We start from the raw sequence: 72,089 nt of genomic DNA on the forward strand, positions 1-72,089 counted from the left end.
TGCATAAAAAAGCTGTGGTACATTTACACGACAGATTACTGCATAGCTATAAAAAAGAAGGAAATCTTAACTTTTGTGACAGCATGGATGGATCTGGAGAGCATTATCCTAAGCAAAATAAGCCAGTCAGAGAAAAGACAAGTATCAAATAATTTCACTTATATGTGAAATCTAATGAACAAAAATTAACTAACAAGCAAAATAGAGACAAGCTCAGAGATAGAGAGAGAGCAGGCTGACAGCTGTCAAGGGTAAGGGGGTGGGGGAGTTGGAGGGATTGAGGAAAAAGGACAAAAATACAGGGAGAGAGAGGGGGGAGGGAGAAAACTCACCGATATGGACAATAATGTGGTGATTGCCGGGGAAGAGCAGAGGTGAAGGAGGGTAGAGGAGAATAAATGATTATGGACAAAGGCTATTCTTGCAGTGGGGGGCATGGACACACAATACAGCATTCAGAGATGTGTTGTAGAATGGGGCACTTGAAATATGCATGATTTTGTTAACTAGTGTCACCCCAATAAATTCAATTTAAAAAATAAAAACAAACAAATGGGACTACGTGAAACTAAAGATTTTGCACAGCAAAGGAAACCATCAACAAAACAAAGAGAAAACCTACTGATTAGGAGAACATATTCACTAATAATATATCTGATAAGGGGGTTAATACATAAAATGTATAAAGAACTTGTAAAACTCAACACCAAAAAAAAAAAAAAATTCAATTACAAAGTGGGCAGAGGACCTGAACAGACACTTCTTCAAAGAGGACATACAGATGGCCAATAGAAGTATGTAAAGATGCTCAATACCAGTAATTGTCAGAGAAATTAATATTAAAACCATATTGACATATCACCTCTCCTGTCAGAATGGCTATCATCAGTAAATGAACAAACAAGTATTGGCGAGTATTTGGAGAAAAGGGAACCTCATGCACTGTTGGTGGGAATGCAGATTGGTGCAGCCACTATAGGAAACAGTATGGAGTTTCCTGAAAAAATTAAAAATGGAACTTCCTTATGATCCTCCAATTACACTGCTGGAAATTCATCCAAAAAACCCCTAAACACTAATTTAAAAGAATATATGGGCCCTGGCTGGTTGGCTCAGTGTTAGAGTGTTGGCCCAGTGTGTGGATATCCTGGGTTCCATTCTAGGTCAGGGCACACAGGAGAAACACCCATTTGCTTATCCACCCATTCCCATCTCACTTCTCTTTTTTTCTTCCTGCAGCCATGACTCGATTAGAGTGGGTTGGCCCCAGGCGCTGAGGATGGCTCCATGGCCTGCAGCTCAGGCACTAAGAAGAGCTCAGTTGCTGAGCAATGGAGCAATGCCCCAGATGGGCAGAACATAGCCCCCTAGTGGGCTAGCCAGGAGGATCCTGGTTGGGTTGCATGAGGGAGTCTATCTCTGCCTTCCCTCCTCTCACTGAATTAAAAAAAGAAAAAAAAAAAAGAATATAAGCACTCCTGCATTCATTGCAGCATATTTACAACAGCCAAGATATGAAAGCAAGTGGATATTAAGTTGGTGGTACAGATATATAGTGAAATATTGCTTGGCCATTAAAAAGAATGACACTTTACCATATGCCACAGCAAGGATGGACTTAGAGGGAATTATGCTAAGTAAAATTAGTCAGAGACAAATACCATATGATTTCACTTATATGTGGAATCTAAAAGACAAAATAAACAAACAAATGATATTCAAAAAGCCTCACAGAGACAGAGAGTAGATTTGTGGTTGCCAAAGGGGAGGTGGTTTGGTGGACTGGGTGAGAGGGGTGAAGGGATTAAGAAGTACAAATCTGTAAATAATATTGTGATAACAATGTATGATGCCAGTTGGGCACTGGAAATATCAAAGGAAACCCTTTGTGAAAAGACTCCATAGCACACGTCCAGATTTAGAATTCACTGTTTATTTGTGTGGCTGTTTAGTGTCTATACCTATCTTCCCTTCATGAGGGCAAGAAGCCTGACTCTCATATTCAGTTTCGGCACATGGAATGAACAGAGCAGGCATAGAACCCAACCAACATGCCCACTTCCTCCACTTTTTGTCTCACTTCTCCATCAACCAGAGGCCCAGCCACCAAAACTTAGCTACCAATTTGTTTACTATGAATTGGCAAGATCAAGCTTTACCCTACTGAGTAGTATGGGGGCTTGAGAACTGAGTTACAAACACATAATCTTGCTTTTATTTTTTGTGCACTCAAAATTATGACTCGTGAAATTTGAATCTAATGCACAAATCACTTCAGAATAATGTGCCTCCTCATACTGTCGCAATTCTCTCAGTGGATGTCAGGATGGGCTTCCCGGAAGAGGTGCCACTGGGTTAACATTATAAAAGAACAGGAGCATCAGACTAATGGTGCTCCTCACATCACTGAGTCCCTGACAACCTGATATCTGAGCCTAATGCTTTCCTGATTGTTATCTGAGATTCAACTTTGACCATTTGCTAAGAAGACCAAGCAAGCGGATAAGCCACTGTCTGGTGATGAGGACATTATGTTTCTTATACCTGCATAATTACTTTAACTTGGTTGTACTATAATTATCTGTTAATTCATCTCTGTATCAACCTGAATAATGTCTGGGTCTTATTCATATTTGTACCCTGAGCATTTAGAGCAGAATTCTGAAAGAAGGTGAGGAGCACACTAGTACACGAGCAAGTAGATGAGAGACACGGGTTGGGTGGGTGTATTTTTTTCACACTTCAGCATTACTCATAATATGTACGTCTTTTCTTGTTAGACGTTTCCTTCTGTAATAAGTAAATCAGAAATGGCTAAGAACTGTATGATTTCACACATAGGTGGGATATAAAACTGAGACTCATGGACATAGATAATAGTGAAGTGGTTACCAGGGGGAGGGGGATGTAGAGGAGAAGAATGGGAGAGGGGGTGGGGGAGAAGGGTGTAAGAAGGACAAACATAAGGTGACAGAAAATGATTTGACTTTGGGTGATGGGTATACAACATAATCAACAGTTCAGATGCTTTAAAAATGTTTACCTGAAACCTATGTATTGTTATCAATCAATGTCACCCTGTTCAATTTAATTTTCTAAATAAAATTAAAAATAAAAATAAACCATAAAAAAAGATGTTTCTTTCTGTGGGAAGAAGGGGCAGAAAGATCATGCCTTCTACTGTTTCCCCTTGAGGAGGAAGGCCATTTACATTGTTTAGGATGTGGTGCTGACTACATTTTAGTCCTAAGGAATGACTAGCCTACGGCTGTTGGGCTACATTCCAACCTGCTGGACCAGTCCTTAAGGTGAATAGGGCCAGGTGGTGGTATATTAGGCTTAGTTATGAAGTCAAGACAGCTAAGTGTGATTTTATAGGAAGAATAAAGCACATTAATTTCCACAGAAGTTTTGTTTCCAAAAAGAATAATAAAAGCTCTGTGTTTAGGTGAGTGAATTAAGTTGTCACTAGTTATCAGATTAACCTTACCCTTTCCTTGTTTGGTGTATTATGTGTACTTCTCCGGCTGGGAGCACAGAGGGGAGATCCGAACCAATAATACCTTTAGTAGTCATGACTGGCATCTGTCTTTGTTCCCGTTCGGATGAGTTGGAGTCTTTTCACAGGAAGACCCATGGGGGTGTTGCTGTGTGTGTGGGGGGGCCCATGAAGAATCAGAATTTTAATCACTTGCCATTGTAGCCTTGAGTCTCACCAGTTCCCATAGTGACCTTTATTAGGGAACAGCGTTGAATATTGAATATTGGTGTTTAGGAGAGCAGAAGACTTTTCAGTCTCCATTCATATTAGCTTATTTTTTACATGTTGCCACAATCCATAGCTTTTGTGAAGCCACTGCAGTTACTAAGTCTCAGCCTTTACACTTATAAACTGGGGACAGTAGCATAACCTTATTAAACATTACTCAGTAATAGGCAGCAAATTGGGCCAGACTAGTTGGAATTCCTGAAACTTTTTATGCTACTTTTCCTGGGGATCAACTTCTAGCTCCTCATTCCTGTCCTTTGTTGGTATTCCAGCTTGCAGCCGGTTCTTAGTTACCTCACTGCAAGACTCCATTATTCAAGATCTTCTAGAGGTGTGCTACATTACGGCACATCTATATGTCCCTCTGCCTCCACTGAGAGGCTGTTCCCGAGGACGGGAACTGTATGTCTTGTAGCCCACAGCCTGGCATGATAACATTCATGCACTTGGCTTTGAGTCAGTGCACAGAGAAATAAATGTATTTGTGTTACATTTTCCAGTGGCAGCTATGGAATTTAACAGGTGCCTCCTGGAGAAAACCTTAATGCAAAGATGACACACTCTGATGGTAGAACTTTCAGGCTGCATGACAAGCTTCTAAGTACATAAAAGGAAGTCGGGACTTACTGCATTTTAACCAATGTGACATCCACCTACTCAGTCCATTTCATGCAACCTTGGAGAATTTCAGGCCCGAGGGACCTAAAGAATTGACAAGTGAGTATCACTTTCTGCAGAAGGGCTGAAAGTGAAGAAGGATAAAGAGAGAAGGAAGTACACAAACACAGCTCAAATGTTTCCTGTTCCTTTGAGTTTTAAGAACATTTAAGGTTTCTTTTTGACATAATCCACAGTCTCTCAGGCCAAGCAGACACAGAACATGGATCCAAGTGATGACCACGAGCCAGTGGAATTCCCAAACCTTTAGTATCTCTCCCATCAGGAATGTGGCAGAAAGGTCACAGGACACTGACTGCTATTAGAACCCTCCTACCAGCTCTTTACAGCCCATTAGAGAATTCCCACTAGTCTAAAACAAGGAAGCTTTCTTCTCTCAGCCACATTTCCCCAGAAAAGAGCTCATGTCATGTTTCTGGAGTCCTGTGTGCTATGTGTGCTGCCCAGAGTGACATATATCATGTCAGTGGTGGTTAAGGAGTTCAGGGTTTACTTGGCTATCTGGGCTGCTGTTCTCTTCACATCCATTGTTCTTGGACTTGTTGTCTTTCCAGAGAAATAAGCCATTATTTATACATGAATCTGTGTAACTCCCTGTCCTTTGCAGGGCCCTCTGAGGGGTAAGATAGTAAGCTGGATGAATTGATAAGCTTGGTGTAGACATGATCATCTCCTCCAAGTTCTGCCTTTCCTTCAGGGTCCCCTGATCAACACAATCCTGATGGATCAGTCCTGATGCATCAATGTGCAGCAATGAGGAGGCAAGGCCAGGCCTTCTTGTTGTGTTAACAATCCCGGAAACGGAGTGGTCACCAAGGAGCCACAGGGAAAGGAAGCACACGGGATCCTACAATATTACTTTTAGCAGCTCAACTCCACCAACCTTTCTCAATGCCTGCTATATATCATATAAAGTGTTATTTATGCATAATAATAATGAATAATGACATAGTGGTGACTAACACCCAAACTGTGCCCTTGAGAAACTCTTCCTGGTAAAGGAAATTGGTGTGGAGACCAAGAGTGCTGCTGGATGGTACAGAGGATGGTACAGACTCCAGATTTGACTGCCTGCCACCGAAACTTCAATAATTGAGAGACAAGAGCTGGTGCAAGGAACATCGGTGTATCCAAGAGCCAGCAGCTTAAGAAGATGGTGGACTAAGGTTACAAAGACCATCTTTACATGTCAGTGCAGGCAGGGGTTAATTTTTTTTTCTTTTTTTAAAAATAATTTTATTTTTTTAATGGGGCGACATCAATAAATCAGGATACATATATTCAAAGATAACATGTCCAGGTTATAGTGTCGTTCAATTATGTTGCATACCCATCACCCAAAGTCAGATTTTCCTCTGTCACCTTCTATCTAGTTTTCTTTGTGCCCTTCCAATTCCCCCTTTCCCTCTCCCTCTCCCCCCTCCCTCTGTAACCACCACACTCTTATCAATGTCTCTTAGTCTCACTTTTATGTCCCACCTATGTATGGAATAATGCAGTTCCTGGTTTTTTCTGATTTACTTATTTCACTTTGTATAATGTTATCAAGATCTCACCATTTTGCTGTAAATGATCTGATGTCATCATTTCTTATGGCTGAGTAGTATTCCATAGTGTATATGTACCACATCTTCTTTATCCAGTCATCTATTGATGGGCTTTTTGGTTGTTTCCATGTCTTGGCCACTGTGAACAATGCTGCAATGAACATGGGGCTGCATATGTCTTTACGTATCAATGTTTCTGAGTTTTTGGGTTATATACCCAGTAGAGGGATTGCTGGGTCATAAGGTAGTTCTATTTTCAGTTTTTTGAGGAACCACCATACTTTCTTCTATAATGGTTGTACTACTTTACATTCCCACCAACAGTGTATGAGGGTTCCTTTTTCTCCACAGCCTCTCCAACATTTGCTATTACCTGTCTTGTTAATAATAAGTAATCTAACAGGTTTGCAGTGGTATCTCATTGCAGTTTTGATTTGCATTTCTCTAATAACTAATGAAGATGAGTATCTTTTCATATATCTGTTGGCCATTTGTATTTCTTCCTGAGAGAAGTGTCTGTTCATGTCCTCTTCCCATTTTTTTTATTGGATTGTTTGTTTGTTTGTTGTTGAATTTTATGAGTTCTTTGTATATTTTGGATATTAGGCCCTTATCTGAGCTATTGTTTGAAAATATCATTTCCATTTAGTTGGCTGTCTGTTTATTTTGTTGTCAGTTTCTCTTGCTGAGCAAAAACTTCTTAGTCTGATGTAGTCCCATTCATTAATTTTTGCCTTCACTTCTCTTGCCTTTGGAGTTAAATTCATAAAATGCTCTTTAAAACCCAGGTCAATCAGTTTAGTACCTATGTCTTCTTCTATGTACTTAATTGTTTCATGCCTTATGTTTAGATCTTTGATCCATTTTGAGTTACTTTTAGTACACGGGGACAAACTGTAGTCCAGTTTCATTCTTTTGCATGTGGCTTTCCAGTTTTCCCAGCACCATTTATTGAAGAGGCTTTCTTTTCTCCATTGTGTGTTGTTGGCCCCTTTATCAAAAATTATTTGACTATATATATGTGGTTTTATTTCTGGACTTTCTATTCTGTTCCATTGGTCTGAGTGTCTATTTTTCTGCCAATACCATGCTGTTTTGATTGTCGTGGCCCTATAAAATAGTTTAAAGTCAGGTATTGAGTGCCCCCAGCTTCATTCTTTTTCTTTAGGATTGCTTTGGCTATTCGAGGTTTTTTATAGTTCCATATAAATCTGATGATTTTTTGCTCCATTTCTTTAAAAAATGTCATTGGAATTTTGATGGGAATTGCATTAAATTTGTATATTTCTTTGGGTAATATGGCCATCTTGACTATATTTATTCTTTCTAACCAAGAACAAGGAATATTCTTCCATCTCATTATATCTTTTTCAATTTCCCTTAACAATGATTTATAGTTTTCATTATATAAGTCCTTTACATTCTTTGTTATGTTTATTCCTAGATATTTTATTTTTTTTTTGTTGTAATCGTGAAGGGGATTATTCTTTTGAGTTCATTCTCAAATGTTTCATTGTTGGCTTATAGAAAGGTTATTGACTTCTGTATGTTAATTTTGTACCCTGCGACCTAACTGTATTGGCTTATTGTTTCTAGTAGTCTTTTTGTGGATTCTTTCGGGTTTTCGATGGATAGGATCATATCATCTGCAAAAAGTGATACCTTTACCTCTTCTTTTCCGATATGGATGCCTTTTATTTCTTTGTCTTGTCTGATTGCTCTGGCTAGAACCTCTAGTACCACATTAAATAAGAGTGGAGAGAGTGGACAACCCTGTCTTGTTCCTGATTTAAGGGGGAAAGCCTTCAGTTTAGTGCCATTTAATATGATGTTAGCTGATGGTTTATCATATATGGCCTTTATCATGTTGAGATATTTTCCTTCTATACCCATTTTGTTGAGAGTCTTAAACATAAAATTGTGTTGGGTTTTATCGAAAGCCTTTTCTGCGTCTATTGATAAGATCATGTGGTTTTTGTTCTTTGTTTTGTTGATATGGTGTATTATGTTAACTGTTTTACATATGTTGAACCATCCTTGAGATTCTGGGATGAATCCCACTTGATCATGATGTATTATTTTTTTAATATGTTGTTGTATTCGATTTGCTAGTATTTTGTTTAGTATTTTAGCATCTGTATTCATTAGAGATATTGGTTTGTAGTTTTCTTTTTTTGTGCCATCCTTGCAGGCAGGGGTTTTGATGAGAGGGGAAGGGAAGGCAGAACAAAGGAAACCAGAGAGAGGGAGGCGGTTGTGGGCTCCCCGTTGAGTATGGTCTGTGCGAGTCAACACAGTCTATCAATAATCATCTCACATTCAAGTGATGGTCTGGTTTCATCATTCTTGTTTTTTGGTCTAAGGTGAGCAAATCACCTCGAGCCAAAACACTTAAGGCTGGAGTCTGCTTCCTTTCCTCTTAGAATCCTTTATGCAAACAGACTGTTTATCCATAGCTACATGTGAATTTACAAGTCATCATTTATAGAAACACCATTAAAAGAATGGTGGTGGTGGTGGGTTTACAAGGATAATAATAAAATTGTCTGCAGAGAGTAGAAGTTCCCTAGAGGAGGAAGCAGTTATATCTGTTCAAGGAGGTTGGTTAGGAAAGATTCAGACAAAAAGGGTTTCTGGCTAAACTGAGTTTTGAAGGATGAGTAGGAGCATTTTGGGCACAGAAACAGTCTTGGCATAGAAAACTGCATGAGTAAAGATCTGTGAACCTAGCTTGTCTGAAGGATTTCAAGTATTTATTAATGCAGACAGCCATGGAGTCAAGGGCAGGTTAGTGATTTAAGTCCAGTGGCTTTACTTGAGTTTCAGTAACCTTTGGCCTTACTAATAAAATGGAGTGAGTTGTTCATTGAATTCCCACAGAATATGAACTCAAGGAAGATAAAAGTGGGAGTGTCCATGATGCTTTGCCAACTACCAGGGTGGAGAGGTTACCTCAGTTCGAACACAAATGGCTTTTCTACTGGCTGCAGCTCAAGCTCCACCCCGACTCCCAGTACATAAGCTTCCAGTCTCACTGATATCCACTAAAACTCCGCACGCACCGCCTGCTAAGAGCACACACTAACTACAGGGAAAACTCAGACGGCGGAATCTTGGAAGGAAAGTGGCCATGGACCTGATCCCAAGCTTTTCCATGGAAACCTGGATTCTCCTGGTTACCAGCCTTGTGCTCCTGTATATGTGAGTTACTGTTCAGGCTCATGACCTCTGTAATCTGGGACTTGGGGAGCTCCTCAAGCCCCCTTTTCCTTTATCTATTTTCAAGATCCAACAGCTAACAAAGGGGTACTTGCTTAAGAATTGGGGGCTAAAAACCAAAGGGGTTATTATTGATCTTCCCTGACCTATTGAGGGAGTAAACCCTTTGTCCACCCAACTCCCAATTTCTGTAGTGCAGAGGGTTTGGTGACATTATTTGATCCTGGGGATGATTTATTTCATTTGGAAAATTAAATTTAATAGGGAAACATTGACCAACAAGAGTACATAGATTCTGGGCAAACATCTCCCCATCATCTGGACAGTCGATTATGTTGTATACCCATTTCATTGACTGTTTGGTAAACGTAGACTAATTAACCAGAATTCAACAGAGGCAAATTAAAAACAACTGGCTCTGTGCAGTGGATCCCTCTCCACTCTGGGTTCCTGGAGGCAGGAGGGAGTGGCCTGGGGTTTTGCCTCATTATCTTTACCTCCTGGGATCTGTGTCTGCTGGAAGAGGTGTGTGTAAGGATCGGTCCTTGTGTGACTAGGTTTGTTCCTGCTCCCTCCGTCCCACTGCCTGGCATAACTTACACCGTGTGCCAGGATGAGCCCCAGGCTTCATGGGAGGCTAGAGAGTGCTGCCCTTCTCTTCACATCAGCTCTTTTTTTTGAGAGAGAGACAGAGAGAGGGACAGATAGGGAAAGCAGACAGGAAGGGAGAGATATGAGAAACATCAGTTTGTTGCAGCATCTTAGTTGTTCATTGATTTATTTCTCATATGTACTTTGACTGGGGGGCTACAGCAGAGCGAGTGACCCCTTGCTCAAGCCAGCGACCTTGGGTTCAAGCCAGCGACCATGTCTATGATCCCAAGCTAAAGCAGTGACTCCTCGCTCAAAACGGCAACCTCAGGTTTCGAACCTGGGTTCTCTGTGTCCCACTCTATCCACTGCACCACAGCCTGGTCAGGCTCCACACTAGCTCTATTCTGTGTCCCCTCCCACAAACACTCCCATCCTAAGACTCAGTTCCCATCCCTGTAATAGGCAGAACCATTCCTCCTGGATGAGAAAACTTTAGAGCAGAAAAACTTGGCAGAAATCTTATTATTATATTCTTTTTTTTCTCTTTTTTCACTAATCTTTGGGGAGGGTTGGCATCATTATAGAGATTTATTTTCCCCCAATATGAAATTGGCTTTAACTGACAGCACAGGCTTGAGCCCAAAAGCCAATTTTGATTTAAATATTTTTTTCCCATTAAGTTACAGTGCAGGCAGATGAATCAAACCATCTAGCAGAGGAATTCCTTTCAAGAGTGAGATTTCTGGCATCATGAACAGGTTGGGAGAGGAGTTATTTTGGACATGTGGGTAGGGACAGCCCCTTCATGTCCCACTTGACCTGTACCTCAATTTGATTTTAACTAAGGGTAGGAAATCATGATTATATAAATATAGAAAATATGAACTTTGTTTCAGTTCTATGAAAGAAATATTATAAATACAGGGTGTTGTGGCAACATATTTACTATCTGATGACATTTTAAAATTAATTGATAGTATTTAATTTCATTCAGTTTAATGCTAGATTTTTTCCTGAGATAGGACTCTTTCCATCATGTTCTTTCTGTAGGATAAAAGATTGTATATGTGTTTTTAAATATAATTGCCCAGCGGGTTACTTTAATCTCACAGTGCAGGTATATAAGTGAAACTGTGAGGCTGTGATGATAAGAGAGGCATCCAGGTAGCAGTCTGGATGGAGTGGGAGAATATTCCTCCCAGATACTCCTGGTCCTGGCCCCACAGGAGGTCTTTCAGAGGGCAGCAGGGTAGGCATCTCCTCTGATTGAAATCTGGGGTAGGGACACCATCTAAGTCACTCTGTATGGCATTGGGTCTGTCACTAGATACTGTCACCCCTGGATAAACAACACTGTAGCATTAGAAGACACTGGGACAGCCAGGCATCAGTTGCTGTAGAGCAGACAAAGTTCTCGTAGGACAACACAATGTAAACAGAATAGAAATGATTGGCTTTATTGTTAGGCCCCTCATTTGCCTTGCTACAGAGAATTGGTGTAGCTGAAAAGCACTGCAATGGAAGTTTTTTATTGGACCAGAAGTTTTATTGGGCCTGCAGGCAGAGTCTTGTGTGCCCACGGCTCTCTGCCTCAGATTTTCCTTTCTGCAAATGACAGGCTTGTTTCTCAGATTTTAAGCCCTGAACACAGATTTAACTGTATGGAAATAAGTACACTGTGGTTATTCAGAGGACTCTTTATGGTTATATATTTAATAAGAACCAATTCTTGAAACAGGGTCAGGGCAGAGAGGGAAAGGGAAGGTTAAAAGTCACTGAGCAAACTGTTAAGACCATGTCTCAGTTGGCTCACAGTAACTTTGTTATTAAGTGGATACATTAAGCCAAATCTCATCATTGGAGCAGATTGTGTGTGTGTGTGCGCGTGTGTGTGTGTGCACGCACGCACACATGCATAAAATTAGAATCTCCAAAGTCATGGGTGAGTCAACTTATTAAAAACCATAACTGAATTATCTGAAAATATTCCAGCCTGAACCTCTCAGGAGCACTGTCAATGGAAACACTGATCAAGTATTCACTCTGGCATTGGGACCTGAAGTCTTCAGCTGCTTTATGTAATCTCGTTACTTTCTGTGGGTCTCACAGCGGAAGCCAGAAAGGAGATGATGAGTGAATGTGATTACTGCTATTGTTACTGTTATTATTTATCGTCTTTATGTGACCTGTCTAGCTTAGTGTTCCGGTTCTGCATCAATGACTGGGCAGCCTCAGCACCCATTCCACAATTCCCATAACCTGGCTTTCTCTCTCACTTTAAAGATATGGGACATATCCACATGGAGTTTTTAAGAAGCTGGGAATTCCTGGACCGACACCCCTGCCCTTTTTTGGAACTGTTCTGTCCTACCGGAAGGTGAGTGTTGTTTGAGTTTCCTCTTTTGCTTCTCTGAGGTTACAAATCCCAGCTGAGCTCCATAGTAGAAGGGACCTCCTGGGTTCTGAGGTTTCACACTGTCCAGAAAGGGCATCAGAGGCCCCGCCCAGCACAGGGCGGGGTTTACCCCAGGGCTCTGTCAGCTGTTAGGAGCCTCAGGTTTTGCCTCCATAGGCAGCCAAGCTCTCTGGCTGATTCAGCACAGGACTTCACGTTCCAGCTGTGAGCATCACAAGCAGCATTTTCTTCCTGCCAGTGCAGATTCCCAGGAAGACATCATCGTACTCAGTATTAGGAGAAAAGCGTGGAGGGGGCCTGGTAGCGCCTCATGAAGTTGGATACTCAGAAATCAGACTTTCCTGTTCTTAGGTTATGAGGCTGTTAGCCTGTTTTGTTTTTCTTTAAAACTTCACTGAGTTGTGTAGGTATTTTTAAAAAAGCAGTTACTTAATATGAAATTACTAACAGCAAATGACTTGACAAAATTATTTAAAAAATAAATTACCTGAATGAAATGTACTAGGTGACAAACACATGGACTGCAAATTTTGGTGAAGTCTTTGTGGTTCATCCAGCCCTGATGCTGAACCCAGGGCCTGACCCTTGGATGGAAAGTGATGAGCTCTCTTTATTGGGCCCGCAGGCAGAGTCTTGTGTGCCCACTGCTCTCTGCCTCAGGTTTCCTTTCCTGCAAGGGACAGGCTTGTTTCTCAGATTCTAATTCTCTCAGCTGAGGTCTCAATGCTTCATTTGTCTGAGAACTTCCCATACTTTCTTGCCTCTAAAAAACAATCATTTCCTTTCCACCTTCCCAGATCACCTTCTCATAGATAGACCCCAATACCCACATTTCTGGGACCTTCTTTTGCATAGTTAAAATATCTAATATTTCAGCTGAAACTTTTTAATGGGAAGATTTCTTTGGTAAGTTATAGAAGTGAAAACTGAGAGAGTTTTAGTTTCCTCTGTCCTTGTGGAGTGGTGGCATCTCCCCCTCTTTCCCGTGTTGAGCTGGAAAACTGGGAAGTGAGACACTTTGCTATTCATTCATTCACACACTCACTTTCTCACTCAACCAAGATGTCTTGGACTTTCTTAAATCTTCTAGACTAAAAGGGGTCACTGGTATCTTGAACTTCCTAATTCTGCTAGAGTTCTAGAGAGGGCCCATCATGTCAATGAAAAGGATGCTTAACGAGGAGATGAAAGAGTATGCGGTCTCTCATCCTCTTCCTCAGCTTCAGTTCTGGAATGTCTGTGGAGGTAATAATTCAGGAGGTTGTGAGAATTTGAAGCAGCTCATGCACAACAAAAACCCTTCAGAAAGACAAGGAGTTACTCAGTATCCTAGACAAGGGTAAGCTGAGTATCAACACTATGTGGAGAAATATCAAGTGTGATTTTAGATTTTCCATTTCAATTTTCTTGTCTATTTCTCCATGTTTCTCAAGACATGTCTGAATAAGGGCTTCCCTCTATCTGTCAGTGAAAGACAGCCTGATATCATGGGATTTGGGTCATTTTGGTTGGAATTAGAGTTAGAGTTCAGTACACTTAGATTTATAATCTAATTTTGTTTTTCCTTGCAGGGTTTTGGGCACTTTGACATGGCATCTTTTAAAAAGTATGGAAATATGTGGGGGTAAGTATTTGAGAAACTCCCACTCGATAGACTTGCTGTTACAACAAGGGCCCCAAAGGTGTGGAGGACAGTCTCAGCCCAGAGCTCTTGGTAGGAAGTCAGCTATTGTAAAGCTTTTGGAGGCTTGTCCTAGCAGGGATCTCAGATGTCACCAGGTGTCCAGGTCTGTTCAGAATCAAGCTGGGGAGTTGCAGGCTCTTATTACTCTAGTCTAGATGTTGATGGGCCTGGACTCATGGCATCTCTTTCTGGCCAGTGTCTCATTATTCCCCCCTTCTCCATTAATCCTTCCTTAGGTCTGCTTTACTTGTATAAAATGCATTATTTCAGACCCTTCTATATATGCTCATAAATGCATATCATAACCCTCCCCACATGACTGACTATTAATTAGAAGCTCAAATCCATAATTTTATATTTGGATTTGTTGCATCCTTTTGAAAAAGGACTGTGGGTATAGGGAAACAGAATGGGAAACCACATCTGCTCAGCTTTTTAAAAACTTTCTTTGCAAGTATAGAGTTTTATATTATTTTATTTTATTTTTTATTAAGTGAGAAGCAGGGAGACAGAGAGACAGACTCCCTCATGAGCCCCAACCGAGATTCACCCAGCCAACTCCGTATGAAGCAATGTTCTGCCTATTTGAGTCTATTGCTCTGTTGCTTGGCAGCCAAGCTATATAAGCACCTGAGGCAAGGCCATGGAGCCATTTTCAGAATCAGGGCCAACTTGCTTCAACCAAGCCATGGTTGTGGGAGGGGAAGAGAGAGATAGAGAGAAAGAAAGGAGAGGAGGAAGGGTGGAGAAGCAGATGGTTGCTTCTCATGTGTGCCCTGACTGGAATCAAACCTGGGACATCCACAAACCAAGCCGAGGCTCTACCATTGAGCCAACCAGCCGGGGCCTGGAGTTTGGGCTTTTAAAAAATGTTTAAGCCAAGTCTTCTCACTAGAGGTTTAATTTGTATCAGTATTGCTTTATCTACCCTAATCTACTAACTTTGAAGAGAGGCAGGATATTTCCAAACCACACTGTTTCCTGACAGGTCAATGGACTTGAAGATTTTGTAAAGTGACCTCAGCCAGTTGCAGCAGCTGTTTCCAGGGGGAGTTGCTGGCAGTGTGGTGAGGGCAGCAGGAGAGGTGTAACGTGGTGTTTGTGTCCTAGAAGCACATGGGAAAAAGGCTTTACTTCTCAGTACTTTTTCATCTTCTTTATAATCCTCAGAAACCATAAGGTCCACTGAGTCCACATGGTCCAGAAAGGCTGTGCTGTGCAATAGAAATACCACCCAACATGGGTCACCAGTGGCCTAGATTCCACTGAGCTTCCTACTTGTGAGCTCTGGATGCAGTTACTTTCTTTAGAAAATGGTTCTCATGCTCAGGTGCGTAAGAACCACCTTGGAAAGATTGTTAAATACAGTCTTGGGGCCTACTCCCCCCCTGTCCCAGCAACATCAAATCTGGAGAATCTGAATGGGGGCCCAAGAGTATGAATGTTGTCAGATCATACATGCAAAGTGTTTCCCAAAGCCTTAGGTCTCTCCACTCAGGTGTTTTTGAAAAACACAGTGGGGAGAGAGGAATCATCCAAGAAATATGATCAATCTGATCAGCCTGAGAGCCACCATAGGTGCTTACATCACTACTTCAACACTAAATGTACTTGACATCCACTTAAATCTTCTCTGAGTTTTAGATTTTTGGGGAAATGGGCAGAATTAGTGCAGAAGTGTTCATCCATTAAAAAAAAACTTTTTAAGAATTTTATTTATTGACTTTAAAGATAGGGAAGGCGGGAGAGAGAGAAAGAGAAAGGCAGGGTAGAAGAGTGGGAAGCATCAACTCATAGTTGCTTCTCATATGTGCCTTGACCCCTCAACCCCGGGTTTTGAACCGGTGACCTCGGCATTCCTGGTTGATGCTTTATCCCCTGTGCCACCACAGGTCAGGTGGTTTTTCTCCATTTTTATGTGTGATCACAAAACCATTTGAAATTCCTCTGAGGAATCAAAGTAGGTAACACTTATAGAAAATCTTCCATTTTTTTCTAGCTAATGTAAATGATTAATAATAAAAAATAAAATTGCAGAAGACAGTGTTATTAAACTTAGCGTAAACCTCATGTAATTAAACTTGTAGTAAACCAGTCAGGATTTCAAGAGAAATTGGGATATATCACACAGAAAGAGTCAGCTTTGTGTGGTATGTCAGTCAAAAGTGGGCTGGCCCTGCTGCTAACAGATGTCACCCTCGTGGGGCTGGATTCCCACTCAGGACCACTTACAGAATAAATATAACTAATAAAAAGAAAGTATTTTTAAAACTAATTATATGTGCTCCTTTGTATTTTTTATTCTCTTTGTCCTTTTATTTTAAATATTTCTAAAATTGATTCTACAAAGGGCTTCTCTTTAATAGTTAAAATATTTCTTTCAAGCAATTGTGAACTAGGGAACAAAATTTAGCTAATAGGGCAAAGAAATCATTCATATTCTTACTAAGTCTTTTTGAAAATAAGTCTTTTTTATTTGCAGGCACATTTTTGCATATTTATGATTACTATGTCTACACTTTTTATCCAATGTTATATAATATGCATTTTTATGTTCTTGATATATCTTCAAAAGTATAAATATATATATTTTTTTCAAAAGTATATTTTTAAGTGACTAAATGGATGGACTCTTTTTATTTGTTTTCTGTTCTCAGATAATTGACTTGCCATTATCTATTTACTAATTTCCTTTTGATATGAAATATTTTAAACATGCAAAAATTATAAAGAATGGTATAGGAAATACTCATAAACACACCACCTAGACTTGAATGTTCTAATGTTATTCCTAATAATGATCTCTAGGAATATGGATTATGTAATATCAGAGTGGAGTCTGGATTTTCAAGTGTGGCTCCAGCTGCAGAAACTGGCTTGTTATGTTAATCAGCTCTGCTTTCCCCACACAGGTTCTATGATGGTCGCCAGCCTGTGTTGGCTATCACTGATCCAGACATGATCAAAACAGTTCTAGTGAAAGAATGCTATACCGTCTTCACAAACCGGCGGGTAGGCACCCATTCTGTTTTTAATTTGAATTTTAATTTATTTAATTTTAATTTGAATTAATAATAGATTAACAGGAAGTTGTCCCCAAAATATCGAGGTAGGTCCTATGTTATGTACCTTTCATTCAGTTTTGACCAATAGTAATATCTTGTATAATTGAAGTACAATATTAAAGCAGGAATTCGACATTGGTACTATCCACAGAACTTATTCAGAGTTCATCTGTTTTATGTGCTCTTATTTATGTGTGTGTTGCTTATAAAAATTTATCATGTATGTAGATTTGTGTAAGTATAATACTACCACAATCAATATACAGAACTGTTCCATCACAACTCTCCTTCTTACTATTCTTTTGTAGTCACAATGCGTACCTTGTCTTTTCCTTTTATCAGAGTTTTTAGCAGTGCAAATTTTTTTTGTTTTTGGTGAAGCTAATTTATCAATTTTTCCTTTTATGAGTTAGGCCTTTTGTGCCAAGTCCAAAAACTCTTCACCTAGCCCTAGGTCCCAAATTTTCTTCTCTTTCTCTACACAGTATATAGGTTTGTGTTTTACATTTAAGTATATGATCTATTAATTTTCGTATAGGGAAGTGTAGGTAAAAGTTCTTCTTTTGCTATGGATGTGTAATTGTTGTAGAACCATGTGTGAAAAGACTATCCTTCCTCCAGCCCCCTCCACACCCTTCCCCCACTCTTCCCACAGAAGGTAGTCAGGAACCAGCCCACACAGAGTCAGGAGGAGTGTCTGGCGGCCTTGCCTAGAAGACAAGAGTCTCAGGCTGCAGTGTAGGGAATGACAGGACGAAGGAAAACAGAGAGTGGAGACCAGCACAAAAATACAGGGCCTCCTCTCCTAATAGCCCTTGTATTGTTTTCCTAAACAACTATATCTTTGAATATTGCCACACAGCCAGACCTAAGGCAGCCACACCTGCACACACAACTGGACCTAAGGCAGCCACACCTGCATGCACAACTGGACCCCATGATCCTTGGGCACATACCTCATATGCTTGTGAGGCTCATATATCTGAGAAGCAAAGTTAGTGTTTCTAGTGGAGGCTTGAACTGGCCAAAAAGATTGTCGTTTGAGCTTGGTCTCATGTACTGGCAGATGAGATCTGCCTACTCCCCTAGCAATATGAATCTTGAGAAGAAGTGGACTGCAGGAACTGTTGGAAACAAGGGCCGGTCCTGCTTAAGAGGTGCTGGGTTGGAGAACATTAGAGGGGAGGCTGGGTTTTGTTCTCTCCAGATGTGCATGGTTGCGACCCACAGGCAGCCAGTCTGATACTGAGCACTAACTGAACTCCTATTCCACACACCACACTGTGCTAGGCAACACAGGGGACAGAGGAAATACAAAAGAAATAGAAGCCATTTCTCCAGTCCCAAAGAATTAGAGACAAGACACATACATAAAGAACCAAGAACTAATGACAGGCATAGACTCTGCAAATAGAGCTGTAATACCGCGCAGAGCACATACAGAAGGTCTCTGGAATGTGCAATAAAGGAGTGACCAGAAAATGAAAAGAAAGAAAAGACTATCCTTCCTCCTTGAATAGCTTTTGCACCATTGTCCAAAATTATTTGGGCCAATTTGTGTAGGTTATTTCTCATTCTCTGTTCTGTTCATTGATCTATGTGTCTGTCCTCCACCAGTACCACACAATCTTATTACTGTAGCTACATAAGAATTCTTAGCATGTAGAATGTTTCTTTCCACTTTTTGTTTGAGAATTGTCTTAGCTATTCTATGTCCTTCACCTTTCCATTCAAAGTTAGAATAAATTTATTTATCTGTATTACAAAAAGTTGTTGAGATTTTGATAAGAGTTTAAAATAACCATATAGATCAATTTGAGGAAAATCTATATTGTTACTAGGTCAAGTCTTTCAATCCATCAACACAGTATATCTCTCCATTTTTTTTTTAGGTTTTCTTTGATTCCTTCCACCAATTTTTGTAGTTTTCAGCATAGAAATCCTACTTATGTTTTGTGAAATTTTCACCTAAAGAATTTTATTTTTTTGACATGATAATAAATGGTATTGTGTTTTCTAATATTCATTGTTATTATATTAAAATATGATTTGTTTTATTTTATTTTATTTTTTTGCAATAGAGACAGGCAGCATGGGAGAGAGATGAGAAATATCAATTCATAGTTGTGGCAATTTGGTTGTTCATTGATTACTTCTCCTATGTGCCTTGACTGGGGGGCTCTAGCTGAGCCAGTGACCCCTTGCTCAAGCCAGCAACCTTGGGCTCAAATCAGTGGCCATAGTGTCATCTTTATGATATGATGCTGGAGCTGGTGACCTCTTGCTCAAGCTGGTGAGCCTATGCTCAAGCTGGATAAGCCCATGCTCAAGCCATCCACCTTGGGGTTTTGAACCTGAGTCCTCAGCATCCCAGGTAGACGCTCTATTCATTGTACCACCACATGGGCAGGCTTGATTTTTGTTTGTATTTTTATAACATTGCTGAGCTCATTTATTAATTCTAGAGTTTTCTTTTAATATTCCTTTAAATTTTCCACACTAACAATTGTGTCACCTGAAAATAAGGACACTTTATATTTTCCTTTCCAATCTGTATGCCTTTCACTTCTTTTTGTCTTACTGTACTGGCTAGAACTTCCAGTATGATGTTCTATAAGAGTGGTGTGAGTGGACATTTTTGTATCATTCTTGATCTTAGAGGAAAGTATTCTGGGTTTTGCCATTTTAATTTGTATATTTTCCCTGGCTGGTTAGCTCAGTAGTAGAGTGTTAGCCCTGCATGTGGATGTCCTGGGTTTGATTCCCGGGTTCGATTCTTGGTCAGGGCACACAGGTGAGTGACTATCTGTTTCTCTACCTTTCTCCCTCTCTCTTCTCTCTCTCTCTTCCCCTTCACAACTATAGCTTGGTTGGAGCAAGTAGGTCCTGTGAGCTGAGTATGACCTCACCTCAGGTGCTAAAAATAAGTTGGTTGCCAATCAATGGAGCAACGGCTCCACATGGGTAGAGCATTGCCCTATAGGGGGCTTGCTGGTGGATCCCAGTTGCGGTGAATGTGGAAGTCTGTCTCTCTTCCTCCCTACTTCTCACTTAGGAAAAAAATTTTATATAGTTATTTGCAACAAATAAAATATACATATTTAAGGTTTATATGTGATGTTTTTATATATGCATATATTTTAAAATGATTTGTATAAATGAGTTGAAATATTCTTAGTGTGTGGTAAAAACACTCAAGACCTACTTCCTCAGTGAATTTCAAGTATATAACACAGTATTATTAACTATAGTCACCATGCTGTACATTAGGTCTCCAGTACTTATTTATCTTATAACTAATTTTGTACCCTCTGATTAGTATTTTAGTTCCACACTCCTAGGCTTTGATAACTATCATTCTATTTTGTTACTCTTAGTTTGACTTTTTTATTGCTTCATGTACAAGTGAGATCACACTATATATGTCTTTCTGTGCCTGACTTAATTTACTTAGCATGTTTTTCTCCAGGTTCATGTATGTTGTTGCAAATAACAGAATTTTCTAATTTTTCAAGGTTGAATAAAATTCCATTTGATATATATATATCTGTATATATACATATATTATATATAAGTGTGTATATAAGGACTTACTAGTGTCATTTTGTTAATTCAGGTGTGATAAATCCTTTGTTCCTTGTCCCTCTCTTCTTCCTGTTATTTTTTTGGATTTGATAAAATTTTATAGTTGTATGCTTTGATTTCCTTTTTATTTCCTGTGCTCTAATAGGTTTCTGCTTTGTGGTTACCAATAGGTTTACATTAAATAGTTTATAAATACAATAGTCTATTTAAGATGATAACAACTTAACTTTATTCTCATTCAGAAGTTAAATGCTTTTACTATCCACCTATTTTAAGTTTTTGATGTTGGTATTTACATTTTTTATTGTATATTCATGAATAAATTATTTTATCTATAGTTATTTTAATTATTTTGTCTATTAACCATTACACTAGAATTATAAGTGTTTTATATACCACCATAACAATATTACTGTATTTTGAATTTAGCTATATATTTACTTTTACCAAGTTTTATACTTTCATATGATTGCATGTTACTGGTTAGTATACTTATATTTTATCTTGAAGAACTCCATTTAGCATTTCTTGTAAGGCAGTTGTAGTGATAATGAACTCTGTCTACTTTTGTTTGTCTGAAAATGTCTTTGTTGCACCCTAATTTCTGAAGAATCACTTCTCCCAATAAAGCATTCTTGATTGGTAGGTTTTTTTTCTTTCAGTACTTTGAATATATCATCCCAGTCTTCTGGTCTTCAAGATTTTTGTTAAGAAATCTGCTGATAGCCTTAGAAGGGTTCTTTTATATGTGATAAGACCTTTTCTTTTGTTGCTTTTAAGATTTTCTCTTTGTTTTTTATTTTAGACCATTTTATTATGATGTGTTTTGATGAAGTATTTTTAGATCAATCTGGTGGGAACTTTTGAGCTTCATGTGTTGGGGTTTCCATGTATTTCCACAGATTTTGGAAGTTTTCAGACATTTTCTAAAATAACATTTCTGCCCCTTTGTTCCCCTCACCTTCTGGGACCCCCATAATGCAAATTCTGTCTGATAGTATCCCATAAGTTCTCTAGACTTTCTTTATATCTATTCATTCTTTTTTCCCTCCTGTGGCTGTATAATTTTAAATAATCTGTCTTCAAGTTCACTGATTCTTCTTCTGTTTTACTGAATCTGCTCTTGTAGCTCTGTTGCATTTTTTAGTTCAGCCATGTACTCTTCAGCTTTCATTTTTTTGTATTTTTTATATCTTTGTCGAACTTCTTATTTTGTTATTGTAGTTTTGTCCATGTGGTTAAACTTTTAAAAATTAAATTGGTTAACAACAACACACTGACACCATTGCAATACTACAGGGATTATGAAAATTTAGGAAAACATTATGACATTGATCAACAAGAGTACATAGATTTTGGGTATACATCTCCACATCATTTGAACAGTCGATTATGTTGTATACCCATCACCCAAAGTCAAATCATCCTCTGTCACCTTATATTTGTCCTTCTTTATACCTTTCCCCCAACCCCCTCCCCATGAACAGACACTTCTCCCAAGAAGAAATACAAATGATCTTGTTAATTTTTTCTTGTAGCTCTCTGAGCTTCTTTAGAACAATTATTTTGAATCCCTTGTCACACAATTTGTGATCTCCATTTCTTTAAGGTCAGTTACCACAAGTCTATTATGTGCCTTTGGTGATGTCATAATTCCCTGATTCTTCGTGATTCTTGTCATTCTTTAATAGTGTCTGTGCATTTGAAAAAACCGTCAACTCTTCCAGACTTTATGAAATGACTTAAGGGAAGACCTTTACTTGTGGTTTGGGACATATTGGAGTGTTCTTTGGTCCTCAGTGCTAGTTTGGGCATGTGTTGTGACTCTAGGTCAGTAGAGCATGGTTGGCTTAGGCAGCTGGAATTCACATCATCATCAACTGCACAAACCTTGGCAGCATGAGCTGTTCAGTCTCCATCGTAGCTGTAGGGGCTTCTGGGGTCATCACAGCAACAATAGGTCCAGAAACAAGAGACTGTCAGGCAGTAGTAGTAGCCAAAGTTGCTCATATAAAGCATTCACTGGTGGGCGCTAACCGCATATGTATGCCCAATGGTAATGGCCTGAACCAGTGTCAGGAACTGGGGCCAACTGTGGGCACAGTTTGCTTAGAGTGCCTGGGCTGTCAGTGTGCACTCACGTGGCTGCATGGGCTGGCTGCAAGCACATATTGCAGTGGGGGCTGGGGACTGGAGTTGAGGCTGACAGTGTGCATGTGTGCAGCTGCAAGGGTTAGCTGTGGACAAATGTGGTTTAGTCCACTAACAAGAGGCAGGGCTATCAGGTCCCTGAACAGCTGCAGGGAACTAGGCTAGTATTAAGCACACGGTCAGCCACATATGCCAGGGCTTGCTGCTGGAATGGATCCAATGTCTCAAGGTAGTAGCAAAACTTAGGGCAGTTCTGGTGGGTGTGGGGTGTAGTAAGGCAGAATTCAGGCTGCTAGAATCTGAAAATGTGAAATCCTTTGGAGCTTCAGCAGCAAATTCAGCAGGGAATTCACAGTGGCTGTGGTGGCTATTGGTTTCCTCAGCATCAGTCTTTTGGGGTCTTCTGCAGAGTAAGTAGCACATGGAAAAGCACGACAGCTTCTGACAAATGACTGATACTGGCAGTTCTTGCTCTTCTTTGTTTTTGCTGTCACTAGATTTTTCATCTATGCTGCTATAGTGAAACCAAAGCAGGCCATTTATACAGCATCTTAATTTTACAGAAAATTATTACTTACCTTGTTTTTCTTTTTCTTTTTCTTTTTTCTGTAAGAAAGGGAGTCTCCCAGGCTGAGGATTTTCCTCCTGGCACTGAGCAGTGCCAGCCTGGGGATGAGATGATGCAGGCAATATGAAACTATTCTCCTCCATTTTGTGCAGTTATTCTCAGGGTGTTTGCATCATTCTCTTGCTTTAGCCTCTTGAGCGAACTACTGAACTCTTCTAGACCTATTTTTTTTGCGGGGATAGCTGTCTAGATGTTCTTTGTGGGGAAATAGATGCTGGATTCTCTGCCATCTTGGTGCTGTTGCTCTGGGCTTTCATGATCAAATGTGATGTTAGCTGCACATTTGTTAGTAGATGCTCTTTATCAAGTTGAGAAAGTTTTCCTCTCTTCCTACTGGGTAAGTTTTTATCAGGAATGCTTATTGGAGAAATACATTTTAAAACAAAATATAATGTTAAAAGGTGGAAGAAAGTCTCAAATAGGTTGGTTTGATAGGTCAGTCCCAACCTGAGAAATAGAATTACTTCTTCCTTTTTCTTCTATTCCTGGTGGAAAAATGTAGGGAAAAAGATTTCTGTGTAATTTTATCATTTTTTAATAATAGCAAATAGGTTCCTAATCTTCAAATATTAATCACTTTTTTAAATCACCATATTAAGACATCCTTTTTAAAGTTGGTTATGTTGCATATATAAGTAAAAATGGAATTGATCTGAGGCAATATACTGTTTGCCAAGACTATCTGGCTATCTGACAAGAATCCCTTCCTATTGTGCATAACCCTGAAGGATGTAATAGGTCTTATTCTTATCTATTCCCCTGGAAAAGCAGTTTCCCTATCACATGATTCATTTGCATTAAAAAAGTGATTAGAATAAAGGCTAGAAACCATATCAGAGAGCTGAAGGTCTCCTCTGTCTTCCCAGGGTGCTAGACATTGGGGATAGGTATTTATAGAGTATCTAGCACAGGGCATGATACTATGTAGACAGTTACTAAATATTTGTTGAATAATTTACGCCCATTTAACAAAATTTCTACAACTGTTCTGACCTGCCCAAGTTATGTAGGGCAAAATGTCTTTTGCTTTTAATTCTAGCCTTTTGGTCCAGTGGGGTTTATGAAAAGTGCCATCTCTGTGGCTGAGGATGAAACCTGGAAGAGAGTACGAACATTGCTGTCTCCAACCTTCACCAGTGGAAAGCTCAAGGAGGTAGGAATATAAGAGGACTTTTAATCAGGTACTTGAAAGGATGCATCTGGGGACAGGTAGAAAATATGATATTTTCCTTCTAAGGATAGCCACTGAGTTTGAGCTTCCTAAAAATGCTCTTTTCTCTTTGTGTCCTAGAAGTGACATTATAAAATCTATTATCAAATATCACTTACTGTTCCATGTTTGTGAAAGCCAGGTCCTTCCAGGACTTGATTATTCACAATTAACTTCAGATGATATTATATTTTGTGTCTAGATGTTCCCCATCATTCACCAGTATGCAGATGTGTTGGTGAGCAATGTGAGGAAGGAAACAGAACAAGGCAAACCTGTCAACTTGAAAGAGTAAGTAGGAGCCCAGATGCTGGGATTCTGAGCTCTGCCTCCAGAACCTGCAGCTTCCACCACAGAGCTGCAATTCCCACTGGTGAGTCACTCTTGTGACCAAACAGAAGTAGGTGTGTGGTGTTAGAACTCCAGTGGGCTACCCACCAAGATGTGGCTCACCCTGAAAAGGAGGGCAGCTAGGAGAGAAATGCCTTCTCTTGGGTACATAAGCGAGGATTAAATTATCCACTTAATTGTTACCTTGGATACTCTGGAAGACAAAAATACATAGTTTAAAAACAAGAAACACGATCATACTATAAAGTGTTTAATGTAGAGTGTGAGATAGTGGCAGAGGAAGGCACTGGTGCATATCGATGGGCAGTGGGTAGGGCAAGGATGCTACAACATGAAACTTGGAACAACTTAAATCCCTTCATGATTTTGGTGAGGGTACCAGCAAAATACTAAATATTAAATCTTATCAGCATTCCTCCTTTCTTTATTCCCAAAAGAGAGAAGGTCCAGTACAGACTAGGGGTAGGGTGACCATATCACTTATTGTCTAGAGTAAGGTATTTTTAATTATGCAGGAGCAGCAGATGTAAACTGGCAAAACTGGGGACATAAGATCACTTACCTATGGGATTCCCTCAGATCGATTTTAGACTGATTTATTTTTATTATTTTTAAACCAGGGACATTCTTCTTACACTTTACAGAAATGAGTCTGCCCTCAGGGCAATCTCAGATCACTGGAATTGAGGAGAGGGAGTCTTTCAGGAGCTTTAGCAGGAATACAGAGAAGGAGGGATGACATTCCAGGCAACTCCGAGCCGGGTGCCGCTGTTCTGTGATGGGCTGAAGAGGAATCAGCTCTGAGTATAGAGACTGTGGTGAGGCAAGACTCAGACCAATGTCAGCTCTCTTGATCCCACTAAAGAGTTAGTTATCTATCTTCTGTCCTGCTTGAGCACAGTACAGCTACTATTGCCCAGACTCAGTGCACACCACTGTAATTTGTCTGGTTATGGGTCTCCAATCCTCTGACTGACCTTCTTGCACCCATAGCTGGGTCTAACTTGCCTTAGTGTCCCCATAACCCCAGCACAGGGCCAGCTGCATCATTGGCACCTGAAAACATGGCATGACTGATTGTTACAAGAACATAGATTTTCCAGATGCTCCAGCAGGTGCTTTGGACAGTTGTGTGACTCTTCACTTGGACATATGAGTTTACATGCCGTTCTTGTTGTATGTGTTGGATGAGGATAGTGAAGAGGTGCGGACTCCAATTTTTCACATATTTCTTTCTCTACCCAGCTTCTTTGGGGCCTACAGCATGGATGTAATTACTAGCACATCATTTGGAGTGAACATCGATTCCCTCAACAACCCACAAGATCCCTTTGTGGAAAATACCAAGAAGCTTTTAAAATTTAGCCTCCTCGATCCATTTCTTGTCTCAGTAGGTATGTAGACTACTATATTCCTCTTTCCTTCTCCCTCACTCCACCCTCCCTTTGTCTCTTCCTTCCACCCTCCTTCCTCCATCTCGCTTCCACATTTACCTTTCTTCCTTCTTTCTTTTAAAAACTTTATTGAGAAATAATTCACATACTATATAACTCATCTATTTAAAATGTACACCTAGTTTACTACCTAGTTTCCATTGACAGATAAATAAATAAAAAAAATGTAATATACACACAGGCATGCATACCCACACACAATAGTATACTATTTAGCCATAAAAAGGAAGTAAATTCTGCCACTTTTGAATATATGGATGGACCTATGAAGTATATGCTAAGTGAAATAAGTAGACAGAGAAAGGCAAATACGTTATGACTACACTTCTGTGGAGAATCTAAAACAAGACGAAACAAAAGAAGCAAACAAACAAGACAGAAACAAACTCAAGGATACAGAAAACAAACTGAGGGCTGCCAGATAGGAGGGGTATTGGGAGGATGTGTGAAGAAGGTATAATGAATTAAGAAGTAAAAATTGTCAGTTATGAAATATAGTCATAGGGATGTATAGTACCAAATAGAAAATATAGTCAATAATATTGTAATAATTCTGTGTGGTGTCAGATGGGTAATAGACTCATTAGGGTGATCATTCATAAGGTATAGAAATGTCTACTAAGTATATTGATCACCTGAAACTAGTATATTATATATCAACTGTAATTTAAAAATAAATGTAATTAAAAATTTTTTTTATAAATAAATTTTATTAATGTTAATGGGGTGACATCAATAAATCAGGGTACATATATTCAAAGAAAACATGTCCAGGTTATCTTGTCATTCAATTATGTTGCATACCCATCACCCAAAGTCAGATTGTCTTCTGTCACCTTCTATCTAGTTTTCTTTGTGCCCCTCCCCCTCCCCGTTTCCCTCTCCCTTTCCCCCCTCCCCCTGTAACCACCACACTCTTATCAATGTCTCTTAGTTTCACTTTTATGTCCCACCTACGTATGGAATAATGCAGTTCCTGTTTTTTTCTGATTTACTTATTTCACTTCATATAATGTTATCAAGATCTCACTATTTTGCTGTAAATGATCCGATGTCATCATTTCTTATGGCTGAGTAGTATTCCATAGTGTATATGTACCACATCTTCTTTATCCAGTCATCTATTGACGGGCTTTTTGGTTGTTTCCATGTCCTGGCCACTGTGAACAATGCTGCAATAAACATGGGGCTGCATGTGTCTTTACGTACCAATGTTTCTGAGTTTTTGGGGTATATACCCAGTAGAGGGATTGCTGGGTCATAAGGCAATTCTATTTTCAGTTTTTTGAGGAACCACCATACTTTCTTCTATAATGGTTGTACTACTTTACATTCCCACCAACAGCGAATGAGGGTTCCTTTTTCTCCACAGCCTCTCCAACATTTGCTATTACTTGTCTTGTTGATAATAGCTAATCTAACAGATGTGAGGTGGTATCTCATTGCTGTTTTGATGTGCATTTCTCTAATAACTAAAGAAGATGAGCATCTTTTCATATATCTGTTGGCCATTTGTATTTCTTCCTGGGAGAAGTGTCTGTTCATGTCCTCTTCCCATTTTTTTATTGGATTGTTTGTTTGTTTGTTGTTGAGTTTTATGAGTTCTTTGTATATTTTGGATATTAGGCCCTTATCTGAGCTGTTGTTTGAAAATATCATTTCCCATTTAGTTGGCTGGCTGTTTATTTTATTATCAGTTTCTCTTGCTGGGCAAAAATTTTTTAGTCTGATGTAGTCCCATTCATTAATTTTTGCCTTCACTTCTCTTGCCATTGGAGTCAAATTCATAAAATGTTCTTTAAAACCCAGGTCCATGAGTTTAGTACCTATGTCTTCTTCTATGTACTTTATTGTTTCAGGTCTTATATTTAGGTCTTTGATCCATTTTGAATTAATTTTAGTACAAGGGGACAAGCTGTAGTCGAGTTTCATTCTTTTGCATGTGGCTTTCCAGTTTTCCCAACACCATTTATTGAAGAGGCTTTCTTTTCTCCATTGTGTGTTGTTGGCCCCTTTATCAAAAATTATTTAACTATATATATGTGGTTTTATTTCTGGACTTTCTATTCTGTTCCATTGGTCTGAGTGTCTATTTTTCTGCCAATACCATGTTGTTTTGATTAGTTGACCTTAGACATGTGAGTATATTTTGGACTCTGAATTCTATTCTGTTGATCTATATGTCTGTCCCATGCCAGTACCACAGTGCCTTAATTATAATAGCTTTGGGTAAGTTTTGAACATCAGGATGGGCCCTGGCTGGTTGGCTTAGTGGAGAGAGCATTGGCCCAGCATATGGACATTCCAGGTTCGATTCCTGGTCAGGGCACACAAGAGAAGTGACCATTTGCTGCTCTCCCTACACCCGCTACCCCTTTTCTCCCTCTTCCCCTCCTGCAGTCAGTGGTTTGATTGGTTTGAGTGTCACCCTGGCACTGAAAATGGCTCAGCTGGTCTGAGCACATCAGCCTCAGGTGCTAAAAATAGCTCAGTTGATTCAAACATCAGCCTCTGATGGGGCTGCCAAGTAGATCCCAGTCAGAGCTGATGTGGCAGTCTTCCCACATTTTCCCCTACTCAGAAAGAAAAGAGAAAAAAAAAAAGAAAATCAGGAAGTTTGAGTTTTACAAGTTTATTCTTCCCTCCCCCCCACCCCTGATTTGGCCATACTGGGTGTATCTTTTGCAATTTTATAAAAATTTTAAAGTTAGCTTGTCTATTTTTATAAATAAACACATTAAGAGTCTGATAGCAAATGTGTTAAATCTACATAAGACTCACCTATAATTAAACTCTTCGATACAATGATTGTTGATATTTTGATATAATAGTGTTTCACATTGTTAATGTATGTGCACCTGACTGCTATCTCTTGAACAATATGATTAATTAAAGTGTCAGAATCTAGTCTGGTTTATTCAAAGACAGTCTAGTTTAATAGTAAAAGTCAAAGCCATTCCAGAACATAATCCTGTTCCTTTAGTCACCCAAAAGATGAGAAGGGGCCACTGACCTCACTGGTATAGTGGTGCCCCGCATGTGTGGACATGCCCTCGCTCAGTCATGGCCTTGTGTCTGAGCAAAGGTCATAGAGGGAATGGCTTCTGGTTAAGGAGCCTGGTGTCTTTTACTCTTCTGGTTGGTAGAGAAAATTTTAATAGCTCTGGGTACATTTCATATTTTTATTGGCTTTCTTTTTTCTTACAGCGCTCTTTCCATTCCTCAACCCAGTTTTTGAAGCATTAAATATTTATTTGTTTCCAAAACGTGTTACTGATTTTTTCAAAAAATCTATAAAAAGGATGAAAGAAAGTCGCCTTCATGATAAAGAAAAGGTAAAATCTGTTTGTGGTTACATGAGTGTATTCACTTTTTGATAATTTATTGAACTGTATACATATGATTTGCGCACTTCTCTTTTTCTTTTCAGCATTTTATTTATTTATTTTAGGGAAGAAAGAGAGAGAGAGAGAGAGAGAGAGAGAGAAGTGGGGAAGAGCAGGAAGCATTAACTCCCATTTGTGCTTTGACCAGGCAAGCCTTACGTTTTGGACCAGCGACCTCAGTGCTCCAGGTCGCTTTATCCACTGCGCCACCACAGGCCAGGCACGGTTTTATATTAGGTGTTCTCTTTTCTGCATTTTAAAAAATACTTTATTTATTCAATTTTTAGAGAGGGAAGGGGAGAGAGAGAGAGAGAGAGAGAGAGAGAGAGATAGATAAAGAGAGAGAGAAAGAGGAGTGGGGAGGAGCAGGAAGCATCAACTCCAATATATGCGTTGACCAGGCAAGCCCAGGGTTTCAAACTGGTGACCTCTCTGTTCCAGGTCGATGCTTTATCCCACTGTGCCACCACAGGTCAGGCCTCTTTTTCTTAAGGTAGGCAGAGAACTCTAGGTTTACAGGAGGAAAGTTAAAACATTTTGTGGAGAATGAAGAAGGTGAAGGTTAAGAAAGGAAATAAAACTGAGTCAGAGAGACATTGTTTAAAATGTAATAAGCACAAAGATTATATTACTGCATGAATATTATTAAGATAGAAGTTTAGCACTAACCTTCAGTAAATAGTCAAAGTATAAAAATTACTGTTTAAAAATTATTTTCCTGGTATCATAATTCCCTAGATTTTAAATTGGCAAATAATCACACCAGTTCCAAGCCTCTTTGATCTATTCTGCAATGGCAGTTTCCATTCGGAAGCTGGTGGAGCGCCCTCGATCCTAAATTGAAGCCTGCTCAGAGACTGAGAGGGCAGGCGTCTTCTCTGGGCATTGAGGTTGCCTTCACAGGCCTGGGGGCCAGCACGCAAATGTCTGCAGGTCATGAGGATAGGGCCAGGTACCCAGGATTGCACTGAATGTTGTGGAGAGTTCTGGGATAGGGAGGCATTTGAAACTGCTCACAGAAAAACTGCCAATAAAGTCTTCAAAAGTCAGGGGAGATTAATCTGTGTGGCCATTTATTAAGAATTAAGGTTAGAGAAAAAAAATGATTGAGGTTAGAGACTTTTTTGTGAACAAGCAGGTCTGACAAGAGATGGAGCAGGAAACTCTTTGGCCAGGAAGCCTTGTTCAAAAGCCAGAGAAGCTGAAGATCAGAGAGATGGGGGCCAAAAACACCTGGATATAATGGCTGGATTTGTCTCAGGGAAACATCCTGCTCTCTAAGATTAGTAGCTGGATGTTTCTATTCGCAATGACTCAGGCAGCACTGGTCACACTTCTGGACTTAATGGGGCCATATTATGAGGAAAGAAATTGAATATTTCACTCTTGACTTATTTCAAACATTGAAATTTCTCCTTCTGCTTCCAGCACCGGGTGGATTTGCTTCAGCTGATGATTAACTCCCAGAAGTCCAAGGAAACAGACTCCCACAAAGGTAAACAAGGTGTTCTTCAGAGGGCCATTGTTGGGAAGCTCTGAAGTGGGAGCTGGTTCTGAAAATGTGCATGAAATTTTCCTGGCAGATAATAATTTCAGCCAAATTGAAGAAAGACATGTTTAGGTATAAATGATAGCCAGAGGCACTTTCTACAGGCATGCAGACACAACTTTGTTCCAAGCTTGAAGGGCACCATAAACAAGATTTTTCTGTTGTTGTTGTTGGTATTTTGTATTTTTCTGAAGTGAGAAGCAGGGAGGCAGAGAGACAGACTCTCTCATGTGCCTGATCAGGATCCACCCGGCATGCCCACTAGGGGGCGATGCTATGCTCATCTGGGGCATTGCTCCGTTGAGCCCAAAGGCATTATAGCGCCTGAGGCGGAGGCTATGGAGCTGTCCTCAGTTCCCGGGCCAACTTTGTTCCAATGGAGCCTTGGCTGCAGGGGGCGAAGAGAGAGATAGAGAGAAAGGAGAGGGGGAAGGGTGGATAAGCAGATGGGCACTTCTCCTGTGTGCTCTGGCCAGAAATCAAACCCAGAACTTCCACATGCGGGGCTGACACTCTACCACTAAGCCAAGCAGCCAGGGCCATAAACAAGAATTTTATGTCTAGAAGTTAGCAGTGGCCTGTGAATCACCTGCATCAAAACCTCTGGAGAGCTTGTTTCCAGTGTCCATCTCTGGCCTCACCCAGTCGCACTGACTCAGAACCTCTGTTTGGAAATTTGCATTAAGCTTTCATCATGTTAGGAGGCACATTGCCCCAGTGTTGGTAACCTTAACTTGGAACTCTTGGTTAAAATTGTGTTCACTAGATTAACTGTGAAGTTTAGTTTTCCTCTTATATTAACAAGTAACTTTTGGGAAGCTGTTGAGACTAAGTAAATATTCTGTTCCTCTTCAAACTTTCACCTACTATTTTTATCATCCATTATTGGATTTTAACTGAAATCATTATTAACTTAATGGTTGCAAAATGATGACTTTCTTTTCATTTGTTTTACATATATGAATTACTACTTCATTGTAAGGAAAAGCTTTTCATTCTTATTTATTTATATCAATATGAACTAATATATTATAAATTTACACTCTTACTTCATTCTTTTTTTGTTTGTTTGATGGCCAAATTCTCACAGGTTTGTTCACTGGAGTTTTTTTAAGTGGGCTCTGGGTTCCTTCCTCTCTTTTAATTTTTCCAATAGATATTATTTTTTAGGACACTCTTAGGTTCACAGCAAAATTGAGAGGAAGGTGCAGAGATTTCCAGTACACCACTTCTCCCTACATGTACACAGCTTCCCTGATGACAAATCCCTCACAGGTGTGGATCATTTGGCACAATCAGTGAACCTACATTCACACATGAGTTTCTATTAGGGTTCACTCTTGGTGTTGTACATTCTTGGTTTCTCTTTATTTCCCCAGATCAGCCCTCAAATCAGTCACTTCTCAAAGGAGCTCTGGTTCATTATAGTGAGAAGCGATATTTAGAACCCAAAATCTGTGATCTGGGCGTGTTCATTCCTACCAGGGTGTTTTTGTTTCTAGCTCTCCTTGGTGGACAAACCTAAGAACATCGAATATATTTACATAGGTCTGGCAAACATAAATATTTCCATATATACCCATAAACAGACCAGTGATATAAACATATTCTCTCTCCATCTCTGCCTCTCAAAAATCTTTGATTTAAAGTTTATTTCCATAATATAAATAATGCCATCATGGTTAATTTTAAAGTACCAATAGTTTGACAACCATCTCACAAAATGGCTATCTAAATATTTAATATTTTTTTCTAGAACACAGTTATGAGATGACTCTAACACAGCACTATACGTGAATATCTGTCTAGAATTCCTCCCTCCCTCCCTCCCTCCCTCCCTCCCTCCCTCCCTTCCTCCCTCCCTCCCTCCCTCCCTTCCTCCCTCCCTCTCTCCCTCCCTCTCTCCCTCCCTCCCTCCCTTCTGTCTTCTTTCTATTTCTTTCTTTTCTTTTTTTTTTTTTTGTGTTTTTCTGAAGTTGGAAATGGAGACAGTCAGACAGACTCCCGCATGCGCCCAACCGGGATCCACCTGGCATGCCGACCAGGGGGCGATGTTCCGCCCATCTGGGGAGCCACTCTGCCGCAACCAGAGCCATTCTAGCACCTGAGGCAGAGGCCATAGAGCCATCCTCAGTGCCCGGGCCAACTTTGCTCCAATGGAGCCTTGGCTGCAGGAGGGGAAGAGAGAGACAGAGAGGTAGGAGAGGGGGAGGGGTGGAGAAGCAGATGGGCGCCTCTCCTGTGTGCCCTGGCCGGGAATCAAACCCAGGACTCCTGCACGCCAGGCCGACGCTCTACCACAGAGCCAACAGGCCAGGGCCTCTATTTCTTTTATTAAATGTTCATCCATATATCTATCTACAATGGTCCAATACAACCTTCTATGATGGAGGAAATGATATACTATATTTTTTGCTCCATAAGATGTACTTTTTTCCCCCCAAAAGTGGAGGGGAAAATGCCCATGTGTCTTATGGAATGAAAAATACGGTATTTTATTAAATATTTTAACACATCATTTCGTTCAGAATATTTTTTTATATTTTCCTCCTTAAAACCCTAGCTGTGTCTTATGGTCAGGTGCATTTATGGAGCAAAAATACGGTTATATGCATTACTTAATACTGTAACTACTAGACACATGTGGCTATTGAGCATTAGTTTTATAGTCAGTGCAACCGAAAACATAATCTTAAATTGTATTTAATTTTAATTAATTAAAATACAAATTTTAATGATCACTTGTGGCTTGTGGCTACCATATTAGACAGCACAACCTTAAACTATGAATATGGGGTATATGCTAACTATGGGAAAGAATTTGATAGTTGAATTTATCCCCCCAAAAGCATCACAGAAATCCCATTAGAAAGTCAGAACTCTATGACGACCTTTGTACACTTATTTTGAGTTGTAAATTACATGGTTGGGTGAGCACTGTGTTTATTTTAATGCCCTAGATGTCTAAAGGTGCTAATATGCTCCAAACAGATTAGAGCTTAACCATGCCTTGTATCATGAGGTCGATTTGAACACAGGGGCTATTTGCTGAGCATAAAATAGAGCAGAGAGAAGGGCTACGTGCTGAGAAAGATGATATTCAGGTTGTGATTGAATAAACATTGCTAATTCCAGTCACTGAACCCTACATTTCTATATTTCATACTGTCCAATGCCCTTCTACTGGCACATTCTTCTGCTATTTTAATGCCACAAACACACACATACGAAATAGACTAAGACCAGTCACCAATCTGCTATTCTTTTTTTTCTATCTGTTGTTTTTGCACATATCTAACACCATTCATTTTGAAGAAATGTGTTCCAGGTCTTCAATTACCTGATGGCTCTTAAAGGTATAATCCATGCTTACCAAGCTAGATTGTACACACAAATCACATCTCTTTTGTAAATACTATCTTTAATTAGAGTTTACATTTAATATTATCTTGTATTAGTTTCAGGTGTACAGTTAGATTGTCGGTTAGACAATCATATACTTTACAGAGTGATCTCTCTAATTCTTCAAGTATCCACCTGACACCATGTGTAGTTATTACAATATTATTGAGTGCATTCCCTATGCCATCCTTTACATCCACAGTATTATTTTATAACTACCAATTTGTACTTCTTAATCCCTTTACCCTTTTTACCCAGTCCCCCGTCCCCTTCCTCTGGGAACCATCAGTCTTTTCTCCATATCCATGAGTCTGTTTTTATTTTATTTGTTCATTTATTTGTTCTTTAGGTCCCACATATAAGTGAAATCATATGGTACGTCTTTCTTGATCTGATTTATCTCACTTAGCATAATGCCCTCTAGGTCCATCCATGTTGTCACAAATGGTCAGATTTCATTCCTTTTTATGGCCAAGTAATGTTTTATTGTATATATACCATTTCTTTTTTATCAACTCATCTATTGATGGGCACTTGGGTTGCTTCCATATCTTGGCTACTGTAAATAACCTTGCTGTGAACATAAGTAGGCCTATAGTCTTTAAAATTAGTATTTTGGGTTTCTTTGCATATATACCCAGAAGTGAATCATGGGACATACGGCAATTTCATTTTTAATTTTTTAAGGACCCTCCATACTGCTTTCCACAGTGACTGTAACAATCTGCATTCCCACCAACATTGCACGAGGGTTCTTTTTTTTTCCACATTCTCACCAACACTTGTTGTTTGTTGATTTATTGATGTTAGTCATTCTGACAGGTATGAGGTGATATCTCAATATAGTTTTAATATTAATTTCTCTGACAATTACTGGTGTCGAGCATCTTTTCATATGTCTGTTGGGAGTCTGTATGTCCTTTTTGAAGAAGTGTCTATTCAAATCCTCTGCCCACGTTTTAATTGGATTGTTTGGTGGGAGGTTGGCTTTGAGGTGTACGAATTCTTTATTAATTTTGGATACTAACACCTTATCAGATATTTCATTGGTAGATATCATCTCTCATTCAGTAGGTTCTCTTTTTGTTTTGTTGATGGTTTCCTTTACTGTGCAAAACCTTTTTAGTTTGATGTTATCCCATTTATTTATGTATTTTACCTTGTCCAAGGAGATATGTCAGAAAAATTATTGCAATAAAAAATATCAGTGATTTGTCATAAACTAAATGACCATATAGTCATTGGTTCATTTCTGAGCTCTTTATTCAGTTCTATTGATTTATATCTCTGTTTTTATGTCAGTACCATGCTGTTTTGATTACTAAAGTGTTATAGTATAGTTTAATATTAGGTAGTGTGATACCCTCAACAACTTTTTCCCCAAGATTACTGTAGCTATTTAGGGTCTTTTGTTGTTTTATATAAATTTTTAGATTTATTTGTTTTTGTTCCACAAATCATCACATCTCTTGACAGTTCATATTGTGAATCAATAGTTCTAGTATGAAATTTGAGATTCCACATTTTTAATAACCTTCCAGATACTGCTGATGATACTGGTCCATGGACAATATTTAGAGTAACCATATTTCATGTATAGTTCAATACTATTTTCTTAACATGTTTGGAAGAAAGATCCTTTAATTTGTCCTTGCATAAACCATAGTGCAAAGTCAAAAATTTTCTAGGTATATTTTATCTAGAATATTACAACTTTTTCCTGGCGGTAGAATACTATCCCGTATTACCTATACCTAAACTACTTTTAGAATTCTCCAAGGGACATACTGATAACACTGAGCATTTAACACAGTTATTCTATCTTTTGAAATTACACAGCTATGTTGTGGGTAGGTTGGTATAACTGGAAGCAGAAGGTGAAGAACAGTATAGACCTTGGGGAAAAACTAGATTAAGATAAGTTTTTTTCCTTTTATAGCTCTGAAATATACACATCCCAATTTAAGCTGAATTGCTTTTTCAGTTTTTCCCATAGAGGTTTGGGAGATTCATTTGGATTTCTCATCATTTACTTTGTGATGCTGTACATTGACCTGCCTTATAAAATACCTTTCTTCTCCTTTAGCGCTGTCTGATCTGGAGATCGTGGCCCAATCTATTATCTTTATTTTTGCTGGCTATGAGACCACTAGCAATTCCCTTTCTTTCCTTATGTACTTTTTGGCCACTCACCCTGATGTGCAGCAGAAACTGCAGGAGGAGATTGATGCAACGTTTCCCAATAAGGTGAGTGGGTGATACCTGAAGAGAGAGGGAGAAAGTAAAGCTTTAGCAAGCATGCCTCCTCATCACTTCTTAGGAGAATGTTTTTAAGAGCATAAGCATCAGGTCCTTTACCTGTGCTACTTAGGAAGAATGTAAAAAGACTAAAACAAGAAATATAGGTAATGTGTGCTATTCACAGATATATAAGATCTTTGAAAAAAGTGTCCTGTTGTGTCAGTGAAAATAAAAAATCCCTCAGTGTCAATTAACAATAGGAATTTATTGCTCAAGTGTCTGGGTAATTACACATTTGATATTGACTGGACTTGCTTTGATCTGGCTCTTGGCTCTCTAGTATGGCCTTGGCTAAGCTGGCGGGGTAACTCCACCTGTTTCTGATACTCCAGACAAGTACTGGGTGTGTTCTTCTCAGGCAAGAATCCCATCATATGGGTGCCTTTCAAACTCTACTTGCACCACACTTAGCCAACATTACATTGGTTTAAAGCATGGCACATGGCCAACCCCAGCATCATAATGGGAGGGCTCGAAGTTAGATGATTAAGGGCATGGATATTGGAAGGGGTGGAGAATTGGCACCATCACTGTAATCTACTACCTTTGGAAAACTTTGCAGTCTAGTAGAAGTCTGTTATATAATAACGAACATAGGGTAGAAAATAGGAGACATGAGTTTGAGTCCAGATTGTGGTTTTGGACAAGAGTTAAGACCTTTCTGTGTCATAGGTCCTTCAGATATAAGGTAAAGATACATTTTAACGACCCACTAAATTAGAGATTATCTTTCTTCTCTGGGTAAGCTTATACTGGGATTCATTTTATTGCAGTAAGATGGAAAGGTCACTAAGAGACAGAGACTAGCTAAAGCATTATGTTTTCCCTTTCTTATAATAACTACAATAACAACAACACTGATAGCTGACATATACTCCTTACTACATATGTCTGTTCTAAATGCCTTATATCTATAAATGAATTTAATATATTTTAAAAATGTACATCAAAAATAGAAACAGAATCACAGATAGAGAACAGACTGACAGCTGTGATAGAGGAGATGGGGTGAGGGCCTGCATAAATAAGGTAAAGGTTTTAAGCAGAAAATATCCCTCATAAACATAGGCAACAGCATGGTGATTATCTGAGGGGAAGGGAGAAGAGGGTAAAGGGAGGATAAATGTGATGGAAAGAGACATGAGTTGGGGTGATGAACATACAATAAAATATGCCAATGATATATTATAGAATTGTACACCCGAAACCTTTATAACCAATGTCACCAAAAAAATTCAATTGAAAAATTATGTATTAGTCAGGATAGGCTAAGTTATGCCACAGCTACAAATTAGCCCTCTATTCTCAGTGGCTTTACATAGCAAAGGATTATTTCCAACTCACATTCACATGTCCAAAATGGATTGTTAGAAGAGGATGGGAGTGGGAATCTCTGCTCCACATAATTACTGGGAAATATAAGCTAAAAAGTAGCTGCACTCTCTGGAACACACAGCCTTCGTGTTGGTTGGGAAATAAAGAACTAGAGTGTTGCTCACTGGCTTTTCAAATGTTTTGGCCCTGAACTGACATATGTCATCTCAGCTCACAGCCCATTCTCAAAGCTGATCTCCCCTAACCTCCAGTGGGCTGGGAGTTGTGGCGACTACATGGATATTGAGTGAGCAGTGACTGTCTCTGCAGTACAGCCTTATGAAGTGTCATCTCTAATTATCTCTATGTAAATGTCAGCAAACTGAGTTACAGGAATGTGAAATAACTTGTTTTAAATTTTTTTATTAATTTTAATGGGGTGACATTGATAAATCAGGGTATATGTTCAGAGACAACATCTCCAGATTATTTTGACATTTGATTATATTGCATACCCCTCACCCAAAGTCAAATTGTCTTTCATCACCTTCTATCTGGTTTTCTTTTTGTCCCTCCCCTCCCCCCGCCCCCTCCTTCTCTTTCCTCCCCTCCCCCCATTGCCATCACATTCTTATCCATCTCTCTGAGTCTCATTTTTATGTCCCATATATGTATGAATTCATATAGTTCTTAGTTTTTCTGATTTACTTATTTCACTCAGTATAATGTTATCAAGGTCCATCCATGTTATTGTAAATGATCCGATGTCATCATTTCTTATGGCTACATATGTATATATGTACCAAAGTATATATGTACCAAAGCTTATAAAAAACTTGTAAAACTCAACATCAGGAAAAAAATAATCCAATCAAAAATGGGCAAAAGAAATGAATAGACACTTCTCCAAAGAGGACATACTGATGGCCAATAGGCATATGAAAAAATGCTCAACATCACTAATAATTAGAGAAATGCACATTAAAACCACAATGAGATATCGCCTCACATCAGTCAGAATGGCGCTCATCAACAAAACAACACAGAATAAGTGCTGGCAAGGTTGTGGAGAAAAGGGAACCCTCCTGCACTGCTGGTGGGAATGCAGACTGGTGCAGCCTCTGTGGAAAACAGTATGGAGATTCCTCAAAAAATTAAAAATGGAACTGCCTTTTAACCCAGCTATCCCATTTTTAGGAATATACCCTAAGAACACTATAGAACTGTTCCAAAAGAAGTGCATCCCATGTTTATAGCAGCATTGTTCAAAATAGCAAAGATCTGGAAACAGCCTAAGTGTCCGTCAGGGGACGAGTGGATGAAATAACTTCTATACACAAGTCATATGGTAGTGGTAAGATGCCACTACCCAAAGCCTTAACTTCTACAATATTGCCTCTTTAATATAATACCAAGTGATACCATATATTACCCATACTGTTTTCAGATAGCTGACAAAACTGGAATTCTTCTTGGCACGTAAAGATTGGGCTTTGGGGCTGGAGAAGCTTGTTTGAGATCTTCACAGTTTATAGTCAAGCCCTGAAGCAATAATAGCCTGGGACTGTTCCAGCAAGGCAGTAAGGACTAAGTGAGGTCCCCCCTCTTTATAACTTCCACTAGAATGAAATTATGTGCCCTGCTAGCTGGAATACAGCCTACCTGTCTTTTGCCAAATTTAGTTTAGAAGGGAACTCGTTTCTCTTTAACTTATTCATAGAATTTCTATATAATAGAGTGTTTCTCTCCAGATTTTATACATATCATTTAAAGAGTTAACAAGCAGGATTTTCATCTAAAAATCAATATGCCAAATAGGGATTTTGCTCTTTTACACATTCTCTTTCTTTGGTACAGAATTATGGCTTCCCTTTTGAAAGGAAAAGTGAGTTTGGCATACTTTAGTTAAAAGTAAGGGTCATAGTCTATTAGTCACATTTGTTTACATGAGAAAAAAATCACTACATGGTAATGTGAGGGATTTCAGGTCTTGCTTAGGGAATTGTCCCAAAGGTCTCCATAGTCATAACTACTCCACACATCTCAATGGGCCAATAAACAGGTCAAAGGACATGATAGATATTAAAATGTCTATTAAGTCCTAAGGTCTTTTACCAAAACACATTATTCTTTGGAGCTCCTAACATTTCTATAGAACTGTATTGACTGAGTTGAAAGTTGATCTCAAATCTCAGTTTATCAAAATCTGTTTCTCTCTTCCCAGGCACCTCCCACCTATGATGCTGTGGTACAGATGGAGTATCTTGACATGGTGTTGAATGAAACTCTCAGGATGTATCCACTTGCTGGTAGACTCGAGAGGCTCTGTAAGAAGGATGTGGAAATCAATGGTGTGTTCATTCCCAAAGGGACACTGGTGATGGTGCCAATCTATGTTCTTCACAATGACCCAGCGCACTGGTCAGAGCCTGAGGAATTCCGTCCTGAAAGGTACTGGGCCTCTGGGAAAGGGAACCCCCATGATCCAGGCTGGCTGGGGCGTATTCTAATATCTGTTAGTACAGATGACAAACTGTGGTTGTACAATCATTTATATGTATATTTTTTAGAATTTTGTTTTTCTTATTATGAAAGTGATCATTGTTCGTTGACAAAATTTTACAAACTCTAGACTACAGAAAATTGTATCTGTTGATAGTCTTAATATTTTAAGATAAACTTCATTAATAATGTGATATATGTCATTATTAACATTTTCTAAGCATATATAGATTTTTTAAATTAAAAGAGTAATGTATTTTATTTTGTACTGCTTACCTTAACTGTAAACTATAAACAATGTCCTATTAAATATAACCACTATATATAAGCATACTTATGTATAAATGTTTATGTGTGTGACTATATGCAAATGCCATAAATTAATTAACCATTATCTGATTTTAGAAACACAGGCTTTTTTATTTCTTTAAGTTTTTCTATGTTGTTTTCTTTAGCTCTCTAAATTTACTACCAGTGTTCCCACATTCTGTTTTTTACATTGGCTGCCATGCTAGCATCATTGGAGTGCTTGCTGACAGCCTGAGAGGTCCTCACCCCTGATAGCTTAAGCAGCCTCTTTGAGCACAGAGGTAGACAGAGATCCTCTGGTGCTGTCTATGACTGCAGTCCTGTGTCAGCTTCCTCCTACTCTCAGTATATGGTGACTCTTCCAAAGTCATCTGCTCTCTAGAGTCTGAGAGAAACTCCCTAGGATGATATTTAACATATTCTTCTGAGTATTCAGAGCCACGGTCCAGCTTTGGAAACAGCTTAAACTCTAGAGAGAGCTGTTGTTCCCATTTATTGTACTGGTGCAAAAAAGTAGAATGAATTATTGAGGGCACTAACTGGGATCTAGATTTTCCTAATATCCCTAATTGGAGGAACCATACCTCATTTGCCATGGTGTTCTTCGTAGTAGCTTAGTGTCTACACATAATGCTTGTTGAAAGAAGAAGTTAGATATGACCAAACAGTCTGTTTTCTGGACCAAAGGATCTCTATGGCTCCTCCAAGCTCAGTAGTTTTTCCTACTGTAGCTTCATGAAACCAGAACCACTGACTTTATTTCTCTTTGATCAACAAAGATCAGTGTCAGGAAGTGGGCAAGGTGTGAGAAATTTAAATGTTAAAATATGCCTACTATGGGGAATTTTTTACATTTACACAAATATACGTGTATTTGACATATAAAAAAGCATTTTCTATGACACAGTTTATAAATTAATTTTAATGCATCTATGTGTACTCAGCACCTGCCTTATAGCCATCAGCCCATGTCCCTGCCCCATCCACACACCTGTACTACCATCCTCCTGATTTCCATATTATTTTAAGGCACACTATTTGTAAATATTCCAGTGTTTTCCAAAATATAAGAGCCTTTTAAAATACATAACCACAATGCCATTATTACATTCCCAAACCCACATTTTTCCTTAATATAATCAAATATTGAGGAACCAAACTTGAGTAAAACATAGGCTTAACCTTCAAGGAATTTATAGCGTAGTAGAACAGAGAGACAAGGAAACCAGTGATTATACTAGAGGAGCAGGATATGCCCATGTAAGTGATCTGACTTAAGCTATTCAGTGGGAGGGAGAGAAACAGAGGAGATATGTGAGGAGGGGAGAGGAGGGAAGAAGGGGAAAAGTAAGAAAAAGAAAGAGAAAGGAAGGAAAAAAATAACAATGTGACTAACGAGAGATATGAGTCTTACTTTCTTCCTGCGTGAGCATGTGACCAACATGAGATTGATGAAAGCAGGAACCTATGTTTCCTTTAATCAGTCTCATTTCCTACTTGCCTTTCAAAGTATGAACATCTCAACAACCAAATGTAATTTCAGTGTTTAAAGATAAATTTTCCTTTAAACAGCATTCATCTTGTTTCTTGAGACTAAAAGCTCCTATAGAGTAAATGGAATGGAAAGGACCTATAGCTTACAATTCGCACAGCAAAATAACCATTGTAGGATCTCACTGACTAGCCCACAGAAGTATACAGATTCGACTGATTGAGAAGCCTAAGTGAGAACAACCCCAATATGTAGCTATCATGGCTTTTATGTTTCATTAACATGTTTTTATACTTTTGTGGAACCAGGTTCAGTAAGAAAAACAAGGACAGCATAAATCCTTACGTATACATGCCCTTTGGAACTGGACCCAGAAACTGTATTGGCATGAGGTTCGCTATGATGAACATGAAACTTGCTATCATCAGAGTTCTGCAGAACTTCTCCATGAAACCTTGCAAAGAAACACAGGTCAGCCACTTAACACGTTACCACTCTGCCTGCATAAATAATGATTGATTGAGAGTTTTTCTTAAACTGAGGTGTTCGTGTGTGTGTGTTTGTCACACACACACACACACACATGCACAGCTTGAACTGTGCATATGTGTATATATATGTGTGTGTGTATATATATGACTGTGCTTATTCATTATTTAATAATTTGTTCTGTTGGCCAGAGAATCAATTTGGAGCCACCTGTGACCCTTAAGATCCCATTAGTCTGGAGTGCTAAACCGTTGGCTTTATAAATAGCCAAACTATAAAGGCCATCTAGAATCAATGCAGTTAGCATGACATGATGATGCAGAATCCTTTGAGCAAAGTTTCAAATTTGGTTTTACACCCACTGGAAGGAAGGAAAGGAAAAGCACTGTGCACAGTCCTGAAGTACATTGATAATAACAGGGTTGTGAATTTGAATGATGCTCTTCTCCACCAGTAGTGACAGAAGCTCTTGTGATAGTGGTTCTCAGCTACTTGCTGCACAATGAAATCAGTGGGAAGCTTTAAAAAACTCGATCCCTAGGTCATCTCAGATTCTAAAATAATTCATCCTGTGCAGCTTTAAAAGCATCCTCTTATGTTTTCATATGCAGCTAAGGTCGAGAATCACTGATTAGAGCATTTCTGCCTGATGTGAAGAAGTCCCACAATCCATGGCCATCCTGGCTACTTTAACTCTGCTTCTGGGAGTCATGCTGCAATTAAATTGGGTTACTTACATCCTAATAAAAATCTTTCTCAATATGTTCTCATCCTTTAACTCATAGTTTACTCCCAAAGTGTCTCCAAAAGACTTCCACATACAGTCCAGAGCCCATTTTTTCCTCTGGTCTGTTTTCGCTTCTGCAAGCTGGTATCATCACTCATACTACCTAAATTAATACTTTTTCATTGAACCATCCAGTTTGGTTCTCTGCTTTATTTGTACCTATGAATGTCTTTTACTCTATCACCTCATTTTATTCATTTATAAGTTCCCAGTGGTACCTTGCAGTCATCCAGGAAATGCTTATAGAGTTTTTGTAGTTGATTTGGCGATATTGGATACAAATTTTAAATTATTTAATTCAAAAAAATTTAACAAACAATGTTTGCAATGTGCTTTTTCTATGTATGCTGGTCTGTGTACAGGGGAAATATATGCATGCAATTTGAAATTTAAAATAGAAAGGTTTTACATTAATAGCAAGATCTGGAATCTGTCCTCTGAAGAACATGAACAATAGTTGCCATTGATTCATGTCAAGCAAGGCTCTTTAATAAGGCTTATTTCTAGGACTCATGCATGTATTATGCAGCTCTTTTTTTAAGTAGGTTTTATCATAGAAGAGGAGGAGGAGGAGGATGATTTCCATCTTAGTTGTGGCTTTGGGCAGCTATGTAGCAGCCCTGTAAGTGTGAACAAACAAGGACTCAGCCCTGAGAAGTAGTGGGCCTCCAGCACACCTACTGTGGGGCAGACATTACCCAAAAGCTCCTCGTCACCCATGGTTGGTGCTTCTCACTCTACAGACAGTTTTCTGCCCTTAAGTCAACTGAGATCAGAAGGTTACTCTGTTAGTGGCTCTCCCAACACTGAGTTTTTGAGAATAGAGCTAAAGTTAGTTGAAACATTGTATAGGTCTTCAGAAGTTCACAATTTACACTCCACACGGGAACCAGGAGATGTTAGAAAACAGGCACAATGCTTCACAAAGACCTTTTCCATAATGAAACTGGAAGGTTTCTACTGGGAGAGGTAACTGCACTTTTAAGAAGGCAAGGATGTTTCAAATAATTAAAATGTATAACACGTACTCGGATCACCTTGCAAGTTCCAGCATGCACAAAATTAATTCTCTGTGGCTTTTCCAAATAGTTTGCCACAATGCCTAAGAATCTGATTTAAAATTTTAAAATCCACTGTTTTGCTTAAAATTTAAACAAAAACAAACACAAACCTATATCATTTGATCTCTGGCATGGTACAGAAAAGGTGCTTATTGATATTTTCTTGAATGAATGTATTGATGAATGCTTTCACAGACCAGTCCTGAGACAGCTTATTAAATATGTGTAAAGAAGTAAAGATATATTAAGCTAAAAGTAATTTTTATATGTATATGAAACATCATTGTCTTCAATGTATCTCATCTACTTTGCTTCTGTTGTTGACAGTGTTTATTAAAGTTGGTAGTAACAAGCTTTTTTAACATTTGCAGATTCCTCTGGAAGTAGAGTTTGTAGGACTTATTCAACCAAAAAAACCCATTGTTCTAAAGGCTGAGCTGAGAGAAGGTACCGTATGTGGAGCCTGACTTTCCCTAAGGACTTAACACTTTGTTCTTCAAGGGAGCTCTACTCACTGACACCAGAGATCTTTGTGAAGAAAACCCAGAAATGAAGATGGGCTTACCCTACTACACTTGATGGATGGCTAGGGATTCTGTACATTTATTTAGCCTTTTCAGTGTCTATACAGAGTGTTATATATTGTGTAATATACTGTTCACAAAAATTAGGGGATATTTCAAAATGAATATGAAGAGATAAAAAAAGAAGCATTTGATTTTTTTATTAAACAAGAACATCATAAAAGCAAATGACAAGTCAAAGAAAGTTGTTTGATTATGCAAATGAGATGCAAAACCAACTTTTATTTTATTGGTGAAAATACCTACATAAAAGGCTGAAAGTACTGGAGTATCTGCACATTTCCTGAACTCCTAATTTTTGTGAGCAGTGTATAAGTGCTTGATATGAAAACCCAGCTAATTGGGCTCTTACACTTCTGTCTCCATCCACCCTCACTTAGTACTATGTACTCTTCCTTACCACTAGTCAAGAATACAAATTTCTCTTCAATTTTGTTGAAAAACTTTAATGACAATAAGAATTATTGTGGTAATGGCAGTAGAAACATTTGTTATCACATGTTTTATTTTGAATACTTTATTGTATATTATATTGAACCACTCAATAAACATCTCCACAATAGTATTATCTATTGCTTTCATGTACAGTAGGGGAAATCTGTAGAACCAAATCAGTGGGAACCAGTGACTAAATGTCTTTGGCCATCACAATCACTGGTTGGGTGGGGACTTTTTCAGAACTTCAATTTGATATATTAAGATAGGTGAGAGTTATCTGTGTGTGATTTTACCATTGTTTAGAAATTATATTCATAATTTTATTCTATCTTTTTTGGAACACTCAGCTGTGGCATTTATTATGTTATTAGTTTTGATTTAATGTTTCACCTCATCTTGCCTGATGATTCTGGAAGACAGGAAACATGTTTTTTTTATATTCTTTGTATGTTATCCTCAACTCCTAACTCTCTTAACACAATGAACATTGAAGAAAGATAGTTCATTGGTCAATTGATTGAGCAGAAATGTATAAGCATTCATCAGTTTCAGAAGCTGCACAGGGTTCTCCTTTTTCTTCTCTGCCCCTCCCCTCCCCTTTATTTCTCCTCCCATCCTTTCCTTTTTTTCCCCCTTTCCCTTCTCTTGCTTCTCCTTCCTCCCCTTTCTCTTCTCTTTCTGATCCCTTCCTATCGCCTCCCCTCCCCTCCTCTCTCCTTCCCTTCCCTCTCCTTTCCTTCCTTTGCTTCTCCTTTCCTTCCTTTGCTCCCCCTTCCCTTCCCTTGCTTTCCCTTCTCTTCCTTTCCCCTCCCTTCCTATTCCTTTCCTTTTGGGATTATTTACTCTTAAAGCCAATAGGCATGGCGCAGATTATGGGCAGACATGCAGGGCAGAAAAAGGAGTCACAGTGGTTCGAACTTGGAGATCAAATAGGGTGGTAAGGTGTCCACATTGGGGGTAGCCCAGTATGGGTGTGGGAGCCCACACAAGGTGATCAATGTGCTCATGCAGAGGGGTGGCCTGGTGAAAGCAGCCAGAACTTAAATAGGGTGTAGAGAACCCAAGTAGGATAAGGAGGGCATTCATGAGTGGAAAGGGATGGAGCAAGGATTGGTTATGTAGAGGAGGATTGATCAAAGAAGTAAACATATTAAGGATAATGAAAGCCAGTTTTCTCACTGTTGGAGAGGGAGTCACTTACTTAAAAAGAGAAAAACAGAATGAACCCTATGGACTCAGAGACTGGAGCTGAACAGATTATATAAATTTATGCTTTTCAGGATAGATAGATAGATTAGATAGATAGATAGACAGAAAGATATTTGTATGCATGTTGTGTATAAAAGCACACATTCTCTATTTCTCTCCACTGATAGGGCTTAAAAACTTTATAACAATGAACACACCTCATGCCCAGATCTTGGCTTATTAATACCATTTCCACTTAAAGGGACCCAGGCTCCTTGGAGAAATGACTGATTTGAGGGCCAGGGCTGAGAAGATGCAAGATGAGCCTGAAACATCTTGTGCTAGAAAGCAAGAAAATACTGAACACTGAGGGAGACCTGTCAAAAAGATATAGAAGCCAGGCTGAGGGGCTTCCCCTGACCAAACCAGGGATAGTTTGAGCCCCATAATAAATAATGGTGGCAAGAAATTATAACTCATTGAATGAAGTAGGAAAAGATGAGTGCATGCAGACATGTACAAATAAATGGGTAAATTGCAACTGGGTGAGTATATTTACACAGTTTCAAATAGTACTGCTCAAAATATCCCTTAATTGCAAAGAGTAAGGACAGCTTCACAGTGGAGGACCCTGGCAGACACTCCCTTAATCAAGTGACCAGGGTAAGCATCATCAGAAAAGAGATGAATTGACCACGCATCACCTGATTGACACAGTGAGAAGAACTCAGCCTTGCCTCTGCAATAGATTTTATACAACTTCCCCCATCTCATGGATATGCATATGTGTTAGTCATAATCTATATGTTTTCTCAGTGAATTGAAGCTTTCCCTTGTAGACAAGCTACTTCCCCTTTTGTGGCTAAAGTCCTGTTAGGAAAGATTATCCCTGCCTGGAGAACTCTCAAACTCCAAAGTGATTGAGGAACACATTTAACTAGTCAGGTACTTCAACAAATCTGTGCAGTTTGGCTGATCTTACAATATTTTTTTTGAGCTTACCATCCTCAATCCTCAGTTTTAGTCAAACATACTAATGGCATTATTTAGATTCAATTGGCAAAATTTGTAGAGACCATCCAGTACTTTGGCCATAAGGATTGCCATTGGTCCTTTTAAATCCATCTTTGGGACTTATAAAATCTCACCGTTTAAGATAATTACTGGATGCCCCCATTCATTTGATTCCTGCTTCTTTTGATCCACAGTAAACGCAGGCATACTTCAATATAGTAAAGGCCTAATTGCTTCTATTGAAAATAACCATGCTTTGGAGTGATGTCAGAGAAATGGAAGCATGAGAAGTCTTCTTTGTCTCTCTCCTTGAAGTTTCAACAATTTTAACAGCTATAATTCCACAAAGGATTCACTGCTCAATGTACAAACACGTCCAAGTGATCTCCACATTGAAACATCTGAAGGTGGGCAAGTGACAGGTGGGAAGAAAGAAGAGCTGAGAGGGTGTCAGGGATGCAGCTCAGAGCTCACAGCCCAGAGCTCTCTGTAGGTCTCATCCTGGAGAGGGCAGGAATCAGGTTGCTGCTGGCACTCCCTTCAGCTAGGAGGAACAGAGAGATACAGTGAACATTCCTGCAGGAGTGGTCAGTATTAGCTTTTACTGAACCCAGTGACTTGGGCAGGGACATGCAGAGAGATGTAGCCACACTTGTCTGGCAATTGATATTGCAGACTGAGAAATAAAACCATGGAAGCTGACTGCCTTTCTTCACATTCCCATAGCTGGCAGCAGGTCCAGGAGAAGCTGTAGCAGTGAGTGTTGGGTTGCAGAGCCCATTATCTGCAAACCCAAGAGCTGGTACTACAGAAACATGTTTTCCCTGAGCAACAGGCACAATCTGCGATTAATCTTAGAGTTGGTTGAAGGCACAGAGGGAGGCTGCAGAGATCTGCCAGTCACCATTACTGGGAGAGCAAAGCAACAAAGGCAGGAGGTAGCTTCCCTGAGTTCACCCATCCTTACAGATCACAGCTGTTCTTCTGGCAGTGTCTGACTTCAGGGGACAACACTGGGATTTCAGATTTGGAACCCCATTGCCCACCACATTCCCCCATGAAATTGGTCCCCTGACACAGTGAAGACATCTATTTTCTCAGGGAACAAAAGTTCTGGAAAGCCAGACCAATGAAAGAGAACTAAAAAAAAACCTTAGTGCCCTAACATGTGGTCCATCTAGAGAATGTTCCATGTGCACTTGAAAAGAATGTATATTCTGCTGCATTGGGATGAAATGTTCTGTAGGTATCAATTATAAATCCATCTGCTCCAGTGTGTTGTTTAAGATGCTGTTGCCTTGTTGATATTTTTTGTCTGGAATATCTATTTATTGATGTCAATGAAGTGTTGGTTTGTTGTTTTTTTTAATTGAAAGGCAGGGAGGCAGAGAGATAGGCCTCCGCATGTGCCCTGACTGGGATCCACTAGCAAGCTCCCTACCGGGGGATGCTTTGCCCATCTGAGGCTGCTGCTGAGGTGAGGCCATGGAGCCATCCTCACCCAGGGCCCACTTTTTCAAACCATTAGATCCATGGCGGCAAGAGGGAAAGAGGGGGGGGGGGAAGAGGAGAGTCAGAGAAGTCTATGATCACTTCTGTGTGCCCTGACCAGGAATCAAACCCAGGACTTCTACACGCTGGGCAATGCTCTACCACTGAGCCATGGGCCAGGGCCTCATTGCAATGTAAAAATCCCGTACTATGACTGTGACTGTATTACTCTCTTCTTTAATGTTCAACAAAATTTTCTTTATATATATATATTTGCTCCTATGTTGAGTGTGAGTGTATTGGTGTTTTCGAGGGTTATATCCTTTTGTTAGATCAATCCCTTTAGTACTATGTAATATCTTCCTTTGTTTCTTTTTATGGCCTTGTTTTGCAGTCTATTTTGTCTGATATAAATATTGCTACCCCAGTTATGTTTTCATTTATATTTACATGAAATAATTTTTCCCATTTCTTCACTTTCAGTCTGTGTGCATCTTTTATTGTGAGGTAGGTCTCTTGTAGACAGCATATATGTATATATGGCTCATGCTTTGTTATCCATTCATATTTGTTTTACATGGGGGCACTATACACCTGCTACCCAACATGTTGCTTAAGACATACTCATCAAATATTATCCAAACAAATATATAAATGTAATGTAGAGATATCATATTCTTTTTTTTTTTTAATAAATTTTTATTAATGGTAATGGGATGACATTAATAAATCAGGGTACATATATTCAAAGAAAACGTGTCTAGGTTATTTTGTCATTAAATTATGTTGCATACCCCTCGCCCAAAGTCAGATTGTCCTCCGCCACTCTCTATCTAGTTCTCTGTGCCCCTCCCCCTCCCCCTAACTCTCTCCCTCCCTCCCTCCCATGTCCTCCCTCCCCCCACCCCTGGTAACCACCACACTCTTGTCCATGTCTCTTAGTCTCGTTTTTATGTTCCACCAATGTATGGAATCATGTAGTTCTTGTTTTTTTCTGATGCACTTATTTCACTCCGTATAATGTTATCAAGATCCCACCATTTTGCTGTAAATGATCTGATGTCATCATTTCTTATGGCTGAGTAGTATTCCATAGTGTATATGTGCCACATCTTCTTTATCCAGTCTTCTATTGAAGGGCTTTTTGGTTGTTTCCATGTCTTGGCCACTGTGAACAGTGCTGCAATGAACATGGGGCTACATGTGTCTTTACGTATCAATGTTTCTGAGGTTTTGGGGTATATACCCAGTAGAGGGATTGCTGGGTCATGAGGTAGTTCTATTTTCAGTTTTTTGAGGAACCACCATACTTTCCTCCATAATTCTTTTGCATGTGGTTTTCCAGTTTTCCCAACACCATTTGTTGAAGAGGCTTTCTTTTCTCCATTGTGTGTTGTTGGCCCCTTTATCAAAGATTATTTGACCATATATATGTGGTTTTGTTTCTGGGCTTTCTATTCTGTTCCATTGGTTGTACTACTTTATAGTCCCACCAACAGTGGATGAGAGTTCCCTTTTCTCCGCAGCCTCTCCAACATTTGCTATTACCCGTCTTGTTGATAATAGCTAATCTAACAGGGGTGAGGTGGTATCTCATTGTAGTTTTGATTTGCATTTCTCTAATAACTAATGAAGCTGAACATATTTTCATATATCTGTTGGCCATTTGTATCTCTTCCTGGGAGAAGTGTCTGTTCATGTCCTCTTCCCATTTTTTTATTGGATTGTTTGTTTGTTTGTTGTTGAGTTTTATGAGTTCTTTGTAAATTTTGGATATTAGGCCCTTATCTGAGCTGTTGTTTGAAAATATCATTTCCCATTTAGTTGGCTGTCTGTTTATTTTGATATCAGTTTCTGTTGCTGAGCAAAAACTTTTTATTCTGATGTAGTCCCATTCATTTATCTTTGCCTTCACTTCTCTTGCCATTGGAGTCAAGTTCATAAAATGTTCTTTAAAACCCAGGTCCATGATTTTAGCACCTATGTCTTCTTCTATGTACTTTATTGTTTCAGGTCTTATATTTAGGTCTTTGATCCATTTTGAATTAATTTTAGTACACGGGGACAGGCTGTAGTCGAGTTTCATTCTTTTGCATGTGGTTTTCCAGTTTTCCCAACACCATTTGTTGAAGAGGCTTTCTTTTCTCCATTGTGTGTTGTTGGCACCTTTATCAAAGATTATTTGACCATATATATGTGGTTTTGTTTCTGGGCTTTCTATTCTGTTCCATTGGTCTGAGTGTCTATTTTTCTGCCAATACCATGCTGTTTTGATTATCGTGGCCCTATAATATAGTTTAAAGTCAGGTATTGTAATGCCCCCAGCTTCATTCTTTTTCCTTAGGATTGTTTTGGCTATTCAGGGTTTTTTATAGTTCCAAATAAATCTGATGATTTTTTGTTCCATTTCTTTAAAAAATCTCATAGAAATTTTGATGGGAATTGCATTAAATTTATATATTGCTTTGGGTAATATGGCCATTTTAATTATATTTATTCTTCCTATCCAAGAACTAGGAATATTTTTCCATCTCATTGTGTCTTTTTCTATTTCTCTTAATAATGCCTTGTAGTTTTCGTTATATAGGTCCTTTACATTCTTTGTTATGTTTATTCCTAGGTATTTTATTTTTTTTGTTGCAATCGTGAAGGGGATTATTTTTTTGAGTTCGTTTTCTAATATTTCATTGTTGGCATATAGAAAGGCTATGGACTTTTGTATGTTAATTTTGTATCCTGCGACCTTACTGTATTGGTTTATTGTTTCTAATAATCTTTTTGTGGAGTCCTTTGGGTTTTCGATGTATAGGATCATATCATCAGCAAAAAGTGATACCTTTACTTCTTCTTTTCTGATATGGATGCCTTTAATTTCTTTCTCTTGTCTGATTGCTCTGACCAGAACTTCTAGCACCACGTTAAATAAGAGTGGAGAGAGTGGACAACCCTGTCTTGTTCCTGATTTAAGGTAGAAAGTCCTCAGTTTTATGCCGTTTAATATGATGTTGGCTGGTTTATCAAATATGGCCTTTATCATGTTGAGATATTTTCCTTCTATACCCATTTTGTTGAGAGTCTTAAACATAAAATTGTGTTGTATTTTATCAAAAGCCTTTTCTGCATCTATTGATAAGATCATGTGGTTTTTGTTCTTTGTTTTGTTGATATGGTGTATTACGTTAACCGTTTTGCATATGTTGAACCATCCTTGAGATTCTGGGATGAATCCCACTTGATCATGATGTATTATTTTTTTAATATGTTGTATTCGGTTTGCCAGTATTTTGTTTAGTATTTTAGCATCTGTATTCATTAGAGATATTGGTCTGTAGTTTTCTTTCTTTGTGCCATCCTTGCCAGGTTTTGGTATGAGGGTTATGTTGGCCTCATAAAAAGTGTTTGGAAGTATTGCTTCTTCTTCAATTTTTTGGAAGACTTTGAGTAGAATAGGAACCAAGTCTTCTTTGAATGTTTGATAGAATTCACTAGTATAACCGTCTGGGCCTGGACTTTTATTTTTGGGGAGGTTTTTAATCGTTTTTTCTATTTCCTCCCTGCTGATTGGTCTGTTTAGGCTTTCTGCTTCTTCATGACTCAGTCTAGGAAGGTTGTATTGTTCTAGGAATTTATCCATTTCTTCTAGATTGTTGTATTTGGTGGCATATAATTTTTCATAGTATTCTACAATAATTCTTTGTATATCTATGATGTCTGTGGTGATCTCTCCTCTTTCATTTTGGATTTTATTTATTTGAGTCCTGTGCCTTTTTTCCTTGGTGAGTCTTGCCAAGGGTTTGTCAATTTTGTTGATCTTTTCAAAGAACCAGCTCCTTGTTTTATTGATTTTTTCTATAGTTTTTCTGTTCTCTATTTCATTTATTTCTGCTCTGGTTTTTATTATCTCCTTTCTTTGGCTGGTTTTGGGTTGTCTTTGTTCTTCTTTTTCTAGTTCCTTAAGGTGTGAAGTTAAGTGGTTTACTTGGGCTCTCTCTTGTTTGTTCATATAGGCCTGAAGTGATATGAACTTTCCTCTTATTACTGCTTTAGCTGCATCCCAGAGATTCTGATATGTCGTATTTTCATTTTCATTTGTCTGTATATATCTTTTGATCTCTGCGCTTATTTCTTCTTTGACCCATTCATTTTTTAGAAGTATGTTGTTTAGTTTCCACATTTTTGTGGGTTTTTCCCCCTCTTTTTTGCAGTTGAATTCTAGTTTCAAGGCTTTATGATCAGAAAATATGCTTGGTACAATTTCAATTTTTCTGAATTTGCTGATATTGTCTTTGTGGCCCAACGTATGGTCAATTCTTGAGAATGTTCCATGTACACTAGAGAAAAATATATACTCTGTCACTTTGGGATGAAGTGTCCTATAGATGTCTATTATATACAGGTGTTCTAGTATTTCGTTTAAGGCCACTATATCTTTATTGATTCTCTGTTTGGATGACCGATCTAGAGCCGTCAGCGGTGTATTGAGGTCTCCAAGTATGATTGTATTTTTGTTGGTTTTTGTTTTAAGGTCAATAAGTAGCTGTCTTATATATTTTGGTGCTCCTTGGTTTGGTGCATATATATTAAGGATTGTTATGTCTTCTTGATTCAACTTCCCCTTAATCATTATGAAATGACCATTTTTGTCTCTGAGTACTTTTTCTGTCTTGTAGTCAGTCAGCATTATTAGATATGAGTATTGCTACACCTGCTTTTTTTTGGATGTTGTTTGCTTGGAGTATTGTTTTCCAGCCTTTTACTTTGAATTTGTTTTTATCCTTGTTGCTTAGATGTGTTTCTTGTAGGCAGCATATAGTTGGATTTTCTTTTTTAATCCATTCTGCTACTCTGTGTCTTTTTATTGGTAAGTTTAATCCATTTATATTTAGTGTAATTATTGACACTTGTGGGTTCCCTACTGCCATTTTATAAATTGCTTTCTGTTAGTTTTGTATCTTGTTTGATTCTTCTCTTTTGTTTTTCTATCATTTGTTTTTGTTTGTTTGTGTTCCATACTTCTTTCCTCTGTTGCTACCTTTTTTAAGTCAAGTGTTTTTGTGGTGGTTTTTTCAAGGGTGGTTACCACTAAGTAATGAAAAAGGTACCTACCATATTCATTGTAGTACCCTATCTTATGAGTATTTCTGCACTTCATCGTCCTTTGCTACTGTTAATCTCCATCCTCTCCCCGCTTTTTTTCCTTTGTTGTCACAGTTTAAGTTTGGTTTTATTGTGTTCTTGGTGGAGCTGTTACTTGTGGTGTTGTTTTTTTTTGTTCTTTGAATCTGGTTGGAAAACCCCCTTTAGTATTTCCTGGAGTGGGGGCTTTCTCGTGATAAATTCTCTCATCTTTTCTGTATTTGTGAATGTTTTTATATCTCCTTCGTACTTGAAGGATAGCTTTGATGGGTATAGTATTCTTGGCTGAAAGTTCCTCTCTTTCAGGGCTTTAAATATTGGGGTCCACTCTCTTCTAGCTTGTAGAGTTTCTGCTGAGAAATCTGATGATAATCTAATAGGCCTTCCTTTATATGTTGTACTCTTCTTTTCCCTGGCTGCCTTGAGAATTTTTTCTTTGTCATTGGTTTGTGTCATCTTTATTATGATGTGCCTTGGAGTGGGTTTGTTGGGGTTAAGAAAACTCGGTGTTCTGTTTGCTTCTCGAATTTGAGGTTTTAGTTCTTTCCACAGGCTTGGGAAGTTCTCGTCTATTATTTGTTTGAGTATATTCTCCATTTCATTTTCTTTCTCTTCTCCCTCTGATATACCTATTATTCTTATGTTATTCTTTCTGATGGAGTCAGACAATTCCTGTAGAGCTTTCTCGTTTTTTATTATTTTTGAGTCTCTTTCTTCTTCTCTCTGTTGTGCCTCAAGTTGTTTGTCTTCTATTTCACTAATCCTATCTTCTATCTGGGCTGTTCTGTTAGCTAAGCTTGTTACCTCGTTTTTCAGCTCGTGAATTGAGTTTTTCATTTCTGTTTGATTTGTTTTTATAGTTTCAATTTCCTTGGTAATATATTCTTTGTGTTCATTGAGTTGTTTTCTGATCTCCCTATATTGCCTTTCTGTGTTTTCTTGTATATCTCTGAGTATTTTTAAGATTTCTATTTTAAATTCTCTGTCATTTAGCTCCAAGGCTTCCAATATGTTAAGTCTTTTCTCCATAGATTTTTCCACATCTATTTGTGTTACCTCTCTTTATTTTGTATCCATAATATTCGATTTCCTCTTTCTTATTGGCATCTGAGGGTGGTCTTGTTGATAGCACTAATTAGAATTAATAAAGAGTAAAAAGTAAAAAAAAAAAAAAAAAAGGTAAAACACCCCACAAAAAAAAACAGTAATAATTTATTATTTCCCCCTTTTTTCTTTCTTCTCTTTCTCTCCTCTCCCCTCCTCAGGGAAATATCGTGATGACCTGTGAATTATATTATGCTAAATGGAACAAAAACTGCCTATAATGGAGGGCCTGATTTGGGGTGAAGAGTTCAAGGGGCAAAAAAAGCGAGTACGGACCTACTAAATGCAAAAAAAAAAAAAAAAAAAAAAAAAAGGAAGAAAATCTTAGACAAGCATAAGATGATTTGCTTGTAAGTGATGGTCAACTAAGAGATATAATGAGAGGGATAAGAGGGAACCAGAAAAAAGGAGAAAAAAAAAAGAATAATAAAGAAGAAAAAAAAAAATAAGTAAAAATCTGTTGTATTAAGTGGAGCGAAGACTAAATACAATGGAGACCTTGGGTTGGGAGGAATGCTAGTGAGTTAAAAAGCAACGTAAAAAGTACCCAAAATGCCACAAAAATAAACAAACAAACAAACAAAAAAACAAAAACAAAAGCAAAAAAGAAAAATAAAACCAAAAAAAAACTTTTGAGTCCCAAATTAACTAATTTGTTCGTGATTGAGGATTAAATGGGAGGAAAAGTAAAATGAGAAAAGAAAAAACGAATAGAAAGGAAAAAATAAGAAAAAGAGAAAAACGAAGGAAGAAAAAAAAAAGGAAGAAAAAAAAACAAAATAAAGCAAAACAAAAAAAAAATAAAAGAGGAGAGAGTGAGAGTTAAGTGTTTTGGAGTATAACCTTAAAGGAGTGTGAGGATGAAGAAAAGAAATAAAATGTAACATTCATGGGTAGTGTAGTTCAAGAAAAGGGAAGCATAAGATTGGCAGAGAATAGAAGGACCGAGGTGGAGGAAATAGAAATAATAATAATAAAGGCAATAAGATAGAAGAAACAAACAACAACAACAAAAAAAATTAGTGGAACAAGTTGTAAAGTCTGTGGATTTTTCTTGATTTTGAGAGGTTAACTTCTTCCTTTTTCTTTTCTCTCCCTCTTCCTGGTTGGTGACTCTGTACCCCAGGCTCTGCCCCTGTGTCACACCTAGGTAGGGATTTGCAGTTGATGGGATTCTATGGCAATGTCATATAATTGGCTTTAGTCTTGCTGGTAGTCAAGGCTTGTTGGCATTTGCAGGGTCCAACGATGAGAGAGTTTGCTTTTCTGGAGTCTCTCTCCTAGTCCCCCCTTCCTGAATTAGCAGCCTGGTGATCCAGCTATAAGGCTGCTACTGCTTCTGCCTGGGGAGTAAGAGGCTCAAAGAGCTAGGAAATCCCCACTCTATCCCCACTCAGCGCAAGGCTTTGGGAAAGGCTCTGGCAGTCAGAGCCTCCAGTGTAATCAGGCGGGGGTGGGAGTCAATTGTTGTCAAGGTGACTGTTCAGCACCTAGCATTCAGTTGGACCACTCAACCCAGGCTTTCTACACTTTGTAGCCTGTTTTGGCTGGGAAGAAGAGGCACTAGTCTCTGCTTGCGACTAGTGTAGTATAGATCTTATTATCTGCCAAGTCCCTCTTGTTAGCATTTATCCCTGAATATGGAGGCTCTATCAATCAGAAGTTGCCCCCGCCCCTTTAGCGAGAGGCACTAAAAAATATCACGCCTCTTGTCTTGGATCACTGAACTGGGAGAGATCTTATCAATTAGAGCCTGTGGGTGTGCTGATTTCGTGAGTTAAGCTAATTTCAGTGATTGGGTCCGCAGCTGTGCTCCGGAAGGTATTTCAGGCTGCCTGCGTGCCCCTCCCCCAATGCTTGATTGTTAGCTTGAATGGCTGGGTGAGGTGCCCCGCCCACAGAGAGAATCTCCCAAGTAGGGAAGACCGCCCTGGCGCCTCTCCCGCTCGCCCAGCCGCTGGTGGGTGGGGCGCACCGGCCACAGGATAATGGGGCACCCTGGGTGTGCGAGCCAGTAGGGCGCTCTGGGCACGTAGGATGCCCAGGGCACGCGCGCGAATGGGGTTCTCCGGGCACCGGTGGCTGGGGACTCTCACTCGCAGTGCGCGGGCCGCTGGGAACGTTAGCGGTGCTCGCTCTGCAACCGGACCGGGCGCGCGCTGGCGGCTGCTCGCCACTCCCGAGTGTGGGCCGACTCACCACAAGTGCACTCCCTCCACGGCTTGAATGAAGGTCCCTGCGGTAGTTAGCTTCCTCCACACCCTCGTCTCTCAGATTCAAGTGATAACAGTCCTTTTGCTTTCAGTTTGTGTGGAACTCTGGAATGCTCCGAGGATAAATTTTTCTGTTTCTAGTTGATAAATTTGTTGTGATTTTGGGGAGATCTGTCGGAAGCACTGCTCACAGCGCCATTTCCGTGACTAGAGATATCATATTCTGGTGAGGAGAGCACCAGGTGAAAGCATTACATAGTAGGTTTTGAAGAAAGTGATGATACACAGAATCTATTCTAAAACTAAGCAACAATATGGAGCCAAAATAAACTCAGTGAAATAAAAAGTTTTAGTATCTGTACTGAGATAGGGAAACAAAGAAGTTCAACATATTCTTATAATGGTGAGGAAGCACAGGGTATATAAGAATGACATGATAGTAAATAAGAAGGCGATATAGGAATATGCCATTTTCTTATTTTACTCCTGTAACTGAAATCTCTTGACATTTTTAATGTAATACTATAATAATATATTATATTGATATATATATAATATACTATAATTATATGTAATAGTATATTATTACATTAATGTTATATCTATATCATTTATAAAACTGGAATATGGGTGGGATATACTAGCGATAATTTCCTGCCTCCATTCTTTGACTTCTTTTTATGACTATGGCACATGGGAAACCCTCAACAGTATTGTGTGGGCATTCAAGACTAGACACAATATATCAGACTGTGTTCTCAAAAGGATTGAATAGAAAGGGGCTAAAGAAATGTGGATTCTGCCAGACCTCTGGTGGTTCAGTGGATGAAGCATCGACCTGGAATTCTGAGGTCGCCGGTTCGAAACCCTAGGCTTGCCTGGTCAAGGCACTTATGGGAGTTGATGCTTCCTGCTTCTTCGCCTGTTGTCTCTATGTCTTTCTTTTCTCTCTCTCTCTCCTATCTTTCTTTCTTTTCTTTTTTTATTATTAATTTTAATGCAGTGACATTGATAAATCAGAGTAGATATGTTCAGAGAAAATATATCCAGATTATTTTGACATTTGAATATGTTGCATACTCCTCACCCAAAGTCAAATTGTCTTCCATCAACTTCTATCTGGTTTTCTTTGTGCCCCTCCCCTCACCCCACCCACTCTCTCTCCTTCCTCACCCCCCCGCTGTTACCATCACATTCTTGTCCATGTCTCTGAGTCTCATTTTTATGTCCCATCTATGTATGGATTCATATAGTTCTTAGTTTTTTTTTTCTGATTAACTTATTTCACTCCGTATAACGTTATCAAGGTCCATCCGTGTTATTGTAAATAATCCGATGTCATCATTTCTTATGGCTGAGTAGTATTTCATAGTATATATATATACCAAAGCTTTTTGATCCACTCGTCCACTGATGGACACTTGGACTGTTTCCAGATCTTCGCTATTGTGAACAATGCTGCCATAAACATGGAGGTGCATTTCTCCTTTCGGAAAAGTTCTATGGTGTTCTTAGGATCTATTCCTAAAAGTGAAATAGCTGGGTCAAAAGGCAGTTTGATTTTTATTTTTTGAGGAATCTTCACACTGTTTTCCACAGTGGTTGCACCAGTCTGCATTCCCACCAGCAGTGCAGGAGGGTTCCCTTTTCTCCACATTTTCGCCAGCACTTATTCTGTGTTGTTTTATTGATGAGCGCCATTCTGACTGGTGTGAGGTGATATCTCATTGTGGTTTTCATTTGCATTTCTCTAATAATTAGTGATGTTGAGCATTTTTTCATATGCCTATTGGCCATCTGTATGTCCTCCTTGGAGAAGTGTCTATTCATTTCTTTTACCCATTTTTTGATTGGATTGTATGTCTTTCTGGTGTTGAGATTTACAAGTTCTTTATAAATTTTGGTTATTAACCCCTTATCAGACGTATTGTCAAATATGTTCTCCCATTGTGTAGTTTGTCTTTTTATTCTATTTATATTGTCTTTAGCTGTGCAAAAGCTTTTAGTTTGATATAGTCCCATTTGTTTATCCTGTCTTTTATTTCACTTGCCCATGGAGATAAATCAGCAAATATATTGCTGTGAGAGATGTCAGAGAGCTTACTGCCTATGTTTTCTTCTAAGATGCTTATGGTTTCACAGCCTACATTTAAGTCTTTTATCCATTTTGAGTTTATTTTTGTGAATGGTGTAAGTTGGTGGTCTAGTTTCATTTTTTTGCAGGTAGCTGTCCAATTTCTCCTCTCTTTCTAATAAAAATGAATAAATAAATTAAAAGAAAAAGCTACAGAATAAAGCTTCAATTATTTTTTTTTAAAAGTAAGTGGAGGAGAAAAAGATGGCAGCGAAGTAGGCAGACGCACAGATGCCCAGCTTTCACCACCAAACTGGAATACAAATCAATTTAGGAAAAATCAGCATGAAAAAGCAACTCTGAACTGCAAGAACAGCTCTCAAAAACCAAGGAGCAAAGAAGAAGCCACAACAAACCTGGTAGGGAGAGCCTGAATCTCTCCTGCTTACAGGAATGGAGGGGGGGGGTGAGGCTGAGAGCCCAGAGGGGATCTCACACAAGGGAAAAGTGCAGAAACTATTGCTCACAGCCACTTGCCTGGTGACCAGGGAGCGAGGTGTGTTGAAAAGACGAGCTTATCTCCCAAGTGGAAAGGAAAGAGAGAGGGACAGACTGTGAGGGGCTAAGGAATGAAGGAGATGACCTAAAAAAGCTGACTCATCCATGCTGAAGGTGGCCAAAGCTGGCGGAGGGACTGAACCTTTTACAAAACAGAGCTGAATTGCTTTCGGATCAGAGATCTCCGGACATCTATCCAGCTCCAATCAGCGCAACAAGACACAGGTGAAAACAACAAGTGGGGAGGAGGGGCAGTAACTCAGGTCTCCGTGGAGATCTGAGATACACCTTTCCCTACTGAAGCTGAGAAACCACCCTGCCCCCAGGGAGATTAGTTGGCTAAAGAGACCTTCAGAGTCTCAGGTTACACCCATCGCATTCCTGGATACAGTTTTAAGGAAGCCCCCTGCTGAGATCAGTAAACAAGACTATCACCTGTTAAGAAAACAAACAAATCAAGACTTCAAAGCTGCCCAAATCCAAAAGTGGATTACAGATAACAGCTGATACCAACCCAAGAAGACCTAGAAATAACACAACTGAAAACTGGAGGCAGACAACACCAAGCCTAGACTTAATCAACTCTACAAATAAAACACCCAAAAACAGACAATGAGAAGACAAAGAAGTGCAATCCAAATAAAACCACAAGAGACACCTTCAAGAGATGAACTGAGTGATATGGAAATAATCAAACTTCCAGATGTGGAGTTCAAAATAATGATTGTAAGGATGCTTAGGGATCTTAGAACAACAATGGATGGTCATTATGAACACCTAAATAAAGAAATAGCAAGTATAAAAAAGAATCAGTCGGAGATGACAAATACAATATCAGAAATAAAGACCATAATGGAAGGAATTAAAAACAGGATAGATAGAGCTGAGGATCGAATCAGCGAGTTGGAGGACAAGTGGAATGAAGGCATGAAAGCAGAGAAGAAAAGAGAAAAGAGACTCAAAAAGTCAGAGGAAACCCTTAGAGAGCTCTGTGACAACATGAAGAGAAATAACATCCGCATCATAGGGGTTCCTGAAGAAGAAGAAAAAGAACAAGGGATACTTTGTTCAATCATATCATAGCTGAAAACTTCCCTAAATTATTGCAAGAGAAACTCTCACAAGTCCAAGAAGCACAGAGGACTCCATTAAAGAGAAACCCAAAGAAACCTACACCAAGACACATCATAATTAAAATACCAAAGCTAAGCGATAAAGAGAAAATATTAAAAGCTGCAAGAGAAAAAAAAGTTATCACCTACAAAGGAGCCCCCATAAGGATGACATCCATCTTCTCTACAGAAACACTTGAGGCCAGAAGGGAATGGCAAGAAATATTCAAAGTAATGCAGAACAAGAACCTACAACCAAGACTACTTTATCCAGCAAGGCTATCGTTTAAAATCGAAGGAGAAATAAAAAGCTTCCCAGACAAAAAAACAACTCAAGGAATTCATTACAACCAAACCAATGCTGCAGGAAATGTTAAGGGGCCTGTTGTAAACAGATCAAAGTGGGAAAAGAATATAGCAAAAAAGGAATACACCTTTAAAGAAGAAAATGGCAATAAACAACTACATAGTAATAATAACCTTAAATGTAAATGGATTAAATGATTAAATCAAAAGACATAGGGTAGCTGCGTGGATAAGAAAACAGGACCCATACATATGCTGTCTACAAGAGACACACCTTAGAACAAAAGATACACATAGATTGAAGGTAAAAGGATGGAACAAAACATTTCATGCAAATGGAAATGAAAAAAAAGCTGGGGTAGCAATACTTATATCAGACAAACTGGACTTTAAAACAAAGGATATAGTAGGAGATAAAGAAGGCCACTACATAATGATAAAGGGAGTAATCCAACAGGAAGATATAACTATTACAAATATCTATGCACCTAATATAGGAGCACCCAAATATATAAAGCAGACTTTGATGGATTTAAAGGGCGAGATCAACAGCAATACTATAATAGTAGGGGATTTCAATACCCCACTAACATCACTAGATAAATCCTCAAGAAAGAAAATTAACAAAGAAACAGCAGACTTATTGGAAACACTAGATCAACTCGATTTAATAGATATCTTCAGAACCTTTCACCCTAAAGCAGCAGAATATACATTCTTTTCAAGTGCTCGTGGTACATTCTCTAGGATAGACCACATGTACATTCTCTAGGAGAGCACCACAAAAGTGCTCTCAACAAATTTAAGAAGACTGAAATCATATCAAGCACTTTCTCCGATCACAACGGCATGAAACTAGAAATGAATCACAACAGAAAAGCTCAAAAATTCTCAAACACATGGAAACTAAATAGCAGGGTGTTAAATAATGAATGGATTAAGAATGAGATCAAAGAAGAAATAAAATAATTCCTAGAAACGAATGACAATGAGCATACAACAACTCAAAATTTATGGGACACAGCAAAAGCAGTGCTGAGAGGGAAGTTCATAGCACTACAGGCACACTTTCAGAAGCTAGAAAAAGCTCAGATAAACAACTTAACCCTGCATCTAAAAGAATTAGAAAAAAACCAGCAAGTAAAGCCCAAATGTAGTAGAAGGAAGGAAATAATAAAGATCAGAGCAGAAATAAATGAGATAGAGGCTAAAGAAACAATATAGAGAATCAATGAAACTAGGAGCTGGTTCTTTGAAAAGGTAAACAAGATTGATGAACCTTTAACTAGACTCACCAAGAAAAAAAGGGAGAGGACTCAAATAAATAAAATTAAAAATGAGAGTGGAGAAATAACAACTGACACAACAGAAATGCAAAATATTGTAAGAAAATACTATGAAGAACTGTATGCCAAAAAACTAGACCTAGATGAAATGGACAAATTCCTTGAAACATACAATCTTTCAAATATCAATCTGGAAGAATCAGAAAACCTAAACAGACTGATTACAACAAATGAGATTGAAACAGTTATCAAAAAACTCCCAAAAAAGAAAAGTTCTGGGCCTGATGGCTTCACAAATGAATTCTACCAAATATTCAAAGAAGAACTAACTCCTATCCTTCTCAAGCTATTTCAAAAAATTCAAGAGGAAGGAATACTTCCAAGCTCCTTTTACGAGGCGAACATAATTCTGATTCCAAAACCAGGCAAAGAAAACACAAAGAAAGAAAATTATAGGCCAATATCTCTGATGAATATAGATGCTAAAATACTCAACAAAATATTTGCAAACCGGATCCAACAATATATGGAAAAAATCATACACCATGATCAAGTGGGATTTATTCTGGGGAGGCAAGGCTGGTACAATATTCGTAAATCAATCAATGTGATTCATCACATAAACAAAAAGAAGGAGAAAAACCATATGATAATTTCAATAGATGCAGAAAAAGCATTTGATAAAATCCAGCACTCATTCATGATCAAAACTCTCAGCAAAGTGGGAACACAGGGAACATACCTCAACATGATAAAAGCCATCTATGAGAAACACACAGCCAACATCATACTCAATGGGCAACAATTAAAAGCAATACCCTTAAGATCAGGAACAAGGCAGGAGTGCCCCCTTTCACCACTCTTATTTAACATAGTCCTGGAAGTCCTAGCCACAGCAATCAGACAAGAAGAAGAAATAAAAGGCATTCAAGTTGGAAAAGAAGAAGTAAAACTATCGGAGATGACGTCAGAGTAATGGCGGGGTAGGAAGTGATACCGATAAATCTCCCCCAAAACTCAACAAGATCTTCAACCAGAAACAGAAAAACCTATACTTGGAGCTTCCAGATGCTTCGCAATACACCCAAAGGTATGATTGAGTGAAAAATTGGCTAAATATATAACCAAACCCCGAAGGAAATAGGGAGTAAGAAATGCTCCGCCTTCCTCACTAACCTAAACAGGGCGGCTTTCTCTGGTAACTGTGAATATAGAAACTGAGGTGGGCAAAGGGGGTGAATACAAACGGCCGAACCAGGCTGTGGCACGGAGATCCAAGCCGAGGAAAATCTGATCCTGTGGCAACCCGGGCAATACAAACTAACACTCGCGCCAAACCCAAACAAAGAAAGACAAGCGGCGCAGCCATTTTACCCGGTCTCCTGGTTGGTGCGCAGTTAGTGGGCGAGAGATTTCTTCCTAGGACCCGGGAGTCAGTGCCCGTGTTGCCCCACGGAGAGGCAGGGTCAGAGGCCTTTCTGTGGGCTGAGGGCAGAGTCTCTGGGCAGCCCCAGCGCCCTGGGAAAGCCACGCACGGGAGGGAGTGAGAACTAATTCCAATGGTGGAGATTTTCCATGCCGAGGGTGTTTCACTCAGAGGGAAAGCGGCCGGCCTCATATCCTGGTTTGCGCGCGCAGATAAGGAGTGAGCGATTCCTCCGAGTGCCTCGGCAGTGCGCGCCCGTGTCATCGCACAGAGGAGCAGAGTCAGGGGCCTTTGTGTGGGCCAAAGCGGAATCTCGGGCCGCCCCAGCGCCTTGCAAAAGCCGTGCACGGGGACGGAGCGAGACTCAATTCCAACGCTGCAACTTTTCCCTGCGGTCGGGGGTTTCACTCAGAGCGTGAGACTGCTGGCCGGATATCCTGGTCTGCGCGCGCAGCCAGTGAGTGAGAGTTTTCTCCAAGCGCCCCAGAAGTGGGTACCCGCTTGTGTTACCAGACAGAGTGGCAGAGCCAGAGGTCTGTGAGTGGGTGGAAAGCCCGCCTGATTATGCTAGCAGCTCTGACTGACTGAGCCTTACCCAGAGCCCTGTGCTGAGTGGAAATAGAGTGGGGAGTTGCCAGCTCTTTGAGTCTCTTACTATCCAGGCAGAGGCAGCAGCAACCCCATAGCTGGATTATCAGGCTACTAATTGAGGAAGGAAAGACTAGGAGAAAGGCTCCAGGAACACGGACTCTCTCACTGTCGGAGCCTATAAATGCTAATAGCCTCGACTGCCAACGAGACTAAAGCACAATACATGACATTGCCATAGAGACTTATCAACTGCAAACCTCCACCTGAGCGTGGCAAAGGGGCAAAACCCGGGGTACAGAGTCACCGACCAGGAAGAGGGAGAGAAAAGAAAAAGCAAGAAGATAACCTCTCAAAATCAAGAATAATCTGCAGACTTTATAACCTATCCCATTTTATTATATTTGTTCGTTTGTTTCTCTTATCTTCATTTTTGATACTTTTTTTTTCCTCCTCCAATTTGGCCGATTAACTCTCTACCGGTCTTACTCTCTCCTCTCCTTGAACTACACTACCCATAAGTGTTACATCTCCCATTATCTTTTCTCTTCTCTTCCTTTCTCTCTATGAGGGTTGCACTCCAAAACCCTTAACTCTCTCTCTCTCTCTCTCCTTTCTTTTTTCTTCTTTTAGTGGTTCCCTCTTTTTTTTTTTCTCTCTCTCTCTTTCTTTTCTCCCTCTATATTAGTTTCTTCCTTTTTCCTTTACATCTCCTCTCATTCAAACCTCAATAACAAACAAATTATCTTATCTGGGACTCAAACTTATGTTTGTGGCATTTTGGGGGGTTTTTACTTCACCTTTTTAACTCACTAGCAGTGCTCCCATCCCTGGCTCTCCATATTATCTAGTTCTTGTTCCACTAAATACAATAGTAATTTTTTAATTTGTCCCCCCATTTTTCCGTTTTCCTCTTAATCCTCTCATCATAACTCTTAGACAACCAACACCTAAAAGCAAATCATTTTATTCTTGACCCAAATTTTTTCCTTATTTGCTTTTTGTGGATCCATATGCTCTTTTTTTTCTTTTTTCTTTCTTTTTTTTTTTTTTTTTTGCCCCTTTATTACTTTTCCCCAATTCAGGCCCTCCATCACAGGCATTGTTTGTTATAATTCACAGTCCACCACAAGATTTTATCAAGAAAGAGGGGAAAGAAGAGGAGAGGAAAAGAGGAGGGGGGAAATAATTTCCTTTTTTTTTTTAAATTTTTATTTTATTTTATTTTTCTTTATTTCATTATTAATTTTTTTTTAAAAAAAACAACTCTTTTCTATTTTTTTTATTATTTTTTTAAACTTTTTATTCTTTATTAAATCTTATTAATACTATTAACAAAACCACCCTCAGATGCCATTAAGGAAGAGAAAATCGAATATCATGGATACAAAAGAAAGAGAGGTAACACAGCTAGATGAGGAAAAATCTATAGGGAAAAATTTAATATATTGGAAACCTTGGAGCTAAATGACAGAGAATTCAAGATAGAAATCCTAAAAATCCTCCGAGATATACAAGAAAACACAGAAAGGCAATTTAGGGAGCTCAGAAAACAACTCAATGAACACAAAGAATATATGTCCAAGGAAATTGAAACTATAAAAACAAATCAAACAGAGATGAAAAACTCAATTCACGAGCTGAAAAACGAAGTAACAAGCTTAGCTAATAGAACAGGTCAGATAGAAGAGAGGATTAGTGAAATAGAAGACAAGCAACTTGAGGCACAACAGAGAGAAGAAGAAAGAGACTCAAAAATTAAAAAAAATGAGATAGCCCTGCAAGAATTATCTGACTCCATCAAAAAGAATAACATAAGAATAATAGGTATATCAGAGGGAGAAGAGAGAGAAAATGGAATGGAGAACATACTCAAACAAATAATAGATGAGAACTTCCCAAGCCTGTGGAAAGAACTAAAGACTCAAGTTCAAGAAGCAAACAGAACTCCAAGTTTTCTTAACCCCAACAAACCTACTCCAAGGCATATCATAATGAAATTGACACAAACCAACAGCAAAGAAAAAATTCTCAAGGCAGCCAGGGAAAAGAAGAATACAACATATAAAGCAAGGCCCATTAGATTATCATCAGATTTCTCAGCAGAAACTCTACAAGCTAGAAGAGAGTGGACCCCAATATTTAAAGTCCTGAAAGAGAGGAACTTTCAGCCATGAATACTATACCCATCAAAGCTATCCTTCAAATATGAAAGAGAAATAAAAACATTCACAGATACAGAAAAGATGAGGGAATTTATCATCAGAAAACCCCCACTCCAGGAATTACTAAAGGGGGTTCTCCAATCAGATACAAAGAACAAAAAAAAAAAAACAGAGCCACAAGTAAAAGCTCCAAGAAGAACACAATAAAACCAAATTTAAACTGTGACAACAACAAAAAGAAAGAGGGGGAGAAGATGGAGATTAACAGTAGCAAGGGACGATGGAGTGCAAAAGTACTCACAAAATCGTTCGCTACAATGAACAGGGTAGGGACCCTTTTCATTACTCAAAGGTAACCACCATTGAAAAAACCACCACAGAAGCACATGAGATAAAAAAGATAGCAACAAGGAAAGATGTATGGAATACAACCAAATAAAAACAAAAGATAGAAAAACGAAAGAGAAGGATCAAACAAGACACAAAACTAACAGAAAGCAAGATATAAAATGGCAATAGGGAACTCACAAGTGTCAATAATTACACTAAATGGAAACGGATTAAACTCAGGAATAAAAAGACACAGAGTAGCAGAATGGATTAAAAAGGAAAATCCAACTGTATGCTGCCTACAGGAAACTCATCTAAGTAACATGGATAAAAACAAATTCAAAGTGAAAGGCTGGAAAACAATACTCCAAGCAAATAACATCCAAAAAAAAGCAGGTGTAGCAATACTCATATCAGATAATGCTGACTACAAGACAGGAAAAGTACTCAGAGACAAAAATGGCCATTTCATAATGGCTAAGGGGACACTGAATCAAGAAGACATAACAATTCTTAATATATATGCACCAAACCAAGGAGCACCAAAATATATAAGACAGCTACTTATTGACCTTAAAACAAAAACTGACAAAAATACAATCATACTTGGAGACCTCAATACACCGCTGATGGCTCTAGATCGGTCATCCAAACAGAGAATCAACAAAGATATAGTGGCCTTAAACAAAACACTAGAGCACCTGGATATGATAGACATCTACAGGACATTTCATCCCAAAGTGACTGAGTATACATTTTTCTCCAGTGTACATGGATCATTCTCAAGAATTGACCATATGTTGGGCCACAAAAACAACATCAGCAAATTCAGAAAAATTGAAGTTGTACCAAGCATATTTTCTGATCATAAAGTCTTGAAACTAGAATTCAACTGCAAAAAAGAGGAAAAAATCCCACAAAAATGTGGAAACTAAACAACATACTTTTAAAAAATGAATGGGTCAAAGAAGAAATAAGTGCAGAGATCAAAAGATATATACAGACTAATGAAAATGACAATACGACATATCAGAATCTATGGGATGCAGCAAAAGCAGTGATAAGAGGGAAGTTCATATCACTTCAGGCATATATGAACAAACAAGAGAGAGCCCAAGTGAACCACTTAACTTCCCACCTTAAGGAACTAGAAAAAGAAGAACAAAGAAAACCCAAAACCAGCCGAAGAAAGAAGATAATAAAAATCAGAGCAGAAATAAATGAATTAGAGAACAGAAAAACTATAGAAAAAATTAATAGAACAAGGAGCTGGTTCTTTGAAAGATCAACAAAATTGACAAACCCTTGGCAAGACTTACCAAGGAAAAAAGAGAAAGAACTCATATAAACAAAATCCAAAATGAAAGAGGAGAAATCACCACGGACACCGTAGATATACAAAGAATTATTGTAGAATACTATGAAAAACATTATGCTACTAAATTCAACAACCTAGAAGAAATGGATAAATTCCTAGAAAAATACAACCTTCCTAGACTGAGTCAAGAAGAAGCAGAAAGCCTAAACAGACCTATCAGTAGAGAAGAAATAGAAAAAACCATTAAAAACCTCCCCAAAAATAAAAGTCCAGGCCCTGACGGCTATACCAGCGAATTTTATCAAACATTCAAAGAAGACTTGGTTCCTATTCTACTCAAAGTCTTCCAAAAAATTGAAGAAGAAGCAATACTTCCAAACACATTTTACGAAGCCAACATAACCCTCATACCAAAACCAGGCAAGGATGGCACAAAAAAAGAAAACTACAGACCAATATCTCTAATGAATACAGATGCTAAAATACTAAACAAAATACTAGCAAATCGAATACAACAACATATTAAAAAAATAATACATCATGATCAAGTGGGATTCATCCCAGAATCTCAAGGATGGTTCAACATACGTAAAACGGTTAATGTAATACACCATATCAACAAAACAAAGAACAAAAACCACATGATCTTATCAATAGACGCAGAAAAGGCTTTCGATAAAATACAACACAATTTTATGTTTAAGACTCTCAACAAAATGGGTATAGAAGGAAAATATCTCAACATGATAAAGGCCATATATGATAAACCATCAGCTAACATCATATTAAATGGCACTAAACTGAAGGCTTTCCCCCTTAAATCAGGAACAAGACAGGGTTGTCCACTCTCTCCACTCTTATTTAATGTGGTACTAGAGGTTCTAGCCAGAGCAATCAGACAAGACAAAGAAATAAAAGGCATCCATATCGGAAAAGAAGAAGTAAAGGTATCACTTTTTGCAGATGATATGATACTATACATCGAAAACCCCAAAGAATCCACAAAAAGACTACTAGAAACAATAAGCCAATACAGTAAGGTCGCAGGATACAAAATTAACATACAGAAGTCAATAGCCTTTCTATATGCCAACAATGAAACAACTGAGAAGGAACTCAAAAGAATAATCCCCTTCACGATTGCAACAAAAAAAATAAAATACTTAGGAATAAACATAACAAAGAATGTAAAGGACTTATATAATGAAAATTATAAACCATTGTTAAGGGAAATCGAAAAAGATATAATGAAATGGAAGAATATACCTTGTTCTTGGCTAGGAAGAATAAATATAATCAAGATGGCTATATTACCCAAAGCAATATACAAATTTAATGCAATTCCCATCAAACTTCCAATGACATTTTTTAAAGAAATAGAGCAAAAAATCATCAGATTTATATGGAACTATAAAAAACCCCGAATAGCCAAAGCAATCCTAAAGAAAAAGAATGAAGCTGGGGGCATTTCAATACCTGACTTCAAACTCTATTATAGGGCCACGACAATCAAAATAGCATGGTATTGGCAGAAAAATAGACACTCAGACCAATGGAACAGAATAGAAAGTCCAGAAATAAAACCACATATATATAGTCAAATAATTTTTGATAAAGGGGCCAACAACACACAATGGAGAAAAGAAAGCCTCTTCAATAAATGGTGCTGGGAAAACTGGAAAGCCACATGCAAAAGAATGAAACTGGACTACAGTCTCTCCCCCTGTACAAAAATTAACTCAAAATGGATCAAAGATCTAAACATAAGACCTGAAACAATTAAGTACATAGAAGAAGACATAGGTACTCAACTCAGGGACCTGGGTTTTAAAGAGCATTTTATGAATTTGACTCCAATGGCAAGAGAAGTGAAGGCAAAAATTAATGAATGGGACTACATCAGACTAAGAAGTTTTTGCTCAGCAAGAGAAACTGATAACAAAATAAACAGAAAGCCAACTAAATGGGAAATGATTTTTTCAAACGACAGCTCAGATAAGGGCCTAATATCCAAAATATACAAAGAACTCATAAAACTCAACAACAAACAAACAAACAATCCAATAAAAAAATGGGAAGAGGATATGAATAGACACTTCTCCCAGGAAGAAATACAAATGGCCAACAGATATATGAAAAGATGCTCATCTTCTTTAGCTATTAGAGAAATGCAAATCAAAACGGCAATGAGATACCACCTCACACCTGTTCGATTAGCTGTTATTAGCAAGTCAGGTAACAGCAAATGTTGGAGAGGCTGTGGAGAAAAAGGAACCCTCATACACTGTTGGTGGGAATGTAAAGTAGTACAACCATTATGGAAGAAAGTATGGTGGTTCCTCAAAAAACTGAAAATAGAACTACCTTATGACCCAGCAATCCCTCTACTGGGTATATATCCCAAAAACTCAGAAACATTGATACGTAAAGACACATGCAGCCCCATGTTTATTGCAGCATTGTTCACAGTGGCCAGGACATGGAAACAACCAAAAAGCCCATCAATAGATGACTGGATAAAGAAGATGTGGCACATATACACTATGGAATACTACTCAGCCATAAGAAATGATGACATCGGAACATTTACAGCAAAATGGTGGGATCTTGATAACATGATACGAGGCGAAATAAGTAAATCAGAAAAAAACAGGAACTGTATTATTCCATACGTAGGTGGGACATAATAGTGAAACTAAGAGACATTTATAAGAGTGTGGTGGTTACGGGGGGGAGGGGGGAATGGGAGAGGGATAGGGGGTAGGGAGGGGCACAAAGAAAACAAGATAGAAGGTGACAGAGGACAATCTGACTT

The 72,089-nt window shown here is 38.7% G+C and overlaps 1 protein-coding gene across 1 annotated transcript; it reads left to right on the forward strand.

Annotated features, from left to right (window-relative positions):
* The first annotated feature begins 9,021 nt into the window (after window positions 1-9,021).
* LOC136403443 (cytochrome P450 3A12-like) lies at window positions 9,022-46,092 on the forward strand. Its single transcript, XM_066382181.1, has 13 exons — window positions 9,022-9,195; window positions 12,091-12,184; window positions 13,795-13,847; window positions 16,820-16,919; window positions 24,376-24,489; window positions 24,749-24,837; window positions 26,143-26,291; window positions 29,559-29,686; window positions 31,166-31,232; window positions 36,775-36,935; window positions 40,528-40,754; window positions 42,915-43,077; window positions 45,315-46,092. Exons 1-13 carry the CDS (start codon window positions 9,125-9,127, stop codon window positions 45,408-45,410), a joined length of 1,512 nt encoding a protein of 503 aa, XP_066238278.1. The 5' UTR covers window positions 9,022-9,124; the 3' UTR covers window positions 45,411-46,092.
* The last annotated feature ends 25,997 nt before the right edge of the window (window positions 46,093-72,089 follow it).

The sequence above is a fragment of the Saccopteryx leptura genome, chromosome 4 (assembly GCF_036850995.1).
Source record: "Saccopteryx leptura isolate mSacLep1 chromosome 4, mSacLep1_pri_phased_curated, whole genome shotgun sequence".
In the NCBI taxonomy this organism is placed as follows: Eukaryota; Metazoa; Chordata; class Mammalia; order Chiroptera; family Emballonuridae; genus Saccopteryx; species Saccopteryx leptura.

Bases quoted from the DNA above. Each gene is read 5' to 3' on its own strand.
- LOC136403443 (XM_066382181.1), top strand. From the start codon at position 9,125: ATGGACCTGATCCCAAGCTTTTCCATGGAAACCTGGATTCTCCTGGTT. The intron at 9,196-12,090 runs GTGAGTTACTGT...CTCACTTTAAAG, and splicing joins AGCCTTGTGCTCCTGTATAT to ATATGGGACATATCCACATG. The intron at 43,078-45,314 runs GTCAGCCACTTA...TAACATTTGCAG, and splicing joins AACCTTGCAAAGAAACACAG to ATTCCTCTGGAAGTAGAGTT.